General features: G+C 46.0%; 1 protein-coding gene across 1 annotated transcript; it reads left to right on the forward strand.

Annotated features, from left to right (window-relative positions):
- Nucleotides 1-20,103: 20,103 nt before the first annotated feature.
- Nucleotides 20,104-31,039, forward strand: LOC125543960 (protein MICRORCHIDIA 6-like). Its single transcript, XM_048707474.1, has 19 exons — nt 20,104-20,549; nt 20,656-20,730; nt 21,473-21,507; nt 21,612-21,690; nt 21,781-21,870; nt 21,962-22,037; nt 22,650-22,728; nt 22,842-22,976; nt 23,537-23,635; nt 24,549-24,650; nt 24,749-24,895; nt 25,651-25,743; nt 26,636-26,687; nt 27,274-27,385; nt 29,147-29,307; nt 29,381-29,448; nt 29,644-29,720; nt 30,099-30,141; nt 30,633-31,039. Exons 1-19 carry the CDS (start codon nt 20,219-20,221, stop codon nt 30,726-30,728), a joined length of 1,950 nt encoding a protein of 649 aa, XP_048563431.1. The 5' UTR covers nt 20,104-20,218; the 3' UTR covers nt 30,729-31,039.
- The last annotated feature ends 41,050 nt before the right edge of the window (nt 31,040-72,089 follow it).

Raw genomic sequence — 72,089 nt, forward strand, 5'->3', positions numbered from 1 at the left:
GCGAGACCCTCCGATCAGACTCGGAATCCCGGTGCACAAGACATTCCGACAATGGTAAAACAAGTCCAGCAAGACCTCCCGATGTGCCGACACCCTGATAGTAGCTGCGCGTATCTCGTCTCAGGCCACAATCGGATAGGTCAAGCTACGAGTAAAACCTATCCTCGAGTTTCCTCATGGTGGCCCCGCAGGTTGCCCGGTTCGGACCAACACTCATGCGGAGCACTAGCTCGGGGGGGTGTTGATTAAGTCCTCGGGTTAATTACTCCCTATGCAAAATTTTAGTTGTTATTAGGCAAATGGTAAAACCAATGTTGGGCCTTGTTGGAAGAGTTTTATTCAAAGCGAACTATCAAGAGGGGCCCATGAACCCTCACCGTGTTAGGGACGCAAAATCAAGGAACATAACACCGGTATGACGAAAACTAAGGCGGCAAGAGTGGAACAAAACACTAAGCAAAAGGCCAAGCCTTCCACCCTTTACCAAGTATATAGATGCATTAATTAAATAAGAGATATTGTGATCTCCCAACATATCCATGTTCCAACATGGAACAACCTGCACTGCACCTGCAAGTAGCAACGCTATAAGAGGTGCTGAGCAAAAGCGGTAACATAGCCAAACAACGGTTTGCTAGGAAGGTGGGTTAGAGGCTTGACATGACAATATGGGAGGCTTGATAAACAAGTGGTAGGTAGCACGACATAGCGATAGAACAAACAACTAGCAAGCAAAGATAGAAGCGATATCGGAGGTAATGATCATCTTGCATGCAAAGTTCTCAGGGTTGTCGAAAGCTTGCTCCTCGTAAATGTACTCAACAAGATCCTCGTCCACGAACTCGTCTCCCAGATCTACCCAAAGCAAGAACACAAGCAACGGAACAACAATCAATCACGGTGCAATGCACAAACAACATGATGCAAGACATGGCATGAAATGCAAGGTATGATGTGCAATGCATATGGGTACTCCGGAAGGGAAAAGGATGATTATGGCATCGACTTGGAAAATGAAGCATGCCATTGGAAAGGTTAGGAGATTTAGGTCGAAATCGATATAAGGATCACTGGAAACGGATGCACGGTTTGCAAATGACGAGGAAAACAAGAACGATGCAAAACTGCGCTTAACAGCATCATAGCACTTAAGATGCATCATGAAACTACGCTATAGCACTCCAACAAAGCAACAAGGCACATGGTAGTGAGGTACAAATGACGCTCTACAAAACATGAACACTGAGCTCCTGCTAGAACTCACTAGAACAAGCCTAAAATAGCATGGCCAAAATGCAAATGATAACAACTTCACAGACTTTGTGAAAATACTAAACATGGCATAAACAGATTCATGATAGCAACTTTGCAAGCTCAAGCCACTCACCACTAAGCATTTCATGGCATCACAAGGTAACCAACAGTAAGAAGACACATTTATGAAGCTAAAAATGACAGTAGAAAGTTCATAGGGTGCATGGATCACTAGCAAAACACATGGCAAAAATGCACTTCCTGTTAACAAACTGACAGCAACGACATTTAGCAAAAGTAGAGCATGATAATGACAAGCTACACTACTCCATAATTACAACCAGAGGCATGAACGGATAGAGCACCACCATATCTTCAAAACACTCTTACTTAACTTCATCAAAATATCCATGGATCTACTTGTGGCAACAAGTCAACATAGCAACATAATGTAATAGGAAAAGTCTTGGCAGAAATACTAAGTGTCTGAAATCAGCAACAACATATGGCCTACTTTGCATGCTTGTGCTAGTCACCACAGAGCTCATAAAAATACAAGGCTTGCACCACTGTAAAGATGGCATAAAGGTGCTCCTAAAACATGTAGACATGATGCTCAGAGGATGCACACACAAAATGCTATGAAAATGACAGCAGACAACATCATATAACACTTTTGCAATGAAGATTAAGGCATCAATATGGACAGTAACATGCATGCAAATGGCACTAGTATGTAGAGCATCACGAGACGAACATTTTGATATATCATAGCGCAAATCGGAGCTATGGGCACAGAGATATGGCATGATGAAGGGGCACACATAATGTCACAAGAAAAAGGACTTAGAGAAGAAATCGACCTCCGCATCTAGGGTTCGTCCGGCCGCGGAATTCGAGGCGATGGCGGATCTCGCCGGAGTCGAGGCGGCGACAGCCGGAGTTGGTCGGAGAGGACCGGCAAAGGTCGGGACGGCCAGATCCGGTGCGGGCACGTCAGATCCGAAGAGGGCGACGGCGGGCGCGGCTCCGGTGGACGTCGAGCGGCGGGCGCGGGCGGCGAGGCGCGCGGTGGTTGGCGGCGGCGAGGAGGCGGCGGACGGCGCCAGGTGGTGGCGAGGAGGTGGTGGACGGCGCCAGGCGGTGGCGGCCCACACGGGCCAGGAGGGCCCCGCGCGGGCCTGGCGAGCCGGCGGCGGTGGGAGCGGGCGGACGCCACGTGGCACGCTATGATTGGTGCGGGCGGCGGCGGACGCATCCGAAAAGGATGGACATGTCCGGCGGCGCGGAGGTGGTGGTGGCTAGGGTTTGATCCGCAATTTCGGGGGAGAGGGTCTTTTTATAGATAGGGGAGCTAGGAGAGTCCAAATGAGGTGCGGTTTTCGCCCACACGATTGTGATCCAACGACGGAGAGCATTGAGGGGGTTTAGATGGGCTAGTGTGTAATGCCCTCGATGCGGCTATAGCTCCCACGTGTCAAGGCACGACTTAGAGACATAACCGCATTGAAAGCAATGTCGCAAGTTAGGCAATCATCACAACATCCCATGTAATATAAATAATAAAAGGGGAGATACATAGTTGGCTTACACTCGCCACGTCAAACAAAGTACATAAATAACATACATCAATCAAACACTCATGGCCCGACTACGGCGCCAAAATAGAAGAAAACCCAACATGCGACACGGTCCCGATCAACCCCAACTGGGCACCACTACTGATCATCAGGAAAAGACACATAGTAACGCTGAGAGTCCTCGTCGAACTCCCACTTGAGCTCGTATGCGTCACCTGAAGCGGAATCACCTGGACCTGCATCTGGTATAGTAGGAATCTGTGAGCCACAGGGACTCAGCAATCTTGCACCCTCGCGATCAAGACTATTTAAGCTTATAGGAAGGGGTAAGGCAAATATATGTGGAGCTGCAGCAAGCGACTAGCGTATATGGTGGCTAACTTATTCGCAAAAGAGAGCGAGAAGAGGAGGCAAAGCGCGAGCGAGAATCTAGGGAGAGAGCAACCTGCGCAAACATAACTCCAATACCGTGTCCACTTCCCGGACTCCGCCGAGAAGGGGCCATCACGGTAACACACACGGTTGATTCATTTTAATTAACTTAAGGTTCAAGTTATCTACAACCAGACATTAACAAATTCCCATCTGCCCATAACCGCGGGCACGGCTTTCGAAAGTTCAATCCCTGCAGGGGAGTCCCAACTTAGCCCATGACAAGCTCTCACGGTCAATGAAGGAATAGACCTCCACCTGAGACATTCCGTTCAGACTCGGTATCCCGGTACAACAAGACATTTCGACAGGTTAAAACAAGATCAGCAACACCGCCCGAATGTGCCGACAAATCCCGATAGGAGCTGCACATATCTCGTTCTCAGGGCACACTCAGATGAGCAATCCGTACAACTAAAACCAAACCTCGAGTTTCCCCAAGGGGGCGCTGCACAGGGCTCTAGTTCGGACCAACACTCAGAGGAGCACTGGCCCGGGGGGGTTTAAATAAGATGACCCTCGGGCTCCGGAAACCCAAGGGAAAAAGAGGCTAGGTGGCAAATGGTAAAACCAAGGTTGGGCATTGCTGGAAAAGCTTTAATCAAGGCGAACTATCAAGGGGTTCCCATTATAACCCAACTGCGTAAGGAACGCAAAATCCGGGAATATAACACCGATATGACGGAAACTAGGGCGGCAAGAGAGGACCAAAACACTAGGCGAGAGGCCGAGCCTTCCACCCTTTACCAAGTATATAGATGCATTAAGATAACATAGCAATATAATGATATCCCAACAAGTAAATAAATGGTTCCAACAAGGAACGACTCCAATCTTCACCTGCAACTAGCAACGCTATAAAAGGGGCTGAGCAAAGCGGTAACATAGCCAATCAACGGTTTGCTAGGACAAGGTGGGTTAGAGGTTTGACATGGCAATTGGGAGGCTGACAAGCAAAATGTAGGCATCGTAGCATTGGCATAGCAAAGAGCGAGCAAACTAGCATAGCAAAGATAGTAGTGATTTCGAGGGTATGATCATCTTGCCTGCAAAGCTGTCAGAGTTGACTGGATCCTCAAAAGCAATCTCAACGGGCTCCTCGTTAGCGAACTCGTCTCCCGGCTCTACCCAAACAAGACAAACAAGCCACAAGGATACAATCAACCACGTGCAAGCTCAAACAAAAAGATGCAATGATGATATGCTATGCGGGATGCAATGTGGGATGCAAAATGCAAGATATGGCAAGAAAATGCATGAACCTGGCCTAAACTTGGAAAACCAAGTGTGCCACTGGAAATAAGGGATGAAATCGCTTGAAAACGATATAAAGATCACCGGAATCGGAGTTACGGTTTGGAAATGGCAAGCGATTCAAAATTGGCACCGGTCTGTGATTTACAGCAAGTAGGCCTCTAATGCAACGAAATGAACATGCTACAGCCACCAATCATGACAACAAAATACATGGCAGGGATGCACACAAGATGCTTAACAAAAGACTAGCACTGAGCCACGGCCAATTCATCCATTAACAGGTTCAAACAAGCATGGCAAAAACGCAAATGGTAAACAGATTTCAGACTTGGTGAAATTAACACTTGTCTGAAATTTCAGATCATGAAGCCCTCTTCCGAGCAACAAAACAACATGCTACAGGACCTTTATGACAAAGAAGAACATGGCATGGAGCTACTCAACAATATTAACAAAAGACCCTTAGTGACCTTGAGCCAAAAGGGACCACAAAATATACTAACAAGCACACGAACATAGCTAAAACACAATCAGTTTTCAGACTTAGTGAAAACTGAGACATGCTGAAAATATAACTCACGAAGGCATGTAAACGAGCTCGATGCACTCACTACGGTGAAAGTCATGGAAATGCAAGCATACATCCATTAAGAAGGCACAAATGCTAGCTAGACATGGCAGGAACAATGGCATAGCATGCACAGATCAACTACAATAGCATCGGCAAAATCGCAAACGAGTTGATGATCTGCCCAGATTCACAACGAAGCAAAAGTAGAGCTCGATTGACTCAAGCTAGGGTGCTCCATAATTGCAAGTAAAGACATGGATGGATAGAGCATAACAAGATTAACAAAATTCTTTTACTGATCATCCTCAAAAGAGGCACGGATCACTAGGAAATAGCATGAACATATGGCATCGTGAACTAAATAATCCCAGACTTTGTGAAAACTACTAAGTCCCTGAAAACAGATTTACCGGGTGCCTCACTTTGCAAGCTTGCACAAGTCACCACACACATCACAAAAATGCATGGGTTGCATCTCTGGAAAGAAGACAAAATCCTTAACAAAACATATGAAGGACTCACAGGCATATCATGCACACAATAATCCTGGCAAAAATGACAAAAGTCTAAGATGAACTAGCAGATCTGACAATTAACTCACGAAGCCTCCTTCTAATAGCATTTCAGGCATCAAGATGAACTCAAATGAAAATGATGCAATGGAATGAAATGATGTACTCATCGAGACGAACATTTTGATATACTATATGTCCAAATCGGAGCTACGGATGCGGAGATATAGCCGGTCAAAGTTTGCATAAAAATTAGGGTTCGGAGGGAAAGTCAACCGAGATATTTTTTCTAGATCCAGATCTGCATGGATTTCGATGCACGACGGAGTTCACTGTTCACCGGAGGAGGGGATCATCGCCGGGGCCTTGCCGGAGCTCGGGAGGCGGCGAGGAGGAGACCGGGGCGGCGGCGTACGCGGCGAGGGCGGCGGCGCGGGGTCGGTGCGGCGGGGCGGCGCCGGCCTGAGGAAGCGGCGAGGCGGCGGGGTCGGCCGCGGCGGCGCGGTGGTGGCTCGCGGTGGCGCCGGCCACCGGAGTTGGAGAGGGCGGCGGCGCGGTGTGGAGGGAGGCGCGGGGGCGCGCGTGGGCCGGGGGGGCCCGTCCCGGGCCCCGCGGGCTGGCGGCGGTGGCGAAGTGGGCGAGAGGCGGCGGCGAATCCGGAAGCGCCACGTGGCGGCGGCGGTCGGGTCGGACACGTCCGGCCCAGTGGTTTTCGTCCGGCGACGGCGTGGGAAATGGATCTAGGGTTAGGGGGGAGGGGATCCGCGAATTTGGAATGGGGGGGTCTATTTATAGGCATAAGTGGAGCTAGGAGAGTCCAAATGATGTGCGGTTTTCGGCCACGCGATCGTGATCGAACGCTCTAGATGATGGAGAAGAGTTTGGTGGGTTTTGGGCCAAATTGGAGGGGTGTTGGGCTGCAACACACACGAGGCCTTTTCGGTACCTCGGTTAACCGTTGGAGTATCAAACGAAGTCCAAATGATACGAAACTTGACAGGCGGTCTACCGGTAGTAAACCAAGGCCGCTTGGCAAGTCTCGGTCCAATCCGGAAATGTTTAATCCCCACACACAAAAGAAAGCTAGAAATGACCACCGGAGGAGAACGAAGCGCCGGAAAGCAAAACGGACAACGGGGAAAATGCTTGAATGCATGAGATGAACACGTATGCAAATGCAATGCACATGATGACATGATATGAGATGCATGACAATGAAAACAACACACGGAGACAAAGACCCAAACCCGAGAAATAAATATAACTTACGCCGGAAACGGCAAGAGTTGGAGTACAAATTGGGAAAGTTATATCCGGGGCGTTACATAGTGGGCTGTTGTGGAGTGGTGCTGGGCCGCAATGAGAGAGGGGTTTTGCGGTTACCCGGTTAACCGTTGGGGCATCAAACAGCCTCCAAATGGAACGAAATTTGACAGGCGGCCTACCGGTGATATACCAAGGCCACTCGACAAATCTCGGCCCATTCTGAGAACGTTTTTCTCCTACTCATGAAACAAGATTTGAGAGGTGCAATGGGTGCATGTGGGAGTGTCGGATTCCAAAACGGACAATGGGAAAAAGGCCGGATGCATGAGACGAACACGAATGCAAATGAGATGCACATGATGACATGAGATGAAACGCATGACATGAATACAATGCAAAAACGAGGATAAAACCCAACCACGAAGGATATAACATATTACATAGCCGGAAATGGCAAGAGTTGGAGTTACAATTATGGAATGTTACATCCGGGGCGTAACTTTCTGATTCGTGTTTCCTTGCCTGAGTAGGTTTCGGGAAAAAAAGAGTCTGGAGACCCCTGGTCAGTTTTTAGGCCAAAATTTTGGCAGGCGGAAATATTTTTCCCTATCATGTTTTTAGGCTTTTTGAGTCTTTTAAGACACTCGCCATAGTGATTTTTTGTCGCACCTTTTCATCATAGCTGCCCTAATTTCCAAAAAAATAGTCAAAAAAATTTCGTGCCTATCCTGTCAAAAAAAGAGAGCGGAAAAATTCCTAGAGTGTGCTTTTCCCTTGTTTACATGTCACGTCATGATTTTGTTAGTGTTCTAGGCCCGCGTCTCTAGTACGGTCTACCCTAGGACCAGCACAATACCGTCGTCGGGCATTTATTGAATTTGGATCTCTGAACTGATTATTGCTGACCCTTTTTGCTACCATATTATAAGCCTTTCCAGCTCCACATACATCTACGTCATGTGTTTTACTCTCCCTGGTAATCGCTCTATCCAAGTTTTGAGAGTTTTGACTACAACGGTTGCCGATCACCACCTGCTGTTGGGTAAGAACTGTTAAGAATTTGAGATTTGCTTGACGGATTTGTGACACACTGCCACTTTCTAGTAGTCTGTAGGATCATATTCTTGTGTGTTTCTATTGCTGCTAACCATGGTAGGACCACAAGCCGACGAGATTGACTAGGGGAACATGACGAAAAAGGTGCTTCATGATAAATTTCAGCAAACGTTGAGTCAACAGGTGGAAGACGTCATGGCCACCTTAGGAAAGGCACTGGAGAGGATTGATGACGTTGAGAAGACAATTGACACCAAGTTGGACGCCAAGTTCGATGAAGTACTCGCGCTTCTTCCACAACCACCGCCCGCTGCACCTTTCGCACCTCTACATCATCATCATCATCATCATCAACAACAACAACAACATCGCCTTCCAAATCAAGCGGGACGAGCATTGCGCGTTCCCTTTGAGCCTGGTCAAAATTCTGGTGCTGTTGTACCTACTTTTGATACTTCTGTAGCTCCTGCTGCTACTGCAGAGGTGGAGGTGGAGGACCATTATGAGGATGAGGTTGATCAAAATCAGTACTACGTGCAACCACCAGCACCACCACCACCAGGTCGTCCTCATGCATATCATCGCAACGGTAGGGCTGCACCACCACCTAAGGTATGAGATCATGACCATCTTCCTAAACTAAAATTGAATATTCCCCCTTTTGGGGGTAGATATGTTCCTGATATATATCTTACTTGGGAGTTAGAAACTGAACAACGTTTTACATGTTTACAATATCCTGAGGAGAGACGTGTTCCTACTGCTGTTTATGCTTTCACTAGTTTTGCATGTGTTTGGTGATATGAACATTGTAGATTATATCCTATTCCAGCTACTTGGGCTACTTTCAAAACTACTATGCGTACTCGTTGGGTTCCATCATATTATCAACGTGAATTACTTCAAAAATTGCTGCGCTTAAGACAAGGAAAACATTATGTAGAAGAATATTATCATGAATTATAAACTGGAATGATTAGATGTGGTATTGTTGAGGATAATGAAGTTATGCTTGCACGTTTTATGGGTGGATTAAATAAAGAGATTCATACCATTCTAGAGTATAAGGAGTATAATAATATCACTCGTTTATTCCATCTTGCTGGCAAAGCTGGACATGAAGTGTAGGACCGACAAGCATTGGCGTGAACTAACTTTTCTACAGGTCGACCTTCATCATGGACACCGCGTGCATCCTCTACTCCCACACGTCCTACTGCAGCACCACTGACTTCAGCCGCCAATTCCAACCGAGATACAAGAAAACAAGCACCACCACCACCATCTGCCAGGAGCACACCTTCCAGTTCCGCACAAAGCTCTTCTCCATCCATGGCATCAACAGGGCAAACACATGATATAATTTGTCGTCGTTGCAAGGGTGGAGGTCATTATGCGAGAGAATGCCCATCTAAGCATGTGATGATTGCTACTGACGATGGTGGGTATGAGTCCGCTAGTGACTATGATGAGGAGACTTTGGCTCTTATTACAAGTGAAGAACATGGTGGAGATGATTTTGATCATGAGACACAATACATGGCTCCTGAAGACGCTGACAGGTATGAATGTTTAGTTTCTCAACGTGTTTTGAGTGTATACGTCACACAAGCTGAGAAAAATCAGAGGCATAATTTGTTCCATACAAAGGGAGTTGTGAAGGAACGTTCTGTTCGCGTCATCATAGATGGAGGGAGCTGCAACAACTTGGCTAGCATGGAGATGGTGGAGAAGCTATCCCTCACCACAAGACCACATCCACATCCTTACTACATCCAATGGTTCAACAACAGCGGCAAGGTTAAGGTAACACGTACTGTTCGTGTGCATTTTAGTATCTATACATATGATGATTATGTTGATTGTGATGTGGTACCTATGCAAGCATATTCCTTATTACTTGGTAGACCATGGAAATTTGATAAAAAAATCTGTACACCATGGTAGAAACAATCATTATACTCTTGTTCATAAGGATAAAATATTACTATGCTTCCTATGACTCCTGATTCCATTTTGAAAGATGATATTAATAGAGCTAATAAAGCAAAACGGGAGAAAAATAAGAGTGAAAATCAGATTGTGACAAAAGAATTTGAGTAACAAACGAAGCCTAATAATAAACCATCTAGTGTTGCTTCTGAAATTAAATTGAAAAGTGCATGTTTACTTGCCACCAAATCTGATATTGATGATCTAGATGTCAGCAAATCTGTTTGCTATGCTTTTGCGTGCAAAGAGGCATTATTTTCTTACGAGGATGTACCTTCCTCTTTGCCTCCTGCTGTCACTAACATTTTGCAGGAGTTCGCTGACGTCTTTCCACAAGACGTGCCACCAGGATTACCACCTATTCGAGGGATTGAGCATCAGGTTGACTTAATTCCCGGTGCCTCTCTGCCAAACCGTGCGCCATACTGTACCAATCCAGAGGAGACGAAGGAGATTATGCATCAAGTACAAGACCTGCTCGACAAAGATTATATACGCGAATCTCTTAGTCCTTGTATTGTTCCTATTATACTAGTGCCAAAAAGGGATGGTACGTCGCGTATGTGTGTTGATTGTAGAGGCATTAATAATATTACTATTTGTTATTGTCATCCTATTCCTAGGCTAGCTGACATGCTTGATGAATTGAGTGGCTCTACAATATTCTCCAAAGTTGATTTGCATAGTGGATACCATCAAATTCGTATGAAATAGGGAGATGAATGGAAAACATCACTTAAAACTAAGTTTGGATTATATGAGTGGTTAGGTATGCCTTTTGGGTTAACTAATGCACCTAGTACTTTCATGAGATTACTGAATGAAGTTTTACATGCTTTCATTGGATGATTTGTGGTAGTCTATTTTGATGATATACTGATTTATAGCAGATCTTTGGAGGAACATTTGGAACATTTACATGATGTTTTTATTGCTCTATGTGATGCATGTTTGTTTGGTAACCTTGGGAAGTGCACCTTTTGCACCGACCAAGTATCTTTTCTTGGCTTGTTACTCCACAGAGAATTGAAGTTGATAAAGCCAAGATTGAAGCTATTGAGAGTTGGCCGCAGCCCAAAACGGTCACACAAGTGAGGAGTTTTCTTGGCCTCGTTGGATTCTATAGGCGTTTTGTGAGAGATTTCAGCACCATTGTTGCACCTCTCAATGAGCTTACAAAGAAGGATGTGCATTTTGTTTGGGGTATCGCATAGGAAGAAGCCTTCACGGTATTGAAAGATAAGTTGACACATGCTCCTTTACTCCAACTTCCTGATTTTAATAAGACTTTTGAGCTTGAATGTGATGCTAGTGGAATTGGATTAGGAAGTATGTTATTACAAGATGGCAAACTTGTTGCATACTTTTCTGAAAAATTGAGTGGGCCTAGTCTGAATTATTCTACTTATGATAATTAATTATATGCTCTTGTTCGGACTTTAGAAACATGGCAACATTATTTATGGCCCAAAGAATTTATTATACATTCTGATCATGAATCTTTGAAACATTTTAAAAGTCAAGCTAAACTAAATCATAGACATGCTAAATGGGTTGAATTCATTGAGACTTTCCCTTATGTCATTAAACACAAGAAGGGTAAAGAAAATGTTATTGCTGATGCATTGTCTCGTCGCTATACCATGCTTTCACAACTTGACTTCAAAATATTTTGTTTGGAGAATTTCAAAGATCAATATGTGCAAGATGTTGATTTTAAAGATATAATGCAGAATTGTAAAGAAGGAAGAACGTGGAACAAGGTCGTCGTTAATGATGGATTTGTGTCTCGTGCTAACAAGCTATGCATTCCAACTAGCTCTGTTCATCTTTTGTTGTTGCAGGAGGCGCATGGACGAGGATTAATGGGACACTTTGGCATTAAGAAGACGGAGGATGTACTTGCTACACATTTCTTTTGGCCAAAGATGAAACGAGATGTTGAGCGTTTTGTTACTCGTTGCACTACATGCCAAAAAGCTAAGTCACGACTCAATCCTCATGGTTTATATATACCTTTGCTTGTACCTAGTGTTCCTTGGGAGGATATATCTATGGACTTCGTTTTAGGTTTACCTCGAACAAAGAAGGGGAGGGATAGCATATTTGTTGTCGTGGATAGATTCTCAGAAATGGCACACTTTATACCATGTCATAAAAGTGATGATGCTATTAATGTTGCTGATTTGTTCTTTCATGAAATTATTCGCTTGCATGGTGTGCCAAATACTATTTGTTTCAGATCGTGATACTAAATTTCTTAGCCACTTTTGGAGATGTTTATGGGCTAAGTTGGGGACTAAACTGTTTTTTAGTACTACTTGTCACCCCCAAACTGATGGACAAACTGAAGTAGTCAATAGAACATTGTCTACTATGCTTAGGGTTGTTTTGAAGAATAATAGTAAAATGTGGGAAGAATGCTTGCCTCATATTGAATTTGCTTATAATCGTTCATTGCATTCTACTACTAAGATGTTCCCTTTTGAAATTGTGTGGTTTCCTACCTCGTGCACCTATTGATTTGTTGCCTCTTCCATCTTCGGAGAAGCTTAATTTTGATGCTAAAGAACGTGTTGAATTGATTTCAAAAATGCATGAGTTAACTAAGGAAAACATTGAGCGTATGAATGCTAAATATAAACTTGCTAGAGATAAGGGTAAAAAACATGTTGTGTTTGCACCTGGAGATCTTGTTTGGTTACATTTGCGTAAGGATAGATTTCCTAATTTGCACAAATCAAAGCTAATGCCACGTGCTGATGGTCCTTTTAAGGTGTTAGAGAAAATAAATGATAATGCATATAAACTTGAGCCGTCTGCAGATTTGAGGTTAGCACTTTTAACATTGCAGATTTGAAACCTTATTTGGGTGAGGAAGATGAGCTTCCATTGAGGACGACTTCATTTCAAGAAGGGGAGGATGATGAGGACATCAATACCATTGTTACACCCATAGCCCCTGCTGCTATACATACTGGACCAATTACTAGAGCTCGCGCACGCTAATTGAATTACGATTCTAACGTTCATTTCGTTTCTTGGTAAAGATTCCAACGTTCATGAGAATATGATGTTGCCTAAATTGGATACATTTGTTTTGATTACAAATAAAGGGTCTAGCTTGGACAAGAAAGATGAACCTTGGAGCAAGTTCAAGCATGGACATGATGGCATGCGCAAGGGGAACAAGCACGGAGTTACAAGTGATGATTCCGGGACTTTGAAGCCACCATAATGAGTGCATGAAGCCTTGGACGAAATATACAAGATGTCACTTCATAAATTTCGTCCAGAGACTATTCTAGGTGCTGTGTCACCTTATTTTTGGGCCAAGCCCATGTAATTTTAAAATACTTGATTATAGGTTGTTTTTAGAGTCCGTATGTGTGGGGAAACAAGAGTTAAGGTTGGTTTTGGACCCCTCCTCCAAGGGCCACGAAATTCCCTCCTCTTTCCTCCATATAAACAACCCTTACTTTGGGTTTTGTTTAGATTAAAAGTTCGCCATAGCTGCAACTTTGCATACTTCATTTGTGTTCAACGACCAGACCAAGACGTCACAGAACCCCCACCTTGATCAATAAAGCTTTCATCTTGTATTCGCAATATCCAGATTGCAATCTCAGTTTCTTGCTTGTTCTTCGTTTGCTTGCAGGAAATAGACCCTCGTGGTCAGGTTGATCGTGCTCCAGCATGGTCAATAACCTCTCAGAGTTGGTTTAGCGATTGCTAAGGCACGACGTCCTCGCACGTTCGTAGTCGGGTCGCCAAAGTCTATTCCACCGAAACGATAATCACCTTCTCATCGAAAGACGTGACACCTTTGTCTCTATCAGATCTCCTATAGGAGTGGTAGATGAGCAAAGCTCCCTCTAGATTGTCTCATATACTCTGCTAACCCTAACAAATGTCCTAGACATGGAATATATAGGCAGCTTGGGGCGAGGGACGAGCTGGAGGGCAAAACAGGAAACTCCATGGTTGAATCATGGGAGGGTCATTCGCACGGGCTAAGTTGGCCCCGTGCGCATGGGGGTCCCGTGGGCACGGTACACGCCCGTGCGCAAGGGGTAGCTACATCGGCGAGGCCCATGGACATGGGGTCTAAAGGCCCTTGCGCACAGGGTGTGCATCTTCACTTCTAGTAGCTCTCTGGGTAGCCCATGTGATAGAGGTGAAAGTGTTCCGATCTTTCGATGAGATGATAACTATCGATTTGGTGGAGTCGACTTTGACGATCCGACTACAAACGTGCACGACGTTGCGCCTTAGCAATCACTAAACCAATCTCCTGATGTTACCGACGATTGGAGAAGCACGACCAGCCTGACCACGAAGGTCTATTCCTGCATGCAATCGAAGAACAAGCAAGAATATGATAATGCAATCTGAATATTGCGAACATAGATGAAGTATTGATAAAGGTGGGGATCCGAAAGCGGTTCTGGTCTGGTCGTTGGACACAAACGAAGTACACGAAGTTGCGTTGGCTAACTTTTAACTAAACAAATCCCACGGGAAAAGCTACTAGATGGATCTACTTATATAGGAGCAAGGGGTGGCGGCCAAGGAGGTAGGAGGACGTCCCAAGGCAGTCTAAAACTAACCCTAGGTCGTACAAGGCTCATGGGCCCAAGTGGAGGTGATGCAACACCTTTGGACTTGTAGTTTGACTCGGATTCTGCTGCAGCGTCAGATTGTTTTGTTGATAACTCAACGCTCCAGATGAATTTTAAGGCGAATCCAATTTTGTTGGAAAGAGCACGAAATCTACTTTCCAACAAAAAATAATCACTCAATTCAGAGTCTGTATGAAATAGTTGTTGGCGTTTTGAGTCAGGTATGTCTATGCAGTCCAAATCTGAATCCAGAACGTGAGAGACTTGGACTCTATCTTCTCTTGGCCCAAAAGTGATGTGAGAAGACCTTTTGAATATCACATAAACTTCTCTTTTTCCCTTATCTTCATATGTGGATTGTACAAATGTCCCAGACACCTGCAATTAAACATGACAAAAAAGTTTGTGAAGTATCTTTGTCTTGGATGACATAAATAAATTATTGCATAGTTTGCACTAGAAATAACCTCACAAATATACATGTATGCAATATTTTTGGTCTTATCCAAGGTAGGCATGTCCTCATCATCCTCCCCTTCTTCAAAACAAAGCCATCCTCGGCGTTGCTTAATGTGAAATGTTGCTAACAAAAGAGACAAGGTGTACATGTTGTATATATATATGTCATCCATTTTTACTTTCCTTGCTTTTTGCACATATGACACATGTATACATGAGTAACTTTCATAGTTCATAAAATCTGAAACCAAAATATTATCACAAGAAGTAGAAGGCATGAAAATATTGCAACTCAGTTTGCATATATAAGTGAAGCTCTTATTCATTTCAAAAGGTTGACAATGTTCATCATTAAACCATCCCATCATTGGTGAATAAACCTTATTTGGATCAAATTTACATGCTACAATATGCTTAAATAAGCAAACATGCAATAAGTCATTTGACACAAAATCATCACCAAGATTAGAGGTCATATCAAAATGATTAAACATTGGTTCTTTTGCATCAACAGTTAATTCAATGGGTGCACTCAAAATTGTTGGTATTTTAGCTGTTTGATCACATGGCACATTCATGATAGTAACACAATTCTCTAAAATAGCCGGTGTGCTCAAATCAATAGGTAATTCAACACATGATGTATTCAAGTTAACTAGGCATGCATCATTCTCATGTGAAAGTGGAAAATCTATACCTTTTTCATTACCTCTTATGATCAACTCAAACGATGTAGGCACTCTTGGTGGTGATGTGTCACATGGTGGAGATGATGTAGTCCTCGCAACAACGGATGTGGTTGTCATAGTATGCCTAGTAGCTGAAGAAACATCTGTATCAACTCTTGGAATGTGCACCGCGTGCTTGTTCTCCTCATGGGCAACACGTCGTTTTATTTCCTATTCAGCTTTGCAAGCAAGACAAAACAAATGGTCCATAGGATAACACTCTTCATGTATTAGTATCTCTTGAACATCTCGGTTTAATCCTCCCCAAAATCTATCCATAAAATCTTCTTCACTTTCTTCTAAAAATGAGTGCAACAATGTAGATTGTAAATCATCATAATATTTTGTTACCGTGTCAGTGCCTTGTTTTAAATGTTGTAATTTTTTAATCATTCCACGAGTATAATAAACATCAACAATCTATCTCTCATGACAAGTCTTAAACCATCCCAAGTAGTAGGTATAAAATTATGGTTTAACCGACAATATTCACTCCACCAAACTAAAGCAAAGCTACTGAAAGTACTAACCCCGGCTTGAAATTTTCCACGCTCATCAAAATTATGGGAAGCAAAAATAGCATTTATTTTGTACTCCCATTCAATATATAAATCAGGCTTAAAATGACCAGTAAATGGTGGCATGGAAACATTAACTTGATTATGTGCATTCTTATGTTGTTGCTCCTCTTGTGACGGTTGTTGTATTTTCTTAGGTGATGGCAAATCTCCCATGATCGATGAAGCCCAAGAACTAACAACTCCGGAACCTGCCATAGTTAGTAGAAAACGAGAAACAAAATCCGAGAATAATGTCCTATGAACTACTAGGATGTGGCGGTAAAACGCTCACAATATAGCAAATATCAATATCTTACAAGTTCTTATCATGCAGTAGGTGGTGACAGGCAACCAGTGGTGTCAAATAACTCCAAAAATTGAGTATAGCGATTGTTAGGGGAACGTATGTATACCCGGTGTAGAAATATGTGAAGCTTGGAAGGCTTAAGTATATGGTAGCAAAAGATTAGCAATAATCAATTCAGAGATGCAATGTTGAATAAACGCTCAACGATAATATTGTGCTGGTCCTAGGCTAGACCCGACTAGAGATGCGAGTCTAGAACATTAATGAGGTCACAGCGTAGGACGACTAGCATCAATAAAGGATACGAATAGCTCTGGACAGCAAGATATAAGTGAAGATCACAACGGCGGTAAAGATAATGATGTGAAACAAGCGTCAAGCAGGATATATCAATAACTTTCTCTCCAACTTTTCTAGAGAAAAGTTTGTGTCAATTTTCTGATATTTTTTTTAAAAAATGGCACTGACTCAAGCTTTTAAACGCAAAAAGAACCGCTTAATTCCAAGACGATATGAGGAGTCAAAAAAATCTAAAACTGGTCTAAAAAACTGGAACAAGCTGTGTTTGCGAACTTCAGAGGGCAAAAAGATTTATTTAGAAGCCGATTTTGAGGTGTCAAATATTGAACTAGCTTCTGCAACTATTTAGATGCGGCTCATAGCCAGCTTTTATTTAAGTACTCGCGGAGTCAAAACGAACTTCGTATGAGGAAGTTATGCCTGTTTTACTGAACAATGCACAAAACAGATTCTAATCCGAATTCAACTACGAGATTGAGTCTAGATAGATCCGAATTTTGTTTTTTTTCTTCTCTATTTTTTCCCTCACACTTTTTTCTTTTACTTTCTCTTTTTTTCTCTGTCTTTTTTTCTCTCTCCCTCTTTCCAAAACAAACTAGATAAGATGCAGATTGGATCAAGCGAAGATGTGAACGATTTCAACTATGATTATGACAATGAACGGTGGGTAGCATGTGGTAGAAATTGATGGATGGGTGGTGGACAACGGAAGGGATAACGATGTAGCGGCGGCGTGACTAATGTGAACAGAACTCGAAACTCTAAATGAACTAGACACTAAGACCAGCAACTCGACACGACGATGCAACCGATAATTTAACTATGCAAGCAATGAAAAGAAAATTGCAAAGGCTCATACTGGCTTGGACAAATGATGAATAGATCTAACTTTTTGTGGCTTTTTCTTAGACAATAGGTAAGAAAATAAATCTAATCTATGAAAATTTGGAAATTTTCACCGAGCAATTTGAAAACTGATACCACTTGATAGAGGCGAAGGTGTCCCGATTTTTCGATGAGATGGTAACTATCGATTTGGTGGAGTCGACTTTGACGACCCGACTACAAACGTGCACGACGTTGCGCCTTAGCAATCGCTAAACCAATCTCATAAGGTTACCAACGATGCTAGAAGCACGATCAGTCTGACCACGAAGGTCTATTTCTGCATGCAATTGGAGAATAAGTAAGAATATAATAATGCAGTCTGAATATTGCGAATATAGATGAAGTATTGATAAAGGTGGGGATCCGAAAGCGGCCTTGGTCTGGTTGTTGGACACAAACGAAGTACACGAAGTTGCGTTGGCTAACATTTAACTAAACAAATCCCATGGAAAAAGTTACTAGATGTATCTACTTATATAGGAGTAAGGAGTGGCGGCCAAGGAGATGGGAGGACGTCCCAAGACAGCCTAAAACTAACCCTAGGTCGTACAAGGCTCATGGGCCCACGTGGAGGTGATGCAACACCTTTGGACTTGTAGTTTGACTTGGATTCTGTTGCAGCGTCAGATTGTCTCGTTGATAACTCAATGCTCTAGACGAATTTTAAGGTGAATCCAATTTTGTTGGAAAGATCACGAAATCTACTTTCCAACAAAAAAAAGAATCACTCAATTCGGAGTCCGTATGAAATAGTTATTGATGTTTTGAGTCAGGTATGCCTGTGCAGTTCGAATCTGAATTCAGAACGTGAGAGACTTGGACTCTATCTTCTTTTGGGCTAAAAGTGACGTGAGAAGACCTTTTGAACAACACCTAAACTTCTCTTTTCCCCTTATCTTCATATGTGGACTGTACAAACGTCCCAGACACCTACAATTAAACATGACACAAAAGTTTGTGAAATATCTTTGTCCTGAATGACATAAATAAATTATTATATAGTTTGCATTAGAAACACCTCACAAATATACATATATGCAATATTTTTGGTCGTATCCAAGGTAGTCATATCCTCATCACCATGGGCACGGGGTCTAGGAGACCCATGCGCACGGGGGCACCTAGAAGGTGTTGCCTTCTTTTTTATGGGCCCTCCTTCTTTCCTATGGCCTTGGCGTCCTTCTCCTAAGTTTTGGGGATGTTCCTTAGCTGCCTGATGGGTGTAATCCTTGTACCTAATGACACATAACATTCTTTGGTGAGGTAACATCCAAATTTCATCCATATCCATATCCATATCAATCTCATAAAGGAGTGAGTTCACCTCGTTTCCGATGGCACGTACGCGAGCTCTTGTCAAAGGTTCTCGTGGTGCTTGATAGTCGGTGTAGTGTCCATGGGATGATCGAATGATGCTCCGCATCAGGTTACGCATAGGTCAGTTACATCTAATGGTAAACAAGCTCGGGATTGCTTCTAAGTCTTGAAGTAATGCACCAAGTCTTTGAAGAATTCCATTTTGATTCTTCTAGGAGGCCGACGAATGTGCCCATTGACTAATTATTTGGTGGTCCTTGACCCGACCCATGTGTCCGGGATTCAACGTGGCTACCACACCTTATTCAGAACACCATCATGAAATGATCGACATCTTCGTCAAAAAGCATCTCCTCTATGTCAGAATCATCCGACTCTAACAACGACGAAGAACTTCGATCATCCATGTAAAAAAATAATCAGTGATTTAATATAACATATCTCTCATCACCTAAAATTAAAATGAGAAACCGCTAGAAAGATTGTCTTTGGCAGGTAGCAAATCCGCACAACCGAGATCTCTTTCGCACCGTTGGCCAAAAGCAAACCTACCATCCCTACTTCCCCACGGCTCCAAACCTACGGCAGATGCAAAGACAATTTCGTGGCTTAATCGCTGCCGGAGCAGTCGGATCTGCCCGCAACGAGGCCCCGTGCAAAGCTCTGAGACATATTCATGGTGGCGGCCATGCTCCTGCGGTAAAGATCGGCAACCCCAAGCTTTAAAATTGGTGAAGAAGATGCGGGTGGAACTATTCGACAGTGTAGGATGGCCCAGGGCAGCAAGAATCCGCGACGAGATGCGGTGGCTGCGAAATGCTGGGCGCGAGTTAGAACGTCCGTAAGATGAAGAAATTAGTAAAATGAAAAGAGAAGATGGACATATAAGGTGGGAGGGCCGAAATATACACCTTTCCTCCTTTTCTTTTTCAGAACAGGCCGTTTTACGGAATCTAAGACGATTTTTCTCTGAAAAAAGATGCTGAACGACGAATGAAAATCCGGGACACAGGCAACGAGTTTGTCCGCTCAACGACCCGCCCAGAAGCTCAGAGGGGACCGACTGACCGAGAAGGTAGAGTAAAAAAGAAGCCCTAGCTCCGACGCCGGCGACGGGATGAGGTCCGGAGGCGCCGCCGAGGTGATAGATCTCTCCAGCGACGACGACGGGGAGTCCCTCCCCTTTCCCAGCACCAGCGCCGTCACCGTCGCCCCCTCCTCCACCCGCGATGTCAAGCCGTACGAGCTCGCCGATGTGAAGCCCCTGCTTTACCCGATCCAGCACCCAGGCTGCTATGCGCTCGTGCCCGTCAAGGACGAGGACCCCGTGCCCTTGCCACTCGCCGCCAAAGCCCCCAGGGTCCTCCCCCCGCCGCGCCTCTGCCGCCAATTCTGGAAGTCCGGCGAGTATGTTGTAGCCCGCCGCAACCCTGACGCCGATGCCCCTGGTATGCTGACTGCAGAAATCTCGGCGACACGTCCCTTGTTTCTACTTTTTTTTTACTATGACCCATTTCCTTTTGATTTCGGTGTTTGTGATTTGGTGGTGTGCAGGCGGGCGGAATCGGCTGAGGATCAATCCAAAGTTCCTGCACTCAAATGCTACTTCTCACAAGTGGGCATTTGGCGGTATGAGAATGAACTAATCTTAGAAAATAACTCCATCTCGAGAAATTGACTCATTTGGTTCACAAATTCTTTCATACACTTAATGGCCTCCCAGTCTTTGTTAAATGCAGTTTTTTTAGCAAGATAAGAGTTCATACGCATAATGGCGTCCCAGTTTCTGTTGAATGCAGTTTTGTAGTAACAACTTGTCTTGTCAGTTGTCAGCTTGTCATTTATGTATTTAACTATCATGGGTTAATTCTCTTCCTCACTGCCACTTTATTTCCGGTTGTAAACATGTAATGGGAAGTTTAAAAAATTGCATGTTAGCAGTAAATATAGTAAAACAGTGGCTTCTAAATGGCTTACTCACTTAATTAAAACAAAAAGGACCTGAGACGTATGTTGAGAATTGTCATCTGAATTTTTGTCTGCCGCATACAAGGTGGCCTAGCCCATTTGTCCTTACAATCTGGGCATAAATGTCCCTCTCGATCTCAGAATCTTGTATTATAAACACTTGATCCACTGTTTACATCACTTTTGTAAGTACACGCTTGAATCATTGTGTAAATACTAGCACTTCGAAAACCAATCTAGGACATTATCGCGGTTTCTACTTGTTTTTGGGGTTAAATTCAAGCATATCTAACCTGATCCTAACCCACTTTCTTGTGTGTATAATGGACACACTTTGCTTTGCATCATATGGTACTTTCTCTTCATTATTTGTATCCAGTGTTGACTTCGTTAATTTTTGCAGCCATTGCTGAGCTTCTTGATAACGCTATTGATGAGGTATTTTCCGTATTTGACGATGCTCAATTAACTCCATCCTAAAAGGAAAAATAGATCAACATGAATGCTATGTATCGTTTATTTGGTTGTGTATTTTCTGTCAGGTGAATAATGGGGCAACATTTGTTCGTGTTAATAAATTCACAAACCCACGGGATGGTAGTCCCTCATTGTTGGTTCAAGGTTTGCAGCTTCAATATGACAAATAAATGTGTAACTATTCAGTTGGTAGAAACATTCAATAATGACCTTGGGGTGTTCTGTATGGCCAAGATGATGGAGGGGGGATGGATCCAGATGCACTGCGATGTTGCATGAGCTTTGGATTTTCAGATAAGCAGTCTGATGCTTTCATCGGGCAATGTATGTTCTTTGTGCCTTTTTTCCTATTTCCATGCGAGATCATCAATATCTTAAAGTCTTGCTATTGGATTCATTGTTGCCTGTTTGTCAGATGGCAATGGTTTCAAAACAAGCACAATGAGGCTTGGAGCGGATGTGATTGTTTTTACACAGAACCAAAAAAACTGGTATTTCTCCTTTGCACTCATTTAATCTAGGAGTCCAGTTCTTCACAATTACACCCTCTGTTCATAAATATAAGACGTTTTGGCAGTTCATTTTAAACTGCCAAAGTGTCTTACATTTAGAAACAGAGGTGGTATATCAGAACAAACATTTTGTGGTGTTACTTGCCACCTTGGTCGTTGGTTTCAAAAGTAACTCCTAGGGAAAGTACACTAAAATTTTCAAGAGTATTGTGCAGGAATGGATCTGAAAAATGGTGAAATATTTATTGAAAGTATTTCTAAGTGTTAATACGGCCTTTTGCAATGCTTTTGAATAAAATGTCCGTATGGGGGTAATTTTCACCTTTTGTGTTACATGAAAACAATCAAACATGTATCACTCTAATGTCTAATCTAATCTCATATGGCGACTGTTCATTTGTTATATTATTTGTTGCATGTTCCTTGTCAGACACACACTCATGCTTCACTGTAACGCTGCCACCACATGAGTTATCATTCGGTTATGTTGCTTAAAATATAATCATACCTCTCAATTCCTCTGTTGCCTCAGTAAAATGTCTGGCCACCCAGTTCATGTATCAATTCAAGCAATTTGTTGCTTTTTTTTAGGACACCGACAAGAAGTATTGGTCTTCTTTCTTACACATTTCTGATGGAAACAGGCTGCGATGATGTATTGGTGCCAACAGTAAGTTTGATGCTTTCTTTGTAAGCTGATGTCAAGTTCTGGAAATTTTAGTTAGCTGGGCTCTGAGCTATGTTGTAGTTTTACTTGTTCCCTTGCCCCATTGTCTCTTGCAGGTAGACTACCAATACGATCTTACAACTGCTTCATATACTCAGCTGTTACGTCATAATCAGAAACTCTTCTCTTCTAATTTGGCGATCCTTTCGAAATGGTCCCCTTTTGCTAGTGAAGCTGAGTTGCTTAAACAAGTATGTAAACTAGCATTTTATTGTTTTGGCATATTTCTGGCAACCTGTTGAATGGTGCTAACAATCATATAAAGATGAGTATACTATGTAAAGAAAGAGTTCGCAGATGCTTTTGGAAATTAAGAGGTTTGACAGATTAACCAATAGCCTGTATAGATGAAATGGTTTAGAAAGATGGTCCGTCTTCTTTTGTAGGAAAGAGACCTGCATGTGAAGGTGCTTATGGAACTGTTGAAGTCTTTTGCCCCCCATAATAGACTTGCATAGTGATTTTCTAATTCTTAAAAATCAATTATATGTTCTCTAGCATGCTATGTAATATTATATGTGTACTATATTCTTTATTTATCGCAAAAGGTTAATTGATGCATGTATAGTTTATCTGTAAATTAAGCCAAATGGTTTTCCTAGTTCCCATCAATTCTATATGTGACAGTTCCCTTGTAGAATAAGTGTCTCAGTTATCATAGATCTCTGTTAGTTAGGGCAAGCTGCCCAGTTTATCATTCTGGCTGATCTTTTCTCTGGTTTATCTCAATACTTTCTTACTTACGATACAGTTTGATGATATCGGAGAGCATGGGACGAAGATAATTGTATTCAACCTCTGGTTCAATGATGATGGGGACATGGAGCTTGATTTCAACTCCGATAAGAAGGTTTGTAATGTTGGCCTCCTGGAGCTATATTTGTGCTGGCAGATGATTTTGATGTCCCAAAACTTGATGTGTTATTGCATGAATTAACTTAGCTCGTTTATATTGAGACGTTGATGTCCCAATCCAGTTTGACTTAATTGTTTAGGATTAGCTTGAGGATTTCAGTAAACATGTTTTGACACACAGACTTGCCAGTATGCCACATTCCCTGCCCAGCACATCATTTTCCAAAATAACTAGTTGGGGCCCACATGTTATTTTGATGTACTATAGAAACCAGTTTCAACGATAGAAGATATGATGATAAGATGAATTTTTAGCTTGATCAGTAATTTGCTTGGCAAGCTCTAATTCCTCCCTGCTTTTCTTGTTAGTTCTGTAGGAGGTGGAAAGAGCGAGATATGTAATTAATGATAGCAAGTTCTTCAACAGGGCCTCCCCCTAGTTTTCTTTCTTAGTAGTTCTTCAATTGGGCTTTTCCCCTCTAAAATGCTTTTGAAATGGTAGACAACTAGCCAAACCTACATGATTGTGGACCACACACATATAAAATAAGTAGAACAGAGATATGTTTGTTATTTGCTTCGTTTTACAAGTAAGCCAGTTCTTGTGTAACACAATAGGAATAAAATCAAAGTTCCCAATCCAGTATTTGGAAGCATAACATTAGAAACATGACATGACAACTCTATAGAACTGACACGGAATTGATTTGAGATTTGATACATGCTGAATAAGTATTGTAGGAGTTTCTAGTTTTGATGAAGTGATATGTTTCAATACATATGCCATGCTATATAGTAGAAGTGTTTATTTATCTTACAAGCTACATGTTCTATCTGTGCATCTCCTTTGGGGTTATCATTTGAACAGTTCTACCATTGGCTAAACAGTTAGATATACAATAATTTAGGATATCCTCATTACTGGGGCACAGAAGAAGGTCAAAACCAACAAACATGAGAAGCTTATGACTCAGGACTACATTGCAAATCGACTTCGTTATTCACTTAGAGTTAAGTACTGATCCCCATTATCTGATTTATTAAACTTGTTTTGTTTATTTTGCTAGACAAACATGTCTCATTTGCATTTCTGCCTGAATTCAAGCAGGCATACGCCTCCATCTTGTATCTTCGTGTACCTGATAGTTTCAGGATAATCCTGCGTGGACAGGATGTGGAACCACATAATGTAGTTAATGATTTGTTGTATCGTGAATGTGTGTTGTATAAACCACAAATCGCTGGACTTCCAGAGGTATGTGTAACTTAGAATTTCTGAAGCATATTTTCCATTTCACCAATTTGGTCGATGTGAAAACCATTTTGAAGCTTCTTGTAAGATAGTTAGAATGATTGTATATGTTCACTTGTATGGTTGTATCCTGGATGTCTCTATTCTAATGGTTGGTTGGTCTGTTTTGTTAGAAACCTATCTTATTGCCATCTGCTAACTGCTTTCGCCTATGGATTTCTCATGATAAATTCCCCATATTGAATCTTACTCATAGAAGTGTTTTACTTCCATGGATAATCTGTTCTGTTTTTTGAGAAAAAATCAAGGTTAAATTGTACATTGCTTATCTAGTTATTTTCTGTTAGTCATATCCATGTTGTACAAAGTAAATCATTTTAGTTAAGTATGGATGACGAGGAGGTCCAGAATAGGTTTGCCCTTTGTGTTGTTGTACCATCCTTGTTAGAAATGTCTACATTTGCTACGTTATGCAACTTTTTCCAGAACCACTAGTTGCTAGGTAAAACAAGATCTTAATATATTAATAATACTTGAAACACTCCTTTGTAAGTCTTTTTAGCCTGGAAATGAATGTCCTACTGGATGGATCATCTAGTCCCTTGGTAGTGGTTTTTACTCCATGAAATGGTTACCCCCTCACCTCCACTAAAGTCTGCTTAGATTTTGCAAAATGTCCTGTATTTGTAATATAGTAGGCAAAACTTGTTTATATAAAGCATGCCTTCTCAGTGTACCTCCATGTTGTTTTTATTTAGCTATCTATAGTCACAACCATCGGATTTGTCAAAGGTGCCCCAGACACTGATGTACAAGGATTCAACGTTTATCACAAGAATCGTTTAATAACGGTGAGAGCTTTCTTCTTTTCCACGACACTTGACAACGTAGAATATTGTGCTTCTCAAGAAATAGTTTATTCATAGTCTTTATCTTCTGCGAAGGGGAGCCTTGGCGCAGCGGTAAAGCTGTTGCCTTGTGACCATGAGGTCATGAGTTTGAGTCCTGGAAACAGCCTCTTTAGAAATGCAGGGAAAGGCTGAGTACTATAGACCCAAAGTGGTCGGACCCTTCCCCGGACCCTGCGCAAGTGGGAGCTACGTGCACCGGGCTGCCTTTTTTTTTTAGTCTTTATCTTCTGTCAGCAATATGTTGCTTTTGACGTACTTTTATCATCAGAAAGCTCTTCCTTCAAGCAATGTCTTTATCTAACAAATGAATGACTCTAGACTATGGGAATGTAGTTCTAGTGAAATGCATTGGTAATTTATTTGAGTTATGGATAAGTCCATATCCTGTTGATGGGGATATGCTGTTCAGACTAGGGACTCCTTGGCAAATTGTGCATAAGACCTCCACTATAATCTGGTATATATCAACAATCTAAAATAGTTGGGTGAGAATATGCTGTTGTGACTAGGGAGTCTTTAGTATTTTATGCACAACACACCCAATTTAATCCAGTATGGATTAATTAACGTTCTAAATAGTTGCCCATGACTAGGTGCTTAGTGAGCCTTTTTTTTGCGGGTCATGCTTAGCGAGCATTCACCCAAGCTTGTAGTCTTCCAAGTAGCTAAATATTTTAAGAAACGTAAATATCATCCCTGCAACTTGAATAATAAAGAAATTGAGTTCACTATGTAGCACAATTGAGAAAATATGTGATGTATGATATTTACTAGATATGTTTCTTCAACCCTGTTGTTTGCTTGGCAAGTCACACTTCCAAATTTTTTGCAGCCTTTTTGGAAAGTTGCCAGCAACTCATATGGCAAAGGGCGGGGAGTTGTGGGTAAGAGATGTTTTACTTAATATAAAATAGATTTCCTTCGCCCACTTGTATAAGCTCCTTATATTCTCTCACTTTTCCCACTATATAGAAGTTACGGAAATATTTGAGACTTTTTAATGATTTTTTAAAACGGATTTCATGGATGTTTACAATGCTATAAGATGTACACGTACAAATTGTGGTGCTAAAATATGACCACATGTGCCTACACAAAACAATCAAATTGGTACAGCTAAGATGTACACGTTCAAATTGTGGTGCTTAAATATGACCACATGTGCCTACACAAAACAATCAAATTGGTACAGCCTAAACAGTGAATTGTATGCCATTCAAAAATGTACGGTTTGTTCTTTTTGTGTGGGACACATACGCTCCTGATTTTCTAGGCGTATATCAAGTTGGCACATATGCATGTAAACCCATGCATTCTTGTCATAACTTTTTGTAGTGGTAAAAGAGTAGAGATAATATAGGGAGCAGATCTAAGTGGGTGGAGATGATGAGCATTTGCCTTTTACGTAGTGTCCTATGCAAAATATAGAAGAAACATTATGCGTATGTTTTATTCTGTTGGTATTTTCAGGTATTCTTGATGCGAGTTTCATCAAACCTACCCACGACAAGCAGGACTTTGAGAAGTCAGTCCTTCATCAAAGGCTCGAGAATCGTTTGAAAGAAATGACTTATGAATACTGGTAAAGCTTTTTCTTTCAGAAAAATTCTAAAGATTTGCAACAGTAACGAACTAATGATAACTTGGTCACGTTTCTAATCTACAATAGACCCACACAAATATTATCTCATCATGCTAGCAGGTGTGCCCTGTTGTGGATCATTTTGCCAAATCATTTAATCAAAAAATTTGTCACTCGTTAGTCAGCACATGCTGTCTGGACTAAGAACCATAAGGCTGACCATATTGTGGGACCTTTGTGTAGTTCTGATAGTCCTTTTTTTTCTGTCATTTACTGGATAGTTCATACCTTTTTTCTTTGATGTCGTCTGCTGGCAGCATACTTGCGGGGGGTGTTTGGTTAGCTGCGTTGCATGTGGCTCACATCTACCATGCAAATTTTGGTTGTTTGGTACCCTGTATGGGCTCTTCAGCCTGGCCCGATGGATGCAAAAAGGGGCCTCTCAGCCAGGCTGAGGGAAACGCAGGGATTGAGCGTAGCTTGCGTACAGGCTCGTTCCTTTGGTTTTCTTCTCCCCCCTTCGGTTTCTTCGGACCAAGCGCCGCCGTGCCCTTGTCAACGCCGCCGCCGCTGTGCCCTCGTCAAGCTCCGCCGCCGCGCCCTCGTCAAGCTCCGCCGCCCTCCTTCGCCCATGTCCAAGCGTTGCTGCCGGCCTCGTCAAGCGCTGCCACCGGTCTCGTTCGCCTTCGTCCAAGCGCTGCACGCCGGATCCTGCCGCCTCGTGCCTTCACAAGCGAGGATCCACCGTCAGGCCATCTGGAGTCATCGAGCCCCAGATCCCGTCGCCATGATCCACGTTCCTTCCTGATTTCAGCTACATTCTGAAAAACCTGCATGTACAGTCAGCCATATCATACAAATTTCACCAAACACTCATCTCGGCTCATCATTGCATCGGCTGAACCAGGCCGCACTCACCCAGCATCCCCCATGCCATGCAGCCTAAAGCTACCCAGGGAACCAAACACGTCCCGTGATGTTAATTTAGGTGCGCTCCCTAGGTCCTGAGTTTGCCATTCAAAATGTTAAAAAAAGCATCCGATATAATTTGACAATGCTTACACGACATGCATATAAGACTTAAATTTTGATCCAGTTTTTTGAGCAAAAAACTTACGTTTTATTGCAGTATGAAATCAGAACTGTACTGCTGTTACAATTGCAGAAGCATGTCTTGAAAAGAGCCATCACATGCATTGCAAAATAGTGAAGATTGGATTGTCAAGTCCAGTCATGACTGCGTTGTACTTATGAGTAGCCTTTTCCTCACAAAATTCCTCTCTTTAATCTGTGGCCTACTACTCTGCATTCTAGTACTTTAACCCCGAATCGTGCATCTATTGACTCCCTCCTTGTTTTATCTAAAGATCTGAGTTTACTTGACATGTGAAATATTTGCGATGCTGTACCTACTGTGAATGTGTGCTGGGCATGAGAACCCTGTGAACCACTGTAGTGCATGAACTGTAGCATTGCTGCACTGGCAACAGCAAGAGGTTTAGTTTGTTGATCACTGTAGGAAGTTGCTGATTTTGAGTTAATTGGATGGCCTGAGATCATAACTTGTAAAAGCTGAATATTATCTCATTTGAGATATATTAACTAGTTAACTGCTAGTTGTTAACCTCATCTTAAACTTTTACGTGTTTGTTGTGATAAATGACTATGATTGATGTGTGGGTGTTTGTTGTGTCCTTGTCACACTTTTTTGGGTGACTTAATGTCATCAGAATTTCATGCTTGAACTAATCATTTTTGTAGGGGCCTGCATTGCCATCGCCTTGGTTATGATAACAAGTCATTACCTAAAGCATCCCGTGCACTTTATCGTGCTAAGCAGACGGGCGCTGGTAGTTCGCCAGCAAGTGTTCCGCATCAGTTACTGACTGCTGATATTCCAACAAGCAGCTGTGTACAGAGTAGTGAGTAATCCATCTTTCTAGGGTCACCTGTCAAATTTCACCATTTGGTTAATGTTTTTCTGTTTTTTAACAGGCATGGGACAGAAGAGAAATTTCGATGCCCTCGGAGTCATCAGTGACATAAATAATCACCAGACGAAGGCAAGGGAGACTAGTAGCATGGGCATCTATCTTTTCTGTCTGGTTACCCCCACCCACACACTGCGCGCACGCACACGCTATACACCGCAAAACTAATTCTTTTGGTCCTCTTAGAAGCGCATATTGGTATGGAAAATCTTCAAAATACCATCAGCGTCCTTACATGGCTGATTTGTTGTTGGTTTTCTTTGACAGCATCGGGATGTTATTCAACGAAAACGATTTCATGAATACAAGACCTTGACACTTGAAAATGACAAATTGCGTGATGAGTAAGTACAATACAGAGTTTGATAAGGGACATCTATATATGCACTTTGTACATCTTTTTGTTTTAGCCATTGTAGTTTCTTTGTTTGTTAAGGAGCATCTACAGAGTTCAAAGCAGTTTAGGAAAGCATTTTCCCACATGCAATTTATCTGTTACTGCTGATGTAGTTAACGCAGAATATGAATAGTATATGTTGATAAAGAGGATTATCAGTTGCTCGTATGTCTGGGTACCATGTTTCTATTAGCAATATCAGGGTAGTATGAAAACAAATATACATGTAACATTAGAACCAAGAGGTTACAGCTTCTTCAAAGTAAATATGCCATGCGTGCTTCGACAATTTTAGTGTTAATGCCTATCTTTTTTGAATTACCAGATGCTTACAATACGAGGAATCAGAGAAGCAACTTGTCGAAAAGGTATTATTATCTTCTGTGCAAGTAAAGTAGTACCTCTTACTGTTGTTTCATGAGTGCAAATGACGAGGTACTGTCTCTAATTTCTGTGAATATGTACTTTGTCCAAACTTAAAGAAGTCAACCATTCTTGTAAAGTTCAGCCACATCATTTTTAATCTATTAATTGAAATCATGGTTTACTTCACCATCGTTAAGGTACAGCCTACATAGTATGAAGACCCTCCTTGTATTGAAAATGAATCCATTTAGTGGCTTAATGCCATCGCCATCATAATTTGGTAACCATGAGTTACATTTAATCTTTGGTTGGTGCCCTTGTACATTCCTTTGTGTTATCTCCAGAGCTTGACATTTTAGAGAAATTTGGCAATCTTGAGTTACATTTTACTCTTTGGTTGGTGCCCTTGCACATTCCTATGTGTTATCTTTAGAGCTGAACATTTTAGAGAACTGATTGATATAACAAAAGAATATTGTGATCATGCTTTTAGGAACAAAAGCTCCGGTATCAAATTGCTAAGGAAACAAAGAAGTATGAGGAATTATTAGAAGAGCTCAAATTATTAGATGTGAAGTTAGAGACATAGTGAACAGTTTTTCTTTGCACTTCTCCACCATGATAACTCAGCTTGGTTCTTGGCTGACTGTATTTGAAGGATACACATGCTGATTGTCGTGCTATGTGTACTAGCTATGATTATGGGAAGAAATGGTCTCATCGACCAGCAATATCTTCTGGCTACCCTTCACTGGGTAGAGATGTGCAATTTTGACACAATAATCTTTGTAGGGAACCTTGTGTTGAAATACATGCATGTATATATGTTGTAGAAGTATGTCCACCATGTAATTTGATTGTCTAATAGAGGTTTCACGAAAATATTGCTTCTATTTGTCATGATTCCGAAGTCTCTGAATATTACTGAAGAATGTATGGTTCGTTTATGAAGACCAGGCTCTAGTTCAGAGCAACTCTAGCAGACCCTGCAAAATCCTGACCCGCAAAATGCGTTTGCAGTTTGACGCGGATCTCGTTTGCGGGTCAAAAACGTGCGTAGCCGAACAGAAACCGTATATGGCACTGCATAATTTGAAAAAAAAAGTTCTGTGGGAGAAATTGCAACCGTAGTAGTTCATCATGTGCTACATATACTACATGATCAAAGACTAATTCATTACAAACACTAGTTCATATTACATACTACATTCATTACTAGTACTAGAGGGGGCGGGGATCTAACGGCGGCGAGCTCGCGGCCATGGACGATGCGGTGGAGGAGCTCAATCCTCCTCGTTGGAGCTGCCGAGGTCGATGTACTTCGCCTTTTGCTCCTCGCGGATGTGCCGCCACTCGTCGCCCTCCTTGGCGGCAAGGTTTGTCGTGACCGCCTGCTGGAACGATCTCCTCGGGCTCCTGCTTGACGGCAACGACCTCGATCTTCTCCAGCTCCTCCGACCACTACCTCTTCATGAGGAGAAGGCTTGCGCCGGAAAAGGAAGAGCTCGCGACGAAAGTGTTGGAAATATGCCCTAGAGGCAATAATAAAATGGTTATTATTATATTTCCTTGTTCATGATAATTGTCTATTGTTCATGCTATAATTGTGTTATCCGGAAATCGTAATACATGTGTGAATACGTAGACCACAACACGTCCCTAGTGAGCCTCTAGTTGACTAGCTCGTTGATCAAAAGATAGTCATGGTTTCCTGACTATGGACATTAGATGTCATTGATAACGGGATCACATCATTAGGAGAATGATGTGATGGACAAGACCCAATCCTAAGCATAGCTCAAAGATCATGTAGTTCGTTTGCTAGAGCTTTTCCGAATGTCAAGTATCATTTCCTTAGACCATGAGATTGTGTAACTCCCGGATACCGTAGGAGTGCTTTGGGTGTGCCAAATGTCACAACGTAACTGGGTGACTATAAAGGTGCACTACGGGTATCTCCGAAAGTGTCTGTTGGGTTGGCACGAATCGAGACTGAGATTTGTCACTCCGTATGACGGAGAGGTATCTCTGGGCCCACTCGGTAATGCATCATCATAATGAGCTCAATGTGACCAAGTGGTTGATCACGGGATCATGCATTACGGTACGAGTAAAGTGACTTGCCGGTAACGAGATTGAACGAGGTATTGGGATACCGACGATCGAGTCTCGGGCGAGTAACGTACCGATTGACAAAGGGAATTGTATACAGGATTGATTGAATCCACGACATCGTGGTTCATCCGATGAGATCATCGAGGAGCATGTGAGAGCCAACATGGGTATCCAGATCCCGCTGTTGGTTATTGACCGGAGAGTCGTCTCGGTCATGTCTGCGTGTCTCCCGAACCTGTAGGGTCTACACGCTTAAGGTTCGGTGACGCTAGGGTTGTAGAGATATTAGTATGCGGTAACCCGAAAGTTGTTCGGAGTCCCGGATGAGATCCCGGACGTCACGAGGAGTTTCGGAATGGTCCGGAGGTGAAGAATTATATATAGGAAGTCCAGTTTCGGCCATCGGAAAAGTTTCAGGGGTCACCGGTATTGTACCGGGACCACCGGAAGGGTCCCGGGGGTCCACCGGGTGGGGCCACCTATCCCGGAGGGCCCCATGGGCTGAAGTGGGGAAGGGAACCAGCCCCTGGTGGGCTGGTGCGCCCCCCTTGGGCCTCCCTCTGCGCCTAGGGTTGGAAACCCTAGGGGTGGGGGCGCCCCACCTGGCTTGGGGGGCAAGCCACCCCCCTTGGCCGCCGCCCCCCCTTGAGATCCAATCTCTAGGGTCGGCGCCCCCCTAGGGGCCCTATATATAGTGGGGGGGGGGGAGGGAGGGCAGCCGCACCCAAGCCCCTGGCGCCTCCCTCTCCCTCCCGTGACACCTCTCCCTCTCGCTGAGCTTGGCGAAGCCCTGCCGAGATCACCGTTGCTTCCACCACCACGCCGTCGTGCTGCTGGATCTCCATCAACCTCTCCTTCCCCCTTGCTGGATCAAGAAGGAGGAGACATCTTCCCAACCGTACATGTGTTGAACGCGGAGGTGCCGTCCGTTCGGCGCTAGGTCATCGGTGATTTGGATCACGACGAGTACGACTCCATCAACCCCGTTCTCTTGAACGCTTTCGCTCGCGATCTACAAGGGTATGTAGATGCACTCCCCTTTCCCTCGTTGCTAGATAACTCCATAGATTAATCTTGGTGATGCGTAGAAAATTTTAAATTCTGCTACGTTCCCCAACAGTGGCATCATGAGCTAGGTCTATGCATAGTTTCTATGCACGAGTAGAACACAAAGCAGTTGTGGGCGTCGATATTGTCAATTTACTTTCCGTTACTAGTCTTATCTTGATTCGGCGGCATCGTGGGATGAAGCGGCCCGGACCGACCTTACACGTACGCTTATGTGAGACTGGTTCCACCGACTGACATGCACTAGTTGCATAAGGTGGCTAGCGGGTGTCTGTCTCTCCCACTTTAGTCGGATCGGATTCGATGAAAAGGGTCCTTATGAAGGGTAAATAGAAATTGGCATATCACGTTGTGGTTTTGGCGTAGGTAAGAAACGTTCTTGCTAGAAACCTATAGCAGCCACGTAAAAACTTGCAACAACAATTAGAGGACGTCTAACTTGTTTTTGCAGCATGTGCCGTGTGATGTGATATGGCCAAAAGGATGTGATGAATGATATATGTGATGTATGAGATTGATCATGTTCTTGTAATAGGAATCACGACTTGCATGTCGATGAGTATGACAACCGGCAGGAGCCATAGGAGTTGTCTTAATTTATTTATGACCTGCGTGTCAACATAAACGTCATGTAATTACTTTACTTTATTGCTAAACCGTTAGCCATAGTAGTAGAAGTAATAGATGACGAGACAACTTCATGAAGACACGATGATGGAGATCATGATGATGGAGATCATGGTGTCATGCCGGTGACGATGATGATCATGGCGCCCTGAAGATGGAGATCAAAAGGAGCAAATGATATTGGCCATATTATGTCACTATTTGATTGCATGTGATGTTTATCATGTTTTTACATCTTATTTGCTTAGAACGGCGGTAGCTTAAATAAGATGATCCCTCACAATAATTTCAAGAAAGTGTTCCCCCTAACTGTGCACCGTTGCGAAGGTTCGTTGTTTCGAAGCACCACGTGATGATCGGGTGTGATAGATTCTAACGTTCGAATACAACGGGTGTAAGCCAGATTTACACACGCAATACACTTAGGTTGACTTGACGAGCCTAGCATGTACAGACATGGCCTCGGAACACGGAAGACCGAAAGGTCGATCATGAGTCGTATAGAAGATACGATCAACATGAATATGTTCACCGATGTTGACTAGTCCGTCTCACGTGATGATCGGACACGGCCTAGTTGACTCGGATCATGTTTCACTTAGATGACTAGAGGGATGTCTATCTGAGTGGGAGTTCATCGAATAATTTGATTAGATGAACTTAATTATCATGAACTTAGTCTAAAATCTTTACTTAATTATCATGAACTTAGTCTAAAATCTTTACAATGTGTCTTGTAGATCAAATGGCCCACGCTAATGTTGCCCTCAACTTCAACGCGTTCCTAGAGAAAACCAAGCTGAAAGATGATGGCAGCAACTATACGGATTGGGCACGGAACCTGAGGATCATCCTCATAGCTGCCAAGAAAGATTATGTCCTAGAAGCACCGCTAGGTGACGCACCCATCCCAGAGAACCAAGATGTTATGAACGCTTGGCAGTCACGTGCTGATGATTACTCCCTCGTTCAGTGCGGCATGCTTTACAGCTTAGAACCGGGGCTCCAAAAGCGTTTTGAGCAACACGGAGCATATGAGATGTTCGAAGAGCTGAAAATAGTTTTCCAAGCTCATGCCCGGGTCGAGATATATGAAGTCTCCACAAGTTCTTCAGTTGTAAGATGGAGGAAAATAGTTCTGTCAGTGAGCACATACTCAAAATGTCTGGGTTGCATAACCGCTTGACTCAGCCGGGAGTTAATCTCCCGGATGACGCGGTCATTGACAGAATCCTTCAGTCGCTTCCACCGAGCTACAAGAGCTTTGTGATGAACTTCAATATGCAGGGGATGGAAAAGACCATTCCTGAGGTATATTCAATGCTGAAATCAGCGGAGGTGGAGATCAAAAAGGAACATCAAGTGTTGATGGTGAATAAAACCACTAAGTTTAAGAAAGGCAAGGGTAAGAAGAACTTCAAGAAGGACGGCAAGGGGGTTGCCGCGCCCGGTAAGCAAGCTGCCGGGAAGAAGCCAAAGAATGGACCCAAGCCCGAGACTGAGTGTTTTTATTGCAAGGGAAGTGGTCACTGGAAGCGTAACTGCCCCAAATACTTAGCGGACAAGAAGGCCGGCAACACTAAAGGTATATGTGATATACATGTAATTGATGTGTACCTTACCAGTACTCGTAGTAGCTCCTGGGTATTTGATACCGGTGTGGTTGCTCATATTTGTAACTCAAAACAGGAGCTGCGGAATAAGCGGAGACTGGCGAAGGACGAGGTGACGATGCGCGTCGGGAATGGTTCCAAGGTCGATGTGATCGCCGTCGGCACGCTACCTCTACATTTACCTACGGGATTAGTTTTAAACCACAATAATTGTTATTTAGTGCCAGCTTTGAGCATGAACATTGTATTAGGATCTTGTTTAATTCGAGATGGCTACTCATTTAAATCCGAGAATAATGGTTGTTCTATTTATATGAGAGATATGTTTTATGGTCATGCCCCATTGGTGAATGGTTTATTCTTAATGAATCTCGAGCGTAATGTTACACATATTCATAGTGTGAATACCAAAAGATGTAAGGTTGATAATGATAGTCCCACATACTTGTGGCACTGCCACCTTGGTCACATAGGTGTCAAATGCATGAAGAAGCTCCATGCAGATGGACTTTTGGAGTCTCTTGATTACGAATCATTTGACACGTGCGAACCATGCCTCATGGGTAAAATGACCAAGACTCCGTTCTCAGGAACAATGGAGCGAGCAACCAACTTATTGGAAATCATACATACTGATGTGTGCGGTCCAATGAGTGTTGAGGCTCGCGGAGGCTATCATTATGTTCTCACCCTCACTGATGACTTGAGTAGATATGGGTATGTCTACTTAATGAAACACAAGTCTGAGACCTTTGAAAAGTTCAAGGAATTTCAGAGTGAGGTTGAGAATCAATGTGACAGGAAAATCAAGTTCTTGCGATCAGATCATGGGGGAGAATACTTGAGTCACGAATTTGGCACACACTTAAGGAAATGTGGAATAGTTTCACAACTCGCTCCGCCTGGAACACCTCAGCGTAATGGTGTGTCCGAACGTCGTAATCGCACTCTATTGGATATGGTGCGATCTATGATGTCTCTTACCGATCTACCGCTGTCATTTTGGGGCTATGCTTTAGAGACTGCCGCATTCACTTTAAATAGGGCTCCGTCGAAATTCGTTGAGACGACACCGTATGAATTATGGTTTGGGAAGAAACCTAAGCTGTCGTTTCTAAAAGTTTGGGGATGCGATGCTTATGTCAAGAAACTTCAACCTGAAAAGCTCGAACCCAAGTCAGAAAAATGCGTCTTCATAGGATACCCTAAAGAAACTATTGGGTATACCTTCTACCTCAGATCCGAAGGCAAGATCTTGGTTGCCAAGAATGGATCCTTTCTAGAGAAAGAGTTTCTCTCGAAAGAAGTAAGTGGGAGGAAAGTAGAACTTGATGAAGTATTGCCTCTTGAACCGGAGAGTGGCGCAGCTCAAGAAAATGTTCCTGAGGTGCCTGCACCGACTAGAGAGGAAGTTAATGATGATGATCATGAAACTTCAGATCAAGTTGCTACTGAACTTCGTAGGTCCACAAGGGCACGTTCCGCACCAGAGTGGTATGGCAACCCTGTCCTGGAAACCATGTTGTTAGACAATGGTGAACCTTCAAACTATGAAGAAGCGATGGCGGGCCCAGATTCTGACAAATGGCTGGAGGCCATGAAATCCGAGATAGGATCCATGTATGAAAACGAAGCATGGACTTTGACTGACTTGCCCGACGATCGGCGAGCCATAGAAAATAAATGGATCTTAAGAAGAAGACAGACGCGGATGGTAATGTAACCATCTATAAAGCTCGGCTTGTCGCTAAGGGTTATCGACAAGTTCAAGGGGTTGACTACGATGAGACTTTCTCACCCGTAGCGAAGCTGAAGTCCGTCCGAATCATGTTAGCAATTGCCGCATTCTATGATTATGAGATATGGCAAATGGACATCAAAACGACATTCCTTAATGGTTTCCTTAAGGAAGAGTTGTATATGATGCAGCCGGAAGGTTTTGTCGATCCTAAGAATGCTGACAAGGTGTGCAAGCTCCAACGCTCGATCTATGGGCTGGTGCAAGCATCTCAGAGTTGGAACATTCGTTTTGATGAGATGATCAAAGCGTTTGGGTTTACGCAGACTTATGGAGAAGCCTGCATTTACAAGAAAGTGAGTGGGAGCTCTGTAGCATTTCTCATATTGTATGTGGATGACATACTGTTGATGGGAAATGATATAGAATTCTTGGAAAGCATAAAGGCCTACTTGAACAAGTGTTTTTCAATGAAGGATCTTGGAGAAGCTGCCTACATACTAGGCATCAAGATCTATAGAGATAGATCGAGACGCCTCATTGGTCTTTCACAGAGTATGTACCTTGACAAGATATTGAAGAAGTTCAATATGGATCAGTCAAAGAAGGGGTTCTTGCCTGTGTTGCAAGGTATGAGATTGAGCACGGCTCAATGCCCGACCACGGCAGAAGATAGAGAAAAGATGAGTGTCGTCCCCTATGCCTCAGCCATAGGGTCTATCATGTATGCTATGCTGTGTACCAGACCTGATGTAAACCTTGCCGTAAGTTTGGTAGGAAGGTACCAAAGTAATCCCGACATGGAACACTGGACAGCGGTCAAGAATATCCTAAAGTACCTGAAGAGGACTAAGGATATGTTTCTCGTTTATGGAGGTGACGAAGAGCTCGTCGTAAAGGGTTACGTCGATGCTAGCTTCGACACAGATCTGGATGACTCTAAGTCACAAACCGGATACGTGTATATTTTGAATGGTGGGGCAGTAAGCTGGTGCAGTTGCAAGCAAAGCGTTGTGGCGGGATCTACATGTGAAGCGGAGTACATGGCAGCCTCGGAGGCAGCACAAGAAGCAATCTGGGTGAAGGAGTTCATTACCGACCTAGGAGTCATTCCCAATGCGTCAGCCCCGATGACTCTCTTCTGTGACAACACTGGAGCTATTTCCCTTGCCAAGGAGCCCAGGTTTCACAGGAAGACCAGTCATATCAAGCGTCGCTTCAACTCCATTCGTGAACGTGTTCAAAATGGAGACATAGATATTTGTAAAGTACATACGGACCTGAATGTAGCAGATCCGTTGACTAAACCTCTCCCTAGAGCAAAACATGATCAACACCAGAACTCTATGGGTGTTCGATTCATCACAATGTAACTAGATTATTGACTCTAGTGCAAGTGGGAGACTGTTGGAAATATGCCCTAGAGGCAATAATAAAATGGTTATTATTATATTTCCTTGTTCATGATAATTGTCTATTGTTCATGCTATAATTGTGTTATCTGGAAATCCTAATACATGTGTGGAATACATAGACCACAACACGTCCCTAGTGAGCCTCTAGTTGACTAGCTTGTTGATCAAAAGATATTCATGGTTTCCTGACTATGGACATTAGATGTCATTGATAACGGGATCACATCATTAGGAGAATGATGTGATGGACAAGACCTAATCCTAAGCATATCTCAAAGATCGTGTAGTTCGTTTGCTAGAGCTTTTCCGAATGTCAAGTATCATTTCCTTAGACCATGAGATTGTGCAACTCCCGGATACCGTAGGAGTGATTTGGGTGTGCCAAACGTCACAACGTAACTGGGTGACTATAAAGGTGCACTACGGGTATCTCCGAAAGTGTCTGTTGGGTTGACACGAATCAAGACTGGGATTTGTCACTCCGTATGACGGAGAGGTATCTCTGGGCCCACTCGGTAATGCATCATCATAATGAGCTCAATGTGACCAAGTGGTTGATCACGGGATCATGCATTACGGTACGAGTAAAGTGACTTGCCGGTAACGAGATTGAACGAGGTATTGAGATACCGACGATTGAGTCTTGGGCGAGTAACGTACCGATTGACAAAGGGAATTGTATACGGGATTGATTGAATCCTCGACATCGTGGTTCATCCGATGAGATCATCGAGGAGCATGTGGGAGCCAACATGGGTATCCAGATCCCGCTGTTGGTTATTGACCGGAGAGTCGTCTCGGTCATGTCTGCGTGTCTCCCAAACCCGTAGGGTCTACACACTTAAGGTTCGGTGATGCTAGGGTTGTAGAGATATTATTATGCGGTAACCCGAAAGTTGTTCAGAGTCTTGGATGAGATTCCGGACGTCACGAGGAGTTCCGGAATGGTCCGAAGATGAAGAATTATATATAGGAAGTCCAGTTTCGGCCATCGGGAAAGTTTTGGGGGTCACCGTATTGTACCGGGACCACCAGAAGGGTCCCGGGGGTCCACCGGGTGGGGCCACCTATCCCGGAGGGCCCCATAGGCTGAAGTGGGGAAGGGAACCAGCCCCTGGTGGGCTGGTGCGCCCCCCTTGGGCCTCCCCCTGCGCCTAGGGTTGGAAACCCTAGGGGTGGGGGGCGCCCCACTTGGCTTGGGGGGCAAGCCACCCGCTTGGCCGCCGCCCCCCCTTGAGATTCAGTCTCTAGGGCCGCCCCCCTAGGGGCCCTATATATAGTGGGGGGGGGGGAGGGATGGCAGCCGCACCCTAGCCCCTGGCGCCTCCCTCTCCCTTCCATGACACCTCTCCCTCTCGCTGAGCATGGCGAAGCCCTGCCGAGATCGCTGTTGCTTCCACCACCACGCCGTCGTGATGCTGGATCTCCATCAACCTATCCTTCCCCCTTGCTGGATCAAGAAGGAGGAGACGTCTTCCCAACCGTACGTGTGTTGAACGCGGAGTTGCCGTCCGTTCGGCGCTCGGTCATCGGTGATTTGGATCACGACGAGTACGACTCCATCAACCCCGTTCTCTTGAACGCTTCCGCGTGCGATCTACAAGGGTATGTAGATGCACTCCCCTTCCCCTCGTTGCTAGATAACTCCATAGATTGATCTTGGTGATGCGTAGAATTTTTTTATAAATTCTGCTACGTTCCCCAACAGAAAGAGGGCCTCGCGGCGGAGGACGAGCCCTCGACGGAGGAGGGCGTACGCCTGTGCCGACGGTCGTACTCCTCCGTCTCGCGGACGCGGAAGCTCGGCGGCGGCAAGAGGCCCCTGTTCATCCACTTCCTCATCCCGTCCGACCGGACACGCCGTTCGCGCTCGGGGTCGCTGTCGCCGCCGGATATGCTCCCGGAGCTACCGCCGGAGCTCCACATGGCGGCTGGAGGCGGAAGGGGCTCATCGGCGGCGAGAAATGTGAGGAGTGGAGTGGGGAATTGCGGAGAGACGTGGCGACGGGGGGATAGCGTTTCGACCCGCAAATGCACCGCGAACTCGTAGATATACTGCTCGGGGGGTTGGGGGCGGTTTGCGGGCCGCGATAAAATTTGTTACGGGTCGGGCGAGTATACGGGCTCTGTTCTGGCCAAAAAATTGGGCCGAGCCCGTATACTCGTCGGAATTTTGCGGGGTCTGCTAGAGTTGCTATCAATGACATCAACAAACAACTCTTTCAGCAGGTTATTTTGCTTTATCAACTCTACCTCATTTTCATTTACTTTCTGTGTTACTATACTTGTGATATAAAGCCAACTGGGTGTAATAGAGTTCGATTCTGATAGGAGCTGGGATCCTACCAGGTCTAGCTCGTAGGTTGTAGGGTTGGAAGGGGGTTTGGCATGGAGGAAGGCGAGGCCGCCGGCGCTGAGGTGCCGTCGTCACGCGCGCGCGAGAGAGAGGGCGCAGGGGGGGGGCGGCTAGGGTTAGGTCTCACAGCTCCCTTCAGGAAGCCGAGCAAATATGATTGCTTCTGGTTAATCTCAAAGCGGGTCCTTGCATGAATTTATATAATCCTCCTAATGATATAATTTGGGCTAAGCCCCTAACACGATAAGATAAGTTGGGCTGGGCCCCTAAGTGCCTGCGCCATGAGGCCTTCTCTCACTATAGTGTATGCCGGTCATAACATCTCTCCCCGCTTGCGCAAACAGTTCGTCCTCGAGCTGAAAGTCGGGAAAGTGCTGGCGGAACTCGTCGAGGTGCGCCCAAGTGGCGTCCTCCTCCGGAAGTCCCTGGCACTGAATCAGCAAGCGCCACGCACCCCAGCTCTGCTGGGCCTTCGAAACCTTCGCTGGACCGGGAAGTAAACGACCCTCGGAGGTCCGAGGCAGATCCGGTGTGGCCGCCGGTGGCTCGTCGCGGAAAGGCTTCAACAAGCCCACATGGAAGACGTCGTGGATGCGAGCGCCTGATGGCAGCTGAAGGCGGTAGGCGACGTGGCCGATGCGCTCCAACACCTGAAACGGCCCAGCATTGCGGGGACCTAGCTTGCGCTTAGCGCGCGGGTTTAGTGACTGCGTAGAGCGGTGAAGTAGGCGCAGCCACACCCAGTCGCCCACCACGAACTCCGCCTCACGGTGGTGAGCGTCGTAGTACTTCTTGGAGAGCTACTAGGCCTGGAGAAGACGCTGGCGCACCTCGGCAAGGGTCTCATCCCTGCCGTGGAGAAGCTCGGCCGCCACCTCGGTCCGTGCCGTGTCCGGCTGGAACGACAAGATGGGTGGCAGAGGACGACCGTAGACCACCTCAAAGGGCGTGGCACGCAGGGCGGAGTAGTAGGAGGTGTTGTAGCAGTACTCTGCCCAAGAGAGCTAGTCGACCCATGCACGTGGGCGATCACCTGTAACACAACATAAGTACATGACAATCACCTTGTTGACCACCTCGGATTGGCTGTCCATCTGGGGGTGGAAAGCCGTACTAAGGCGGAGCTTCATGCCCGCCATCCGAAATAGGTCGCGCCAGACATGTCCTGTGAACACCGGGTCACGGTCGCTGATGATCGAGGACGGAAATAAGTGAAGGCGGATGATGCCGTCGAAAAAGGCCCGCGCGATGGAGGTGGCGGTGTAGGGATGGCCGAGCGCAATGAAGTGCGCATACTTGGAGAAGCAGTCGACCACCGTAAGGATGACGGACTTGCCGCCCACCTTGGGGAGGCCCTCGATGAAGTCCATGGAGATGTTGGCCCAGACCTGAGAGGGCACCTCCAGGGGCTGTAGTAGCCCCGCCGGCTGCAATGTCTCTGTCTTGATGCGCTGGCATTTCATGCAAGACCGCACCCAGTCGCGCACCAATGCACGATCGTCGGGGATGTAGAAATTTGCGTGGAGATGGTGGAGGGTCTTCTGCATGCCCTCGTGGCCGGTCGAGTGGGCCAGCAGTAGGGCCTGGTGACAGAGGTCGTCGTTATCCGGCACGAAAAGCCGGCGCTCGTGCAGGAGCAGCCCGTCGGCCAGTTGCCACGACTCCTCCAGGTCATCGTCCGCGAGGCACTGACGGAGGAGCTGTGCATCAGCGGCGCTAGCGGTGGCGCGACGGATGTCGTCGATGAAGGCGAAGGAGGGGCCCGAGCGGATGCAGAGGGCTGCCCCCGTGGAGTCGACGGTGTCCGTGTCGAGGTCGGTGTCGCGCGGTGTTGAAGCGACCCAGACGGTACTCAACGGTGAAGTCAAACCCGAAGAGCTTGCTGATCCACTGATGCTACGACACGGTGAAGAGGCGCTGGTCCAACAAAAAATTGAGGCTGTAGTGGTCCGTGCGGATACAGAACAACCACCCCCGTAAATATGGCCTCCAGTGCCGCCTGCACCAAGCCGATGAGCTCCCACTCGTAGGCGGTGAGCTTGTGGTGGCGCGCGGCGAAGGGCCTGCTGAAGAACGCGAGTGGCCCGTTGCCTTGATGTAGGATGGCGCCAAACCCCACGCCCGAGGCGTCACAGTCCACCACGAAGAGCTTGTCAAAGTCAGGCATCTGGAGGACCGGTCCCGTCGTGAGCGCCTGCTTGAGGGTCGCGAACGCCTCAGTCACCTCAGTATCCCAAGAGAAGGCATCGCGGCGGAGCAGGCGCGTGAGAGGAGCCACGATGAGGCCAAACTCCCGGATGAACTTCCGGTTGTAGCCCGCAAGGCCGAGGAAACCGCGGAGGGCCCGCGATGAGTGCAGCGTTGGCCACGCCGCGATAGCCGCCACCTTGTCGGCATCCATAGCAACACCCTCCACCGAGATGACGTGGCTGAGGTAGGCCACCGATGTCGTGCCGAACAAGCACTTCGAGCGCTTGAGGTGCAGCTGGTGCACTCAAAGCTCGTTGAAGATAATGGCCATGTGTTGTAGATGCTCCGCCCAGGATAAACTGTAGATAAGAATGTCATCAAAGAAAACAAGCACAAACCGACGCAAGTAGTGGTGGAGGACATCGTTCGTCAGAGCCTAAAATGTTGCTGGCGCATTGGAGAGGCCCAAGGGTATCACCAAGAACTCGAACTGGCCGTGATGAGTGCGGAAGGCCGTGTTCGCGACATCATCCGGGTGCATGCACACCTGGTGATATCCCGAACGTAGGTCGAGCTTGGTGAAGAAGCGTGCCCCGTGTAGCTCGTCCACGACCAGAATGGGAAACTTGTCCTTCAGCGTCTTGGCGTTAAGAGTACGATAGTCGATGCAAAAGCGCCACGTGTCGTCCGCCTTGTGGGCGAGGAGAACCGGCGCCGAGAATGGCGAGGTCGAGATCTGGATGATGCCCAGGGCAAGCATGACCGCGCACTGCCGCTCCAGCTCGTCCTTCTGCAACTGCAGGTAGCGGTACAGACGGACTGGCACGGGAGCCGTGCTCGGGAGCAGGTGGATGCAGTGGTCGTAGACCTGGGCTGGCGAGAGGCCCTGGGGCTCGTCAAAGAGGTCGTTATGGTGCTACAAGAGACGAGCGAACAGGGGCTGCTCGGGCTCGGCGGCGGCCGCCGTCAGCTGTGGGTGGGGCGCCGCTGAGGAGGGCCACCCATGCCCTCCCACCGAACGCGGTGACCCAGGCGCCAGAAGACCATCGTCATGGCGTCGAAGTACCAGAGGATGGGACCCAGAGTCCGCAAAAAATCGACGCCGAGGATGAAGTCGAAGCACCCCAAGTCGATGCCAACGCACGTGATGGTGAAGTGCTCGTCGCTGACACTAACGGGGACATGCCGCGCAATCCTGTGACAGTGGAGGCGACCACCGTTAGCGACGGTGACCCGGAGTTGCTCCCCGCCCGTCGGCTAGAGCGCCAGGCGACGTATGGTCGATGCGGACAGAAAGTTATGGGTAGAGCCCGTATCTAGCAGAGCCAGGAGACGCTCGCCGTGGATCATCACCGGCAGCTTAGTCTTCTCCGCTCGTATACTCGCTAGGGCATGGAGGGAGACAACGAGTGCAGTTGCAGGAGCGGGGGCCAGCGCGACTCCCGCGGCCTCAGGGGCGGACAGGGCATCAAGCCCCTCGGTGGTGTCCTCCTTGACGTAATCCGCAGCCTCCAAGTAGAAGAGCCGCGAGCAGACGTGGCCCAACACGTATGGCTCGTCGCAGCTGTAGCATAGCTGTCGGATTTCGGGTTCCGGCAGACCCTTGAGGTTCGAACACTAGGGTGCGCGCGGAGATTTCGCCTTCTACCTACCTGCACCCTTCTGCCTCGCTAAGATCTAAGCTATGGAAAGAACAGCACAAGAGACACAGGGTTTATACTGGTTCGGGCCACTGTTGTGGTGTAATACCCTACTCCAGTGTGTGGTGTGGTGGATTGCCTCTTGGGCTAGTGATGATGAGCAATACAAGGAAGAACAGCCTTGCGAGGGTCTGTTCTTGGCTGGGGGGATGAACTGCTAGGAGGAGTTCAGTCACCCTTCTCTCTCTCTCTCTTCTCGATTCTCTCTCCGATTTCCATCATAGCTAGTTTCTCTCTTGGCTTCTAGATTCTCCCTTCTTGATTCCGATCCTCCTACCCTGGGGGTGGCTAGTCCTATTTATAGGCAAAGGCCCTGGGCCTCTTCCCAAATATTGAGCGGGAAGGGCGCCAACAATTGGCCATTTTGAAGGGGAACATCTGGTACACTTATCCTGACTAAAGTTGGTCCTCGCCTGCCAAAGGCTCTGGTGGTGACGCTGGCTTGGGCTCCACAATGACTTCCTCCCTACCGTTGGACTGGTCTTGGTCTCGTTGCACCGAAACGGGTGCCTTTGCTTGATGCTCTCACCTGCGCTTGCTCCCTTTGCACCAAAGAGGAAAGGAGGACACAGCGCGGGCTGGCGCCCGCCTGGCACCCTTGGTCATCATGGCTTGCGTCACGGGCACCTCATGAGGTACCCCGCCTTGATCTCTCCGCCTCCTCGCGAGCCAGCCTGACGAGGCCGTGCTTGAGGAAGCTCCGTGTCGTCCGCCCCGCGAGGCTTGGCCCCTCGCGAGGGTCTTGGGTCTGTGTTGATGAAGATGGGCCGTGCTGGGCCCCCCTTTGAGCCACGTTGCAGGCCACAGGCAGGCAAGTCTGGGGACCCCCATTCCCAGAACGCCGACAGTAGCCCCCGGGCCCAAGGCACGCCCTGACTTGGCTGTGCAGGGAGGCGGAAGGGCAAGAGCGAAGCGCCATGGGCCCTAACAGCCTGCGGCCTTGGGCGCCGCGTGGCAGTTGACTGGACGTGGGCGCCTCAGCAACCGCGCGAGTTGATAAGGGAGCGGCATCTGCCTAGGCTTTGCTTTTTTGCTTTCTCCGGTTGCTGCTCAGATCCCCTTTCTTACGCCTCTCCTTCCTTCCTCCAAAATTTCCAGATCTACTTCGACCGCGTGACCTAGGAAGCCATGGCGCCTCGTCAGTCCCCAGTCGGAGCTTGGTACTCGTCTGCCCTGGACTCGCCGAACGTGTCGGAGGCGAGCCTCGCCCGGTTGCGCCGGATGGCGGCGGTGCAGGGCATCGACGGGGCGAAGGTGTTCAAGGCCGGCTCTGCCACCCCTAAGGGCCAAGGGAGCACCTTCTATCCGTTCTTTGTAAGCGCCATTGCTGTTGGCCTGGTGCCTCCCTTCTCCGAGTTCTTCTTCTCTGTCCTCCGCCATTATAAGCTACAGGCTCTGCATCTCCACCCCAACTCCGTCCTTCTCCTGGCAATCTTCGCCTATTACTGCGAGGCTCACGTAGGGGTGCAGCCCTTAGTGGCTTTGCTACACCACTACTTCTGCTGGTAAGCAGTATAACTATTATCGCCCACAACTCTTTGTGTTAAACTCTTGCATATAACATCTATGCATAGACCTGGCTCTGATGCCACTGTTGGGGAACACAATATTTCAAAAATTTACCTAAGATCATGCAATATTTATATAGGAGAAGCATAGCAACAAGCGAGGAGAGCGTGTCCACGTACCCTCGTAGACCCAAAGCGGAAGCGTTAAGTAACGCGGTTGATGTAGTCGAACGTCTTCGCGATCCGACCGATCAAGTACCGAATGAACGGCACCTCCGTGATCTGCACACGTTTAGCTCGGTGACGTCCCTCGAACTCTAGATCCAATGGAGGCTGAGGGAGAGTTTCGTCAGCACGACGGCGTGTTGACGGGGAAGTTACCGACGTAGGGCTTCGCCTAAGCACTACGACAATATGACCGAGGTGGAAATTTGTGGAGGGTGGCACCGCACACGGCTAAGAAATCAATTTGTGTGCCTTTGGGGTGCCCTCTCCCTCGTATATAAAGGAGGGAGGAGGAGGAGGCCAGCCTAGGATGGGCGTGCCTATAGGGGGAGTCCAACTAGGATTCCCAATCCTAGTTGTAGTCCCCTTCCTTTGCCAAGAGGTGGAGAGAGGGAAGGAGGAGGAGAGGGAGAAGGAAAGAGGGAGGTGCCGCCCCCTCCTAGTCCAATTCGGACCAGCCCATGGGGGGGCCGCTGCCTCCCCTTGTGGCCCTTCTCTCCTTTCCACTAAAGCCCAATAAGGCCCAATACTTCCCCCGGTGAATTCCCGTAACTCCCCGGTTCTCCGAAAAATACCCGAATCACTCAAAACTATTCCGATGTCCGAATATAGCCTTCCAATATATGAATCTTTACCTCTCGACCATTTCGAGACTCCTCATCATGTCCGTGATCACATCCGGGACTCCGAACAACCTTCGGTACATCAAATCACATAACTCATAATACATATTGTCATCGAACGTTAAGTGTGCGGGCCCTACGGGTTCGAGAACTTATGAAGACATGACCGGGACTTATCTCCGGTCAATAACCAATAGCGGAATCTGGATGCTCATATTGGTTCCTACATATTCTACGAAGATCTTTATTGATCAAACCGCATAACAACATAAGTTGTTCCCTTTGTCATCGGTATGTTACTTGCCCGAGATTCAATCGTCGGTATAATCATATCTAGTTCAATCTCGTTACTGGCAAGTCTCTTTACTCGTTTCGTAATGCATCATCCCGTGATTAACTCATTAGTCACGTTGCTTGCAAGGCTCATAGTGATGTGCATTACCGAGAGGGCCCAGAGATACCTCTCCGATACACGGAGTGACAAATCCTAATCTCGATCAATGCCAACTCAACAAACACCATCAGAGACACCTGTAGAGCATCTTTATAGTCACCCAGTTACGTTGTGACATTTGATAGCACACAAGGTGTTCCTATGGTATTTGGGAGTTGCATAATCTCATAGTCCGAGGAACATGTATAAGTCATGAAGAAAGCAATAGCAATAAAACTAAACGATCATAGTGCTAAGCTAACGGATGGTTCTTGTCCATCCCATCATTCTCTAATGATGTGATCATGTTCATCAAATGAGAACACATGTCTATGGCTAGGAAACTTAACCATCTTTGATTAACGAGCTAGTCAAGTAGAGGCATACTAGGAATACTTTGTTTGTCTATGTATTCACACATGTACTAAGTTTTCGGTTAATACAATTCTAGCATGAATATTAAACATTTATCATGATATAAGGAAATATAAATAACAACTTTATTATTGCCTCTAGGACATATTTCCTTCAACTGGCTGGGTGGCTGGTGGGCTGGGCCGCTGGCTAGCTGGCCGGCCGGCCGATTGTTGTTGCTTTTTTTTTACAAAAACCACAACAGTTAAATAACTAAAAATAAACACCAGGATAAAATCTAAATAAAAATATATAAACACACAATAAAAATAACCCTACTAATATAAACTACCAGAACACTAGTGCCTCAGCTAATGCAATTTTGAAAATAGTTTTTATGCAATAGGCCACACAAAACACAATAAAACACTCAAATAAAATGTTTTGGAGATCAAGAAAAATACCAGAACATATCAGATGAACTGGAAATAATATTCTGGACATTATGAATATTTTTAAAATATGGGAGAAGTCATGTTATCTCCGCTCCAATAAATTGCCTTTGGTTGCATAATGAAAAGAATATTTCAGGAAAGCAAATAATGCAATAAAAATGTGAGATGCATATGAATGATCTAATAACATCCTAATTTAGGAAAATTGGGATGCTACAAACCTACCCCCTTAAGATGAATCTCACCCCCGAGATTTGGGCTGGCAACAAATAGGTGTGGGTGATCCTGCCTGAGATCCACATCTCGTTCCCCGGTAGCTTCTTCCTCTGTATGATGATCCCACTGAACCTTGCATAAATTAATTGTCTTGGTGTGAGTAACTCTCTCTGCTGTCTCAAGAATCTTAACAGGCTTCTTGTCATATGTCAAATAACTCTCCAACTGAATTGCCTCAAGTGGCACTGTATCCCTCAATGGAACATCCATCATCTCTACGTGGCACTTCTTCAACCGAGATACATGAAACACATTATGAACTCCAGACAAGGATACTGGGAACTCTAGCTGGTAAGCTACCTCTCCTCTATGCTCCAAGATCTTGTAAGGCCCCACAAAACGTGGTGCTAACTTACCCTTGATTCCAAACCTCTTAATTATACGAAATGGTGAAACTCTAAGATATGCACGGTCTCCTACCTCATATGTTACCTCCTTACGTTTTGCATCTGCATAACTCTTCTGTCTAGATTGTGCTATCTTCAGCCTGTCACGAATCAACTTGACCTTCTCCTCAGCATCTTTGATCAAGTCTGGTCCAAATAACTGATGTTCTCCAACCTCATCCCACATTAATGGTGTCCTGCACTTTCTACCATACAATTCCTCAAATGGTGCCATCTTCAGACTAGCCTGATAACTGTTATCATATGAGAACTCTGCATAAGGTAAATTGTCATCCCAACTGGACCCATAATCCAAAGCGTAAGCTCTCAACATATCCTGCAAAATCTGGTTTACCCTCTCTGTCTACCCATCTATTTGTGGATGGAAAGCTGTACTGAACTTCATCCTAGTGCCCAAGGATTCATGCAACTGACGCCAAAGTTTTGATGTGAACTGAGTACCTCTATTAGGCACTAGCTTCCTTGGAACTCCATGCAGACAAACAATTTTAGACATATAAATCTTAGCTAGCTGAGCACTGGTATAAGTACTCTTTACCGGGATGAAATGAGCAACTTTAGTCAAATGATCAACAACCACTCAAATAGAATCATAACCTGACCGAGTCCTGGGTAGACCTGTAATGAAATCCATACCAATCTCATCCCACTTCTAATCAGGTATAGGCAATGGCTGTAACAAACCTGGTGGTCTCTGATGTTCTACTTTAACTCTCTTGCACACATCACATGTTGCAATATACCCAGCAATTTCCCTCTTCTGGCTGGGCCACCAAAGTCTTCCCCTCAAATCCAAATACATCTGTAACATCCCAATTTTCAATTTGGTTGTTAATCATTAGGTAATCATATGCATCCATGCTCTTTGCATTTTTTTGGGTGTTATTTGAGCATTTTGATCCTAGAAACCTTAAGCAACTCAAGGACCCAAGGAGAGAGTTAGAGGTTTCACTAAATTTTCCTATTTGAATTTATTTCAAATTTGAAAAAAAGGATCAATTTGATTTTAATATTTTCTCTCCGATTATTTCCAATAACAAAAATAAATGAGAGAAGATAATATGACATCTTCAACAGAGATGAAATATTGGAGAAAAAATATTTAAAATCAAATTATTTTTATTGGTATTTTATTTCCTATTTTATTTGAATTAGAGAAAAACATGCATTTTCTAAAATTGCATTTTAGTCCAAAAAATGTTCATCTTGTCCTAAATATTAGGTTTAGACGGTAAAAATTGTTTCTGGAATTTTCAGATTTTTTAAAATTTTATTAGGATTTTTGTTCACGGTGAAATTTATTTAAAAAAAAGAAAAAAAGTTCCTCGGCCGGCCCAGCCGAGCGCCGCCTCTTTCCTCCGGCTCAGGACCGGAGTACTGAGTTTGCCCGCGCCGCCGCCGTGTTCGACAAGGACACGGGGAACCCCGCCCCCTCTCGCAAGCCGTCTCGCCGCCTCTCCCCTCCTTAAATACCCCACCCCGCCGCCCCTCTCCTCCGGATCAAGCCACCGCCGTAGCCCGCACCGCCGCCCCACCTCGTCGTCGCCTCGCCGCCGTCGCACCGTCGCCGGAGCTGCCAGATCTCGCCGCTGCTCGCCGGATTCTGCCTTCAATTTTCTCCAGTTAAACGGTATAAAAACCGTTCAGTTTTTCTAGTTTATTTTTTAGATATGTTTAGTTTTAGATCGGTTTTTCGTTTTTGTTTTAGTCTAATTAGTAAACGTTCACTGGTTAGATTTTTTAACAAACGGTTTTCGTTCGTTGGCCTCTGTTACCGAATGTTCGCACGTTAGATTTTTCTTTTTAATTTTATTTTTCAGCCAGGGACCTATCTGCGAATATTTTTCTTAAAGATTAGTCCACGAACTTCAAACCCTCGCTACTTTTTGCTTGTTTGTCCAAATCCAGTGAAACCAATGCCAAAATCTTTGTCTTGTTCCCCTCTGTCTAGATAATCAACTTGAATATAGTTTTGACAATTTAAAATTTGGTTTCAAGTAGAATTGAATTCGAACTTCTTTTGATCGTAGTTTGAGTTTCGTGACTCCGATTCGTTTGATTCTTTTTGCATATCGAAGCAATTCTCTTGAAATTTCAGTTCAGATCCTTTCTCTGGGTTTTACCTTTGCATCTTATGCTTGAGTGCTTATGTATGCTATTGTTTGTTCGCGATAGAGTTTCCGGAGTGCGAGGCTTGCTACTACGAATCTCTAGGGTTTTTCGATCGTCAGCAAGGCAAGTAACACTTTGATCATATCCCTTTATTATCCAGTTTTTATGCATTAGTTTCAACCCTCAAACACTGCATGACTAGGATTTGATTAACATGTGGGTATTGGGAAGTAGTTGATGAGGTAGTACCTATTGTCCTATATCAAACCCTGGGTATTTACTACGTTATGCTTATACTGCTATGCTATGCTCGTAGACGTGGTTTGGTTTGAGAGAATTCATGAAACATGTGAGAGATTATTGTTAACTAAGGATTAACTTAAGGTGGCTACTTTAATACACATCCGGGTGGATTGGTTTGTGGGCACCTGGAATCCAGTGTTGTCCAAGGAGATCCCGAGGTATCTGTGTGATCATCCTATGGTTAGCCATCGAGGCTCAAAGGGATCATTATGTTATTCATGCTGGAAACTTCCGTGTGCAGCCACAAGCCATTATGGGCTCTGGCATAGTTGAGTATGTTGTGTGACCTCTTTCAGTGATAGACTAGCAGATGTAGGGGATGTAGGTGGTACTGTCTACCCGTCGTAAAGAGTTAGTGCTTCTGAAAGACTGTGTCTCGGTCATCCGTTTCTCAAACAACATGCAGTGCGAGAAATTTAATGGAGGAGATCGAGCTTGTGGGGAAAAGTGCGCAAACCTCTGCAGAGTGTACAAACTAATCATGGTTATCCATGTCCCCGGTTATGGACATCTTGAGTATCTGGTGCTTGAATTATTATGTTGATCTCATCACTTTACTTAATTAATTTTGTCGGGTTATTAACTTTTAATTGGGATTGAGTTGGGGTTACCTTCTCAATGTTTTTCAACCAACTTTGTAGTTAAATAAAATATATTCCTTTGTTGTAGGGAAAAACTAGCTTTATGTAAATGATAACCATAGAGCCTCCACCAGCCATATATGCATGTAGTGATAGATGCTATTTGTTCATTTCTCTATAGTGTTATCTTGCCAGCATATTCCATGTGCTGACCTACACAGGCTGCAACGTATTATGTTGCAGAGTTTTCAGACGAAGAGTAAGGTGCGCTAGGTCGTTGTCATGCACTCAGTTTTTCCATGGAGTTGGATGGACTCTTCTACCTTCGAAGCTTCCGCTGTTATCTTAATTAGACGGCCTTCAGCCATATTATTGTAATAAGTTCCCTTTTGAGACATTCGTTGTAATAAGTGTGTGATTGAACTCTGTTATAAATCCTCGAGTACTGTGTGTCAGCAATACCGATCCGGGGATGACATTTAAGCACAGAGACTTGACCGCCTGAGGTCGGGTCGCTACAAGATGGTGTCAGAGCACACGCTGACTGTAGGACGCGACCACTAGGATAAGCCACATCATACTCTTCTCTACTCATTTCTGACTCTTCTCCATTTTCTACTCTATAGATGGCAGACGCAAGGAACAAGTTCACTCAACCGAATGATGACACTCCTTTTGGACGACACTTGAAGGAAGTCACTAGGTACCCGAGCATCGGAATAGCAAGCTTCACTGGGACCTACACTGCCACTTTACCAGAAGAGGAGCGCTGGATGATTCGAGTTCATGTTCTAGGAAGGACATTCACACCAGTTACTGAGCCCTTAGAGTTTTCCTTTGATGCACCAACCTGGAGTCTAGGAAAGAGCATGGCCGCCCACACCGCCATTTGACGCATCGACGAGGTATACAACAAGGATCTCAAGGACTGGAGTCTAGGAAAGAGCATGGCCGCCCACATCGCCATTGGACACATCGGCGAGGTATACAACAAGGATCTCAAGGACACCATCTACCAGATATGTGGACGCTGAGATGAGCAATGGGAGCTGATTTGCACCAGGAGGGATAAATCCATTGCAGCCTACATCCAAGAGTTAAACCAACACATTTGTTGCTAGGAGAACCAGATGCGTGCCAGCATGATAGACATGAAGAAGGTGATGGCCAGGAACATGGAGCTAGAAGAGGAACTCAAATCTACAAGCGATGGATATGAAGAAGAAATTGCAGTACTACTGGAGAAGAATGAAGACCTGAAGAAGAAGCTAGGAATATTCATGGGAGATCCTGAACCTGAGGAGGACAACCATCATGAAGACTACATCATAATCGACGACACCGACTCTGACCCCGATAGTGATGATGGTTATGAAGACGAAGCTGGAGCAGATATCGTGGAGTCTTCCACCGATCAAAATTTCTAGTCGACCACCATATTATCAGTAGTATTCCCCCAAGTATATAGGAATAGTACGAGAATTTCGTAACGATAGTCTAGATTGATTGCATGATATTGTTTGAATTGAGCGGTGTGAAATGAATGTGTTTGACTCATGTGCATATGGGTAGTGAATTTCTCTTTAGACTTCACTCTATTCTGTTCTCACCCCTCTAAACCTCTCAGATGCCTCTGAGACGTGACCACGGATCTGTCTTCCCACCGGAGCTCACTCAGTTGATCCAACAACAGAATGCCTTGATGCAGTTGCTAGTCCAGAACCAAGGCAACAACAACAACAACAACCCACCACCGCCACCTCCAGTGGACAACTTAGCCCGTTTTCTGAGGTTGAATCCGCCGGTGTTCTCTAGTAGCACCGAGCCGATTGTTGCTGATGACTAGCTCCGCAGGATTGGAAGGGAGCTGACCACTATAGGTTGCACAGATGCTGAGAAGGTGCGCTTTGTCGCACACCAACTAGATGGACCCATAGCCTCATGGTGGGAGAACTACACTACCACTTTCCCCGTGGCCAATGTCACTTGGGATCAATTTCAGCAAACTTTCCGCACAACACATGTCTCAGCTGGAGCCATGAGTATGAAGAAGTGTGAGTTTTCCAACTTGCTCTAGGGGAATCGTACTGTGGCGCAGTACATGGATGAGTTTAGTAAGTTAGCTCGCTACGCCCCAGATGATGTAGCCACAGATGCCGCAAAGCAGGACAAGTTTATGGAAGGGCTGAATGATGAGCTGATTATGCAGTTGATGGTGGCAACATTCACTAACTATCAGGAGTTGGTAGACATGGCTCTTATTATGACAACAACAACAATGATGACAACAAGGTAACAACAACAATGATGACAACAACAACAACAACCCACCGCCACCACCTCTAATTGAAAACTTAGCCCGTTTTCTAAGGTTGAATCTGCCGGTGTTCTCTAGTAGCACCGAGCCGATAGTAGCTGATGACTGGCTCCGCAGGATTGGAAGGGAGCTGACAACCGCAGTTGCATAGATGCTTAGAAGGTGCGCTTTGCCGCACATCAACTGGATGGACCCGCAACCTCATGGTGGGAGAACTACACAGCCACTTTCCCCATAGTCAATGTCACTTGGGATCAGTTTCAGCAAGCATTCCACATTGCACATGTCTCAGCTGGAGCTATGAGTATGAAGAAGCGTGAGTTTCGTAACTTATGCCAGGGAAATCATACCGTGGGGCAGTACGTGGATGAGTTTAGTAAGTTAGCTCGCTATGCCCCAGATGATGTGGCCAGAGATGCCGCGAAGTAGGAGAAGTTTATGGAAGGGCTAAATGATGAGCTAAGTATACAGTTGATGATGGAAACATTCACTAACTACTAGGAGTTGGTAGATAGGGCTCTTATGATTGAAGGCAAGCAGCAGCAGATAGAGAGCCGCAAAAGGAAGTATGGATAGGGGAAGTACCACTCTGGAGCACAGCAGAAGCCTCGTTTTACCCCGAACTTGGGAGGACATACCAATCATAACCATGGAGGCCACACTCACAATGGAGGAAGTTCACATAACCATAGTGGCCCCAAGAATGGTAATGGGAATGGAGGGAACAACGGTCAGAACCGTTTCAACCCCACTACACCCGCCAAGAAGGATCTAAGTCACATTACTTGTTTCAAGTGCAGGAAGACTAGACACTACGCCATCGAGTGTCCTGAAGCAAAGAATGAAAATGGCAATGGAAGTTCTGAGAAGAAGCCCAACCATTTCACCAGAGGACAGGTCAACCACATTAACATGGAGGAAGTTGAAGAGCAGTTGGCTGCAGTTATCGGTAAGTTTTTGATTAAGTCATTTACTGCTACTATTCTTTTTGACAATGGTGCATCTCATTCATACATATTGAGGGGATTTGTGGATAAGTTTAAGTTTCCCACCAAAGCCCTTAAGACACCTATGTTAGTAAGCTCTCCTGGAGCGGAGTATATGGTAAGCAGAGGATGTTTTCAGATGCCATTGACCATAGATAGGCATGTTTTCCCCTCAGACCTAATAATTTTGGAGTCACAAGGACTGGATGTGATACTAGGCATGGATTGGCTATCAATGTATGGAGGAAATATCAATTGTGCAAGTAAGAAAATTCTCCTCACCACCTAGAGGGTAAACAGATCAAGTATGTGTCTAGGCATGTGCCAAGGAGGACCCAAGTGAATTCCCTCTCGAGAGTTGTTCAGGAAGAAGTGCCTGTTGTGAAGGATTACCCGGACGTATTTCCAGAGGAATTACCAGGCATGCCACCAGACCGAGACATAGAATTTTCAATACATCTGTTGCCAGGCATCGGACTTATATCAAAGAGACTGTATCGGATGCCCGCAAATGATCTGGAGGAAATTAAGAAGCAGATTAAGGAGTTATTGGAGAAAGGTTACATTTGACCATGTTCATCACCGTGGGGAGCCCCAGTGCTCTTACTTGAGAAGAAGGATGGACCATTGAGAATGGTTGTTGATTATCGGGCATTGAATGAAGTGGCGATCAAGAACAAGTACCCACTACCGATGATCAATGATTTGTTTGACCAGCTGCAGGGAGCTAAAGTATTCCCCAAGATCGATCTTCGATTAGGATACCACCAGCTGAAGATCCGAGAATAGGATATACCTAAGAAAGCCATTACCACAAGGTATGGGCTATATGAGTACACGGTCATGTCATTTGGATTGACTAACGCCCCTGCCTATTTTATGAGTATGATGAATAAGGTGTTCATGGAGTTCTTGGATAAGTTTGTTGTAGTGTTCATTGATGACATATTGGTGTACTCGAAGAATGAAGAGGAACACAAGGAACATTTGCGATTAGTTCTCGAGAAGCTCAGAGAACATCAGCTATATGCCAAGTTCAGCAAGTGTGAATTTTGGTTGAAGGAAGTTGGATTTCTTGGACATGTTGTATCAGGAGAGGGTATAGCAGTAGACCCTACCAAGGTTCAGTCTGTCACTAAGTGGTTGGCACCCACCTCAGTTGGGGAGATCCGCAGTTTTCTGGGACTCGCAGGATACTATAGGAGATTCATTGAGATTTTTTCCAAGATTGCAAAACCTATGACAGAGTTGTTGAAGAAGGACACCAAGTTCAAACGGACCGAGGAATGTGAGGCCAGTTTTCAGGAGTTGAAGAAACGTTTAGTTACAACCCCAGTGTTGATCCTTCTGGATATACGCAAGGATTTCCAAGTTTATTGTGACGCTTCTCTCTTGGGACTTGGAGGTGTACTTATGCAAGACGAAGAGTTGTTTCATATGCCTCCCGTCATCTTCGAACTCATGAGTTGAATTATGCCACGCATGATCTGGAGTTAGCAACCGTAGTGCATGCACTCAAAACCTGGAGATATTTTCTTATTGGAAACCGTTGCGATGTATGCAAGGATCACAAGAGTTTGAAGTATATCTTCACGTAGAAGGAGTTGAATCTCAGGCAGAGGAGATGGTTGGAGCTAATAAAGGATTATGATATGAAGCTACATTATCATCTAGGAAAGGCCAATGTCGTAGCAGATGCTTTGAGCCACAAGAGTTATGTCAATACCCTCGTAAGCAGAGGATTACCATAGGAGTTAGTCGCTGATCTCAAGGAACTTTGTTTGAAGATAGTTCCAAGAGGATTTGTTGTAGCAATGGAGGTTTAGTCTACATTATTGGGAAGGATTCGAGAAGCTCAGAAGGATGATAAGGAAATTGTTGAGATAAAGGAGAAGATGAGCAAAGGAAAGGCCAAAGGTTTTCGCAAAGATGAGCACGAAACTTAATACTACAGGAGGCTCATAACTCGCCATACTCGATTCACCCTGGAAACACCAAGATGTATTTGGATTTGAAGGAACTTTTCTGGTGGACCAGTATGAAGAAGGATATTGCCGAGTATGTAGCAGTATGTGATGTATGTCAGAGAGTTAAGGCAGAACATCAGAAGCCAGCAGGTTTACTTAAGCCTATGCTGGTACTCGAATGGAAGTGGGATAAACTTGGCATGGACTTTATCACCGGATTACCCAGGACAAGATCAGGATATGACTCCATCTGGGTAGTAGTTGATTGCTTGACCAAAGTGGCTCACTTTATCCTTGTGAAAACCACATACACGAGTGTGAAGTTGGCCAAGATATATATGACCAAGATCGTATGTCTGCATGGAGTTCTGAGGACCATCATATTAGATAGAGGAACACAGTTTACCTCGAAGTTTTGGAATCAGTTGCACCAGACTTTGGGTACCAGGCTAGAGTTCAGTATAGCCTTTCATCCACAGACAGATGGACAGACTAAAATAGTCAATTAGATTCTGGAAGACATGTTGAGAGCTTGTGCGCTAGATTATGGATCTAGTTGGGATGATAATGTGCCTTATGCAGAGTTCTCATACAACAACAGTTACCAGGCCCGTTTTGAAGCTTTGTATGGAAGGAGGTGCAGGACACCATTGATGTGGGATGAAGTTGGAGACCATCAGTTGTCCGGACCAGATTTAATCAAAGAGTCTGAAGAGAAGGTTAAGTTGATTCGCGATCGACTGAAGGTAGCTCGGTCCAGGCAGAAAAGTTATGCTGATATGAAACGCAAGGAGGTAGTCTATGAAATGGGAGACAGAGCATATCTTCATGTGTCACCAATGCGAGGAGTTAAACTTGGAGTTAAAGGAAAGTTAGCCCCGAGATTTGTAGGACCATACTGAGTTTTGGAACGTATGGGAGAAGTGGCCTACAATTTGGAGTTACCTGAATGACTGTTAGGAGTTCACGATGTATTTCATGTTTCCAAGTTGAAGAAGTGCCATGTAGAGATGGTCGATATTCCTATGAGAGATACAGTGCCCCTGAAAGCAATTCAGTTGGAGAGTGACCTAGCCTACAAGGAGAAACCGTCAGGATTCTCGAGTTTAACAGCCGAGTTACATGCAACAAGGTTATCAAGTTTTGCAAAGTTCAGTGGAGCCACCATACCGTGGAGGAAGCCACCTGCGAGCGAGAGGAAGACCTATGGAAAGACCACCCACACCTATTTTCTATCCAACCTGAATCTCGAGGGCGAGATTCATCTTAAGGGAGGTAGGTTTGTAACATCCCAATTTTCAATTTGGATGTTATACATAGGTCATCATATGCATAGCATATTCTTATTTGGTTGTGATCCAAGAAATCTTAAGCAACTCAAGGACCCAAGGAGAGAGTTGGAGGTTTCACAAATTTTTCATATTTGAATTTATTTCCAAATTTGGAGAAAGGATCAATTTGATTTGAATATTTTCTCTCCAATTATTTCCAACAACAAAAATAAATGAGAGAAGATAAAATGACTTCTTCAACAGAAAATAAAATATTGGAGAAGAAATATTAAAATCAAATTATTATTTTATTTTTATTTTATTTTATATTTCATTTGAATTAGAGAAAAACTTGCACTTTTGAAAAATTGCATTTAGTCCAGAAAAATGTTCACCTTGTCCTAAATATTAGGTTTGGACTGTGAAAATTGTTTCTGGTATTTTTTAGAACATTTTTTATATTTTATTAGAGCATTTATTCACGGTGATTTTTTTAAATCCCAACTGGGCCGGCCCAGCTAGCGCGAGGCGAAGCCCAACGCGCCACCACCTCGCCCGCGTCCGATCCGGAGTCCGAGCGGGACACCGCCCACCGTCGCCCCCTCACCAAGCCAGCACCCCTTGGACCCTTTATAAGTGCCGCCTGACCCCCCTCCTCCAGAAGTCGCCGCCGCCGCAACCCCGCCTCCCGCCGCAAGCCGCGCCGCCGCCAGAGCTCGCCTGCCGCTCCGCCGCCTTCCGCCCCGCCCGCCGCCGCCTGCCGCCTCGCCGGGGCCGCCGCGGCGCTCGTCGTTGACCGCCGCCGCCGCCAGTTTCCTTCACCCGAATCGATAAAAACCGAAGAGAACCGTCGCCCCAGTTTTTTTTATAAAACTCCGGTTTATTTTCGTTTAGATCGGTTTTATTTAGGTAATGTTATGCAGTGAACATTCACCCGATTAGTTCTTTTAACGAACAAATTCGTTCGTTAGTTTCTGTTAGCGAACGTTCGTTCGTTAGGTTTTTCTTTTTTATTTTAATTTTCGACTAGGGAACTATGTGCGAATACTTTTCTTGCAGATTAGTCCCTGAACTTCAAACACTCGTTACTTTTTGCTCGTTTGTCCAAATCCAGCGAAACCAATGCCCAAATCTTCGTCTTGATCCCCTCTGTCCAGATAGTCAACTTGAACATGGTTTTGACAATTTAAAATTTTGGTTCAAGAAGATTAGGATTCAAACTTCTTTTTATCGTAGTTGGAGTTTCGTAGCTTCGATTCGATTGATTCTTTTTGCAAATCGAAGCTCTTCTCTTGAACTTTCAGTTTGGATATTTTCTCTTGAGTTTTAACCTTGCATCTTATGCTTGAGTGCTTATGTATGCTATTGTTTGTTCATGATAGAGTTTTCAGAGTGCGAGGCTTGCTACTACGAATCTCTAGGGTTTTCCGATCATCACCAAGGCAAGTAACACTTTGATTATATCCTTTAATACCTAGTTTTTATGCATTAGTTTCAATGCTCAAACATTGCATGAGTAGGATCTTTCAACATGTGGGTTTTGGGAAGTAGTTCAAGAGGTAGAACCTATTGCCCTTTTATATTCAAACCTCTGGGTGTTACTACGTTATGCTTATAATGCTATGCTATGCTCGTAGACGTGGATTGGTTTGATATATTCATGACATATGTGAGAGTTAGTATTAATTAAGGGTTAACTTAAGGTGGCTACTTTAATACACCTCTGGGTGGATTGGTTGGGGCACCCTGGAGCACCTAGTGGTTGTCTGGGCACCTGGAGCAATCCAGTGTTGTCCTAGGATATCTCAGAGTACCCGTGTGATCATCCTATGGTTTGCCACGCATGCTCAAAGGGATCATAAGATTGTTCATGCTAGAAACTTCTGTCTGCAGCCACATGCCATTATGGGCTCTGGCATAGTTGATAAAGTTCTAGAATCCTTTCCATGATGGGCTAGCGGATGTAGGGGATTGTAGGTGTACCGGCCTATCTATCAGTTAAGGGGACCTCTTCGGAAAGACTGCGTCTCGGTCATCCGTTTCTCAAACACCATGCAGTGTGAGAAACACAACAGAGGAGATCGAGTCTTGTGGGGAAAAGTGCGCAAACCTCTACAGAGTGTATAAACTAATCATGATTAGCCGTGTCCCCGGTTATGGACATCTTGAGTATCTGGTACTTGAATTATTGATTTGATCTCAACACTTTACTTAATTAATTTGTTGGGTTATAACTATTATTTTGGGATTGAGTTGGAGGAACCTTCTCAATAATTTTCAACAAACTTTGTAGTTAAATGAAACTTATTCCTTTGTTGTGGGAAAAAACTAGCTTTATGCAAATGATAACCATAGAGCCTCCACCAGCCATATATGCATGTAGTTATAGTTGTTATTTGTTCATTGCTCTATAGTGTTATCTTGCCAGCATATTCCATGTGCTGACCTACACAGGCTGCAACGTATTATGTTGCAGAGTTTTCAGACGATGAGTAAGGTGCGCTAGGTCGTTGTCATGCACTCAGTTTTGCCGTGGAGTTGGATGGACTCTACTACCTTCGAAGCTTCCGCTATTATCTTATTTAGATGGCCTTCAGCCATATTATTGTAATAAGTTCTCTTCTAAGACATTCGATGTAATAAGTGTGTGATTGAACTCTTTTATAAAACCTCGAGTATTGTGTGTGTCAGCAATACCGATCCCGGGATGACACTAAGCACAGGGACTTGACCGTCTGAGGTCAGGTAACTACACCCAAGCACCGGTACACCCACATATCAAATTATCAAAGTAACGAACACAAATCATACGAGCATGATGAAAACTAACTTGACGGTAATTCCCATGTGTCGTCGAGAGCGCTTTCCTTTATATAAGAGTTCATCCAGGCTTGTCCTTTGAAATAAAAAGGATTGGGCCACCTTGCTGTACCATAGTTACTCTTGTTACTTGTTACCCGTTACGAGTTATCTTAACGCATAACTATCTGTTACCGGTAATTTCAGTGCTTGCAGAGAATTCCTTGCTGAAAACTGCTTGTCATTTCCTTCTGCTCCTCGTTGGGTTCGACACTCTTACTTATAGAAAGGACTAAGATAGATCCCCTATACTTGTGGGTCATCAAGACTCTTTTCTGGCGCCGTTGCCGGGGAGTGAAGCACCTTTGGTGAGTGGAATTTGGTAAGGAAACATCTATATTATGTGCTCAAATTTACTGTCACTGGTCACTATGGAAAATAATCCTTTGAGGGCCTTGTTCGGGGTATCTTCACCTCGACCGATAGAGCGGTGGAGTCTTGGCAGATGTCGGGGGAAACGACACCTATGGGATCACCGGGATCCCTTTTGCTACGGTTGGCGGGCACGAGGTTGTGCAAAGAGCGGGTCTAGAAGCCAGCACGAGGATCGTTTACCCAGGTTTGGTTCGCAAGGATGCGTAATACCCTAGTCCTGCTTTGATGTATATTTGAGTGTTCTTGAGTTCTTGAACTAGCTACGATGCGTGTGTTGTCCAGAAGATCCGAATCCTTCTCCAGAACGCCTCAGGCCTCCTTTTATAGCCAAAGGGGCTGCCACAGTGGCACAGAGGAGGTGGAAAGCTATACAGTGATCGAGTCTATCTCCTGGCACTATAGGACAAACCGCATTTAATGCGCTGCCGACATGCCATTCTCGCTTTATCGGGGACGACAAGGAAGCTCATCCCAGCTGTCGCCACCTTTCCTAGCTTCGACGCGCGCCCGGACTGATGAGGCGCGTAGCGCCACGCTGGCTAGCTGCTGAGTTGGTGCGGTGGCAGAGTCTTCACGAAGATCTACATGCCACCACACAGGTGCTTACCGACTTGGCCTACAGGTCACACGTCTCCATGCAGGTGGCAGCTGCATGGGAATGGCGGTGGAGTCTTGGCAGATGTGGGCCTGGCCGCGGCCCCGCGGATGTCTTCGGCAAGAGTCTTACCGGAGCCACGGCAAGGGTCTTGCCGTGGCGTCATGGTCGTCCCCAGCAAGGGTCTTGCTGGGAGTCTCGTAGGTATCCTTGGCAAGGATTTTGCCGTGGATCGTCGTCTTCTGGTCTGCACAAAGATCTGCATGCCACCATGGAGGTGCCTCCAGGGCCTCGGTTCCAAAGTGGTTGATGGTGTTGGAACTCTTGGGTTCAAGGGTGGCGGCTTTGCTGGTGTTGGGCAAGTTGCCCCGGCAAGGTTCTTGTCGGGGCTGTGGAGGCCGTCCCGGCAAGGGCCTTGCCGGGGGAGCTCACCTCGCCCTTCTGCTATCTCGTGTTTGTGGCTTGTTGTTGCTCTGGTTGTCTTGTGGCTTTGCTTCCTTCCTCTGCCCCGCCAGGCGTGGCTTCAACTGCCCGTGCACAAGTAAAGGGGTACAAAATAGGATCCCTCCTTTTGTGCACCGACAGGAGCCCCTGGGCCTGGGCTATACATAAGCGCGACGTGTTGTTGTGCTAGGCCCAAAATGGTGCGTGGGTGAGGGAGTCCTGGATTAGGGGGTCCTCGGCTGTACATAAAGCAACACCCTGCACTAGCCTAAAAACAAGTGAAGTTTCACCCATATAAGAACAGGTGCAAAAAAATAATGACACTCAATTTAGATAGCAAAAAAAGTGAACATCAAGTACTGGGGCACATTGACACTCCTGGTTTTCTACGAACACCAAGTACTAGGGCACACCAAAGCTCTAAAATTTGTGTGCCTAACTGAATTAACTGAATTTTCAATAACCGAATAAACTGAATTTTCAAAACTGACAAATATTAATAGGTTGACTACAGCAAATCCAATTTGCAAGCTTGACTACATAAAATTTGAGCAACTTGTTGAGCTAATTTTGAGCAGAACTCCTTGAGGAACTAGCAGCAAGGAGTGGCTACAACTACAAACAGTGGCTAGAACTGTAGATTTACACATTAAAGGACACAAACTCAAGCAAGCTTCCTGAATTCTTGTTGCTAAAACTAATTTGACCTAAATTCAAGAGGGATTTGGACCTAATTTGACCTAAATTCGAGAGGGATTTGACCTAAACCTAGCAAAACAGAGAAGAAGAGCGCATGGCCGGGAGGGCATGGCCGGGAGGGAGGAGAGAGGGATTATCTGACCACGATGAGGTGGTGGCCGGAGCGGAGACGACGCAGTGGGTGGGTCGGCGCAGTGGGTCTCCGGCGGGGCGGCGCAGTGGGTCTCCGAGGCTCCAAGTCTCCGGCAGGGCGGCGTAGTGCGTCTGGGCTCCGAGGCTTCAAGTCTCCGGCGGGGCGACGTAGTGGGTCTGGGCTCCGAGGCTCCAAGTCTCCGGCGGGGCGGCGTAGTGGGTCTCGGTCGGGGCGACGCAGTGGGTCTAGGCGCCGCGGGCTTCTAGGGTTTGGAGGGCTGGGAAGGCGGAGGGGGGGGTGGGTGGGGGCGGCGGGCGGAGCGAGGTCGCGGTGGGTGGAAGGGGATGCGGCGGGGCGAGGAGGCGGGGGGAGATGGGTCGGCGCAGAGGGGGGGGAGGGGGATTGGGGGAAGAAGAGGGTTGGCGAGGGGGGATGCTTAGCAATGGCGCACCCCTAGCGGTGCGCCATTAGAAATGTTTTTTTATAGCAATGGCGCACCCCCTAGAGGTGCGCCATTAGTAATCTTTTTTTGGATAGCAATGGTGTTAGTAATCTTTTTTTTGGATAGCAATGGCGCACCCCCTAGAGGTGCGCCATTAGTATTTTTTTAGGATTTTTTGTTGCCTAGCGGAGGGCCGGCAGCGGCGTCTTGAACCCTAGGTCTCGCTCGGGGGGGAGGGAGGGGGGGGTGGTCGTCGGCGGCGGTGGAGCGGGGAGGGTGCGGGGGGTCGGCGGCGGGTGGAGCGGGGAGGGTGCGGTGGGTCGTCGGCGGCGGTGGAGCGGGGGAGGGTGCGGGGGGGCGTCGCGCGGTGGAGCGGGGGAGGGTGCGGGGGGTCGTCGGCGGGAGCGGGGGAGGGTGCGGGGGGTCGTCGTGGGGGAGCGGGGGAGGGTGCGGGGGTCGTCGGCGGTGGTGGAGCGGGGGAGGGTGCGGGGGGTCGTCGGCGGAGTGGGGGAGGGTGCGGGGGGTCAGCGGCGGCGGAGCGGGGGAGGGTGCGGGGGGTCGGCGGCGGCGGTGGAGCGGGGAAGGGTGCGGGGGGTGCTCGGCGGCGAGGGGGGTCTGGCGAGGGGGGATAGCGATCGAGATGGAGGACACTAGAATAGAAGAAATATCATTTGAATATGTTGAAATACAATCAAGAAATGAAGGCTATAATTTAAATACAATCGATCTTAGCTAGCTATCTGTTCACAATCTTCTTGCCCTTCTTTTTCGCAAATGGAGTTCTTCTGTGGAACGGACGTCCTTTAGATAGGGTGGTCCTTCTTCTTCTTGTGGTGTATGTGTTGGAAATATGCCCTAGAGGCAATAATAAATTGATTATTATTATATTTCCTTGTTCATGATAATCGTTTATTATCCATGCTATAATTGTATTGATAGGAAACTCAGATACATGTGTGGATACATAGACAACACCATGTCCCTAGTGAGCCTCTAGTTGACTAGCTCGTTGATCAATAGATGGTTACGGTTTCCTGACCATGGACATTGAATGTCATTGATAACGGGATCACATCATTAGGAGAATGATGTGATGGACAAGACCCAATCCTAAGCATAGCACTAGATCGTGTAGTTCATATGCTATAGCTTTTCTAATGTCAAGTATCATTTCCTTAGACCATGAGATTGTGCAACTCCCGGATACCGTAGGAGTGCTTTGGGTGTATCAAACGTCACAACGTAACTGGGTGACTATAAAGGTGCATTACAGGTATCTCCGAAAGTGTCTGTTGGGTTGGCACGAATCGAGACTGGGATTTGTCACTCCGTGTAAACGGAGAGGTATCTCTGGGCCCACTCGGTAGGACATCATCATATGCGCAATGTGACCAAGGAGTTGATCACGGGATGATGTGTTACAGAACGAGTAAAGAGACTTACCGGTAACGAGATTGAACAAGGTATAAGGATACCGACGATCGAATCTCGGGCAAGTAACATACCGCTAGACAAAGGGAATTGTATACGGGATTGATTAAGTCCTTGACATCGTGGTTCATCCGATGAGATCATCGTGGAACATGTGGGAGCCAACATGGGTATCCAGATCCCGCTGTTGGTTATTGATCGGAGAACGTCTCGGTCATGTCTGCATGTCTCCCGAACCCGTAGGGTCTACACACTTAAGGTTCGCTGACGCTAGGGTTGTGAAGATATGTATATGCAGAAACCCGAATGTTGTTCGGAGTCCCCGATGAGATCCCGGACGTCACGAGGAGTTCCGGAATGGTCCGGAGGTAAAGAATTATATATAGGAAGTGCTGTTTCGGGCATCGGGACAAGTTTCGGGGTTATCGGTATTGTACCGGGACCACCGGAAGGGTCCCGGGGGTCCACCGGGTGGGGCCACCTATCCCGGAGGGCCCCATGGGCTGAAATAGGATGGAACCCAGCCCATAGTGGGCTGGGGCGCCAGCCCCTATAGGCCCATGCGCCTAGGGTTCCACCATGGAAGAGTCCATGTGGTGGAAGGCACCCCTAGGTGCCTTGGGGGGGAGGGAATCCTCCCCTTGGCCGCCGCCCCCCTAGTAGATCTCATCTACTAGGGCCGGCGCCCCCCCATGGCACCCCTATATATAGTGGGGGGGAGATGAGGGATTTCACACCAGCCCCTGGCGCCTCCCTCTCTCCCCGTTACGTCTCTCTCTCGTAGTATAGGCGAAGCCCTGCTACTGTGACGCCCTGCATCCACCACCACGCCGTCGTGTTGCTGGATCTTCATCAACCTCTCCCTCTCCCCTTGCTAGATCAAGGCATGGGAGACGTCTCCGGGCTGTACGTGTGTTGAACGCGGAGGTGCCGTGCGTTCGGCACTTGATCATCGGTGATTTGAATCACGACGAGTACGACTCCGTCAACCCCGTTCACTTGAACGCTTCCGCTTAGCGATCTACAAGGGTATGTAGATGCACTCTCCTTCCCCTCGTTGCTGGTTTCTCCATAGATAGATCTTGGTGACATGTAGGAAAATTTTGAATTTCTGCTACGTTCCCCAACAGTATGGCACTTCATCGTTGTCGTCATGTTCCATCTTCGGGTCGCCGTACTTGTCGAAGTCTTGCTCATTGGCGACTCCATCCATTCCGATGATCTTCCTTTTGCCTCTCCTCACGACAACATGATTGGGCTTTGACGGGTCGATAATGAAGAAGCATTGGTCCACTTGGGAAGCCAGTACCCATGGCTCATTTTTCACGGTGACGTTTGCGCCTGCGGTCTTTGATTTGGCTTCGGGTATAACCATGGTGGTGAAATACCGGTCTTCTTTTAGGACGCTCTTGGCCCATCTGACACGGAACATCGGGACCTTCTCTCCAGCGTAGCTCAGCTCCCAGATCTCCTCGATCCTTCTGTAGTATTTGTCCTTGTCGTAACCGGTGTAGGATTCCATCGTTACCCCAGAGTTATGATAACCATCGCTCTTCATGTCCTTGTCCTCGGTGTAGAATGTGTAGCTGTTGATATCGTACGCCTCATAGGTCATCAGGTTGTGCTCGGCACCCTGTGACAAGGCGAATATGAGTTTTTCTTCCGCGGAAGAATCCTCATGTAAAGGGTACGATAGAAGCTTCTCCTTGAACCAACACGTGAAACATGAGTTGTGCTCTTTGATTATATCTCCTTCCATCCTCTGTTGGCCTCGGTCATTGTACTTCTTCTCAATAAAGGTTTTGTGCTCTACCACCCAAGGATCGACCACGTCTCTGTGTTGTAGCGCGACTAGGTTTGCTCTTTCAAAGTCAGCGAGTCGACCCTCGAAGTTGACATGCATTTCGCGGCGACCCTCGCGGTGACCCCATCCAGCGAGCCTGCTGATGTGCCTGTTGACGGGCAGACCAACGGGGTTCTCGATGCCTAGATAATTCGTGCAGTAGGAAATGCACTCTTCGGTCAGAAAGCCCCTGGCTATGCTTCCCTCTGGATGTGACATGTTGCGAACATATTCTTTGATGACACCATTCATCCTTTCGAACGACATCATGCTGTGCAGGAACGTCGGCCCGAGTTGGATGATATCCTCCACGATATGGACCAGCAGATGCACTATAACGTCGAAGAATGCGGGCGGGAAGTCCATCTCAAGCTCGCATAGTATCACCATGATCTCTTCCTATGGCCTTCTGAGTTGCCTCACGCCAACCGACTTCCGAGAGATCACGTCGAAAAAGTTGCATAGGCCAAATAACATTTCACGGACGTGCACATCCATGATCCCACGGATTGCAACTGGAAGTATCCGCGTCATCAGCACGTGACAGTCGCGAGACTTCATCCGGCTGAACTTCTGCTTCGCTGGGTCTAGGTATCTGCTTATCTTCCCCGCGTAACCGTAAGGAAGTTTTACTCCTACGAGGCAGGTGAAAAACTGCTCGATCTCCTCCTGACTTAGAGTGAAGCACGCGGGAGGGTAGTCATTTCCGGTCTTCTTGGCCTTTTTGCCTTTGCGACGACTTTCCGTGTCCTACTTCGCATCATCATCATCATCATCATCATCATCATCATCATCATCATCATCATCATCATCATTAGCGTGAAGCTCCTCCCTGATGCCCATTTATTTCAAGTCTGCCCTTGCTTTTGGCTCATCTTTGGTCCTCTCTGGCATGTTGAGCAGGGTACCAAGCAGACTCTCGCACATGTTCTTTGTGATATGCATGACATCAAGGCTGTGAGGCACACGGTGGATCTTCTAGTATGACAAGTCCCAGAAAACAGACCTCGCTTTCCATACCTTCAGCAGCGGCTTTGGCTCCTTTCGCTTCTTTCCCGGCTCTGGCGCCTTTTGCTTCTTTCCCGGCAGTGGGAAACCTTTCCAATTTTTCAACAGCTCGTCTATTTCCTCGCCGCTCCTCGTACGCGTGCATCTTCGGGGTTCGGTTTTACCATCGAACAGATCCTTGCGTTTTCTCCATGGGTCATTGTCGCGAAGCCACCTTCGATGTCCCATGAACACAGTTTTCGAAGACCCAGGATCTCTATCTAGCTGGCGATACGTTGTGTCATCTATGCACCTGACGCATCCAGAAAATCCGTGGACCATTTGCCCCGCAAGATATCCGTAACTGAGATAGTCGTGCACCGTCGTGAGCAGTGCGGCTCTCATAGGGAAATATTCTTTCTCTGCGGCGTCCCACATATTAGCTGGCGTTTTCCACAGCCTGTCTAGCTCCTCTTTCAGCAGCCCCAGATACAGATTGATGTTGTTCCCTGGTTGTTTCGGCCCTTCAATTAGCATACTCATGTGAATGTACTTCCTCTTAATGCACAACCAGGGGGAAGGTTGTACATCCACACAAACACAGGCCAGGTTCTATGTGTGCTTCTCTGGCTGCCAAACGGATTGACTCCATCGGTGCTCGCGCCCAGCACGATGTTCCTTGGATCATCCCCAAATTCTGGGTGTTTGAAGTTCAACGCTTGCCACTGGCTCGCATCCTTAGGGTTACTCAACATCTTGTCTTTTTTATTTATCTCCGGATCATTTCTGTCATCTTCTCGCTTCTTCTCCTCACTATCCGCGTGCCAACGCATGAGCTTTGCTAGCTTAGGGTCCGCAAAATACCACTGTAGACAAGGAGTGATCGGAAAGTACCACACCACTTTTCGAGGAGCTTTCTTCCTCTTCTTGTATCGAGTGACGCCGCACACCGGACATATGGTAGACTCCGCGTGCTCGTCTGGATAAATGATGCAATTGTTCATGCACACATGGTATTTCACGTGCGGTAAATCCAGAGGACACACGATTTTATTCGCCTCCTCGAAACTGGTCGGGCACTTGTTCCCCTTGGGAAGACGTTCGTGCCAGAATGACATGTTCTCGTCGAAGCATGCATTAGTCATTTTTTGTTTTACCTTCATCTCCAGAGCCATGAGCGTTACTTTCAGGCGGGTATCCTTGGGCCTACATCCTTCATACAATGAAGTAACCGCGTCTATCTCCAGTTGATCCAGCTTGGCTTTCTCTCGGGCGGCAGCTCTTGCGTTATCCGTCTGCTTGAGAAGCAGCTCTTGAATATGAGGGTCCTGCACCCAGTCCATCGATGGTCCATTGTCGTCTGCTCCGGCATCTTCATCTTCCTCATCATCATGTCCGGCATCTTCTACATGATGACTGTGTACAGCATCATCGTCATGATCATGTCTTGGAGATTCTTCGTTTTCTCGCCCGCCCTCGTCGCGGTGGTTGTCTTGCTGCCCTTCCTCATTTCTTGCCCGGCCCCCATGGACGACTTCACAGTCATCTTCAACACCTTGCCACCGATAGCCATCCATGAAACGACACAAGAGCAGGTGGTCCCGCACCTGCCTGGAATCCGGGTCAGCAATAAGGCTCTTCAGCTTGCATCTTCGACACGAACATCTTATCTCTGTCTCGTTCTTTTGAAGCATCTCGGCCTTAGCGGAGCTCAAAAACCTATTCATGATGCCTTCGGTCATCGTGCGGACCATGGTCACCTGCGGGGTAGAGCAAAATGATATTTTAGAACCAAGAAAAAATTTGGCATGACTTTCCCTAAAAAGAGGACCAAAAAGAACGCATAGTGCCAAAATTCTCACCAAAATGGAAATGAATCAACATTCCAGCAAAATATTTGCAACTATCACATTTCAAATACCGGTACCTGCAAACACAGACATATATGCAACACCACAAACATACATAGATCTAGCTAGGCCATAAAAAGTGCATGTGCACATTGTTGGAGGGAGAAAAAAGTAGATCTACAACATAAAGATAGCTTTCCCCTTACTTACCTATCAAAAAAGGTAATTTAACCACTTAATTTGGATGAATCTGTGGTGCAAATGAGGTGAGGAGGAGGAGGCAGCCGAGACAAGCTTGGAGGACGAGGTGGAGAGAATGAAGTGGGGAAAGTGAGTGTGTAGGTGTGGCTGTCCAAAATATCTAGCTGGTCCCAGGTTACTAATGGCGCACCACCCACAAATGCGCCATTAGTAACCCTGGTTACTAATGGCGCACCAGCTTGTGGTGCGCCATTAGTAGTTTTGCAAAAAAAATGAGAGTAGTGGAACACGTGGTGAGTGGTGCGCCATTACTAGTTAAACTCGTAATGGTGCATTGTTACGTGGTGCGCCATTAGTTTTTTTTGGAAAAAAATATGTTAGTAGTGGCGCACCATTGGTGTGGTGCGCCATTAGTGTGATAGACACTAATGGCGCACCAGCACATGGTGTGCCACTGCTATATAGTAGTGGCGCACCGCATGTCTGGTGCGCCATTAGTGTCCATATTATCTATAGCCCTTTTCCTAGTAGTGCACAGTGGCACACACGAGGTGGAAAGCTATACAGTGGTCGAGTCTATCTCCTGCACTGTAGGACAAAACACATTTAATGCGTTGCCGACGTGCCCTTCTTGCTTTATCGGGGATGACAAGGAAGCTCGTCCCAGCTGTCGCCGCCATGCCTGGCTTCAACGCGCGTCTGGACTGATGAGGTGCATAGCGCCACGCTGGCTGGCTGCTGAGTTGGTATGATGGTAGAGTCTTCACGAAGATCTGCATGCCACCACACAGGTGCTTGCCGAGTTGGCCTAGAGGCCGCACGTCGCCACGCAGGTGCCTGCCTAGCTGGTGGGCTGGCAGCCGCATGGGAACGACGATGGAGTCTTGGCAGATGTGGGCCTGGCTGTGACCCTGCGGATGTCTTCAGCAAGAATCTTGCCGGAGCCACGACAAGGGTCTTGCCGTGGCGTCATGGTCATCCCCCGCAATGGTCTTGCCGGGGGTCTCGCAGGTATCCTTGGCAAGGATCTTGCCGAGGATCGTCGTCTTCTGGTCTCCACAAAGATCTGCATGCCACCATGGAGGTGCCTCCCGAGCCTCGGTTCCAAAGTGGTTGATGGTGTTGGAACTCTTGGGTTCAAGGGTGGCGGGTTTGCTGGTGTTGGGCAAGTTGCCCCGGCAAGGTTCTTGTCGGGGCTGTGGAGGCCGTCCCGGCAAGGGCCTTGCCGGGGGAGCTCACCTCGCCCTTCTGCTCTTCGTGTTTCTGGCTTGGTGTTGCTCTAGTTGTCTTGTGGCTTTGCTTCCTTCCTCTGCCCCGCCAGGCATGGCCGCAGGCGCAGCTTCAACTGCCCGTGCACAAGTAAAGGGGTACAAAATAGGACCCCTCCTTTTGTGCACCGACACTAGTATTGCTATGCACTGGTACACGTCGGTCCTAAACAAACGGTTTTT

This window comes from Triticum urartu, chromosome 3, assembly GCF_003073215.2.
Source record: "Triticum urartu cultivar G1812 chromosome 3, Tu2.1, whole genome shotgun sequence".
Classification (NCBI taxonomy): domain Eukaryota; kingdom Viridiplantae; phylum Streptophyta; class Magnoliopsida; order Poales; family Poaceae; genus Triticum; species Triticum urartu.

What these genes read in the sequence shown, in the direction of transcription:
- LOC125543960 (XM_048707474.1), top strand. Translation starts at nt 20,219, where the DNA reads ATGAGGTCCGGAGGCGCCGCCGAGGTGATAGATCTCTCCAGCGACGAC. An exon ending in CCCTGACGCCGATGCCCCTG is followed by an intron (nt 20,550 to 20,655) that starts GTATGCTGACTG and finishes GGTGGTGTGCAG; the next exon opens with GCGGGCGGAATCGGCTGAGG. An exon ending in ACACAGAACCAAAAAAACTG is followed by an intron (nt 22,038 to 22,649) that starts GTATTTCTCCTT and finishes GCTTTTTTTTAG; the next exon opens with GACACCGACAAGAAGTATTG.